At 37.3% G+C, this 72,089-nt stretch overlaps 1 protein-coding gene across 1 annotated transcript; it reads right to left on the bottom strand.

The window, feature by feature from the left end:
- Positions 1 to 46,294: 46,294 nt before the first annotated feature.
- ITM2A (integral membrane protein 2A) lies at positions 46,295 to 52,393 on the bottom strand. The gene is made up of 5 exons (XM_043897762.1): positions 52,262 to 52,393; positions 48,244 to 48,375; positions 47,773 to 47,970; positions 47,043 to 47,193; positions 46,295 to 46,894 (listed from the first exon to the last, which is right to left on the bottom strand). The coding sequence occupies exons 1-5, from the start codon at positions 52,370 to 52,372 to the stop codon at positions 46,806 to 46,808; spliced, it is 681 nt and encodes a 226-aa protein (XP_043753697.1). The 5' UTR covers positions 52,373 to 52,393; the 3' UTR covers positions 46,295 to 46,805.
- Between the last annotated feature and the right edge of the window lie 19,696 nt (positions 52,394 to 72,089).

The following is a 72,089-nucleotide window of genomic DNA, read 5'->3' as shown; positions in this document are numbered from 1 at the left end:
CTGTGTATCCCAAGGACATGATAAGAGTTAACTTAAGGTTTTTTCTTAGGCCTATTTTTGTTTCCCAGGCAGAACTGGAGCTCAAAAAAAATTTTTTTAACAAGTTAACCTTTTCCTAACTGCACGTGCAAGAAGAACCGGTTTTGCAATTTCAAAAAAGATTTTATTTTCATCAGTTTTCTCCAGAGTCTAAAGAATATCATAGCCATTCAGTGTCAAAAATATCATTTTTCCTTTTTGTAGCTATAGTATATTATTAATGATATATGCATGAGGGAATTGCTGTCACATAGGAAGTAAAGCCTTGGCTACAAAATTTTGACAAATACTAGGACTGTTATGGAGACAGCAATGGCATCCTATTTCAGTACTCTTGTCTGGAGAATCCTAGGGACGGGGGAGCTTGGCGGGCTGACATCCATGGGGTCGCATGGAGTAGGACATGACCGAAGTGACTTAGCAGCAGCAGTAGCAGGACTTTTAAGCATACCTTGAGGTAACATAGTCTACTGAAATCTTTTATGAGGCCCGATATAATTAGGATAAGGGAGAGAGAAAGTGAATCTCTCCTGGTCTAAAGGGTGTAAAGGTATATTTAAAAAGCAACCTTGTGAATCAGTAATAATAATGTGCCAATTTTGAGGAATAGTAATAGGTGATGGGATCTCTGTTTGCAATGTACCCATAGGTTTCATAAAACAATTAACATTTCTAAACTCTGTTAAGAGACACCATTTGTTATGTTTCTTTTTTATAACAAAAATAGAGTTCCAAAAAGAGCAAGATTCTTCAATATGTTTCAATTTTAATTGTGTGTTTATAAGTTCTTTAGTAGCTTGTAATTTTTCTTTCATAAGGGGCCATGCTTTATCCAAATAGGCTCATAATTTTTCTTAGTTATTTTAATAATTGTTTTGTTTGTTAAATGAGCAGTGGCCCCTAGGAAAAATGTGGAATGTATATCTGAGTTTGCCATTGTATAAGTAAGTCCCTTCCTATTAGATTAAAGGGTACATTTATCACATAAGGTTTTAATGTTGCAGGTTGGCCTTCTGGTCCCTCACGTGAGTATATTTGAACACTTTGATAAACTTCTTGTACTTTAGTTTGAGAAATTCTTGCAATTTGGCAAGAGACCTTTTGCACAGGCCAAGATTTGGGCCATAAATGTTTGGAAATAATAGTAATAACAGATCCAGTGTCAAGGAGACCAGAAAATCTTCTACCATTAATTTTGATATTTATATTTGGTCGGGCATACTCAGATACTAATGATGTCCACAAAGATTGTTTTTGATCTGTACTGTCAAACCCATCTGTCCATACATTATTAGAGGAATTAATAGAAATGTAAGGTAAAAGAAGTAATTGAGCAACTTTATCCCCCTTTTTGAATTGCCATAGAATCTGAGATGACATCAGAATTTGAATCTCTCCTTTATAATCTGAATCAATTATTCCAGGGTGAACAGTAATTCCTTTAGAAGTCAGACTAGATTGGCCAAGCAAAAGACCAAAAGTTTGTGGGGGCAGGGGTCCAAAAAGTCCGGTAGGCACTCTAGTAGGGACTGTTTGAGGGTAAAGGAAAAAATGATTTAGGGCTGGTATATCGATGGCAGCACTGCCGGATGTTGAGGGTTTGAGGGAAAAGATAGAATTTGCTCCTGTTTGGAGTTTCCTGGAATAGGTTTTCCATCAAGATCAAATTTAAATTTACAACTTTTGGCCCAATGCATTTTTCTATGGCAGCGAGGGCAAATTTTTTGGTATTTTATTAGCCTTCTTAGGGCAGTCCCTTTTTAAATGATTTTTATCTCCACAATTAAAGCATCCTTCATTTTCCTTTTTAAAGGTAGTAGCCATTACCTCAATCAGCATTTTCATCTTTTGAGTTTCTGATCCTAGATTGCAATAAGCTTTCAAATAATCAATAATAATTTTAGTCTCACAAATTGCAGCTATAGCTCTTTGACATTTCTGATTTGCATTCTCATAAGCAAGTAATTTCTCTAGCTGTTTTTTGGTTTCTTCTCCGATTACAGTACGGGAAATAGCAGCTTCTAATCTAGTTTAAAAATTAGCATAACTTTTCATTAGGTTCCAACAAATGAGAGACTTTTGGAGTTGTGACTGTTGGCAGAGGAGAAGCATTTGGAGGAGCCAGGGCAGGGCTAGTAAGAAAATTTTGAGATTTTTTTGTATTGTTTTAATTGGGGCTTTTGTAAAGTTTAATCATTTAATTTATGTTTATGTAGTAAGTGTTCTGTCTGTTGCTGAATATTGGAAGGGCTAGAATGTACCTTGAAATGGCAGAATTACAGCTTTAATAAGAGCCCATAGGGGCTAGAGATCAATTGGAATATTTTTTCCTTGTTTGGCTGCTCATTTAACATTTTCTTTGACCTGGAGCCAAATTTCTATATCAACACTGCATTTATCAGGAAACTAAGGATTATGTTCAACTACTGTTTGAAGGCAAGCCTCTATTCATTGCTGTGAAGCCAGAAGTCCCTGAAATTTAAACAAATGGTGAAATAAAGTAGAAAAATAATGGGGCTGGCCAGCCGTTTGACCCATGCCTTAGTACTTACCGACCTCAATAGGTCCCTGAGTCACTCCGCCCGATATGCCACGTATACCAGTGTCCTTGTTCCTTGGCACCATTTGTTGGGGTCCTTTAATGGACCGGAACCTTGTGCTACGGAGTCGACGATAAGAAAGTGAAAGAGAGAAAGAGAGAGAGAGAGAGACAAAAAAGACCCACGGACCTAAGCTCTGATGGAGCAAAGGTGCTTTAATGATTTTTCTATGAGTATATATAGGCTGCAGTACAAGAAACTTCTTTTGGGAATGATAGAGATCAGAAAACCAAATGTACAGCAACCGTTACCAAGGGAACAAGGGGTAATGTTAGTCACAAGGTCAGGAGACAATCCATATCTCAAGAAAGGGGAAGGAGACTAAGCTGTTTTGTCCTAAGGAGAATGTTTACTAAAAGAGACTCATGCTTGCCTCACACAATGACCTCAGTCCCTGGGAGCAGCATGCTGTTCCGCTTGAAGAGGGACAAAGGACTCATGAGAGACAGCATGTAGGAATCCTCCCGTCAAACATTCCCTGACATTTTACAACTATATTAATAACCACATAAAATTAATTATGGTTTCATTTGTCACTTGTCTTTATTCTGACTCTAATTTTACTTGGTTTGAATTTAAATTCCTTGATCACTGTAGATGTGTATTTTCTGAAACAGTTTTTTTACCCTAGCATGTAAATAGTGATTTGTCTCATCATTTGTCTCATATCCTCTGTTCATGGGATTTCCCTACTTTTCTGCAGGAGTAGGGTGCCATTTCCTTCTCCAGGGGTTCTTCTCGACCCAGGAATTGAACCCACATTTACTGCATTGGCAAGTGGGTTCTTTAACACTGAGCCACCAGGGAAGCCGTCTCATCCTAGAATACTTAAGATAGGATTTCTTTTCTATAAAATTTTGTAAAAGTTGCTCAATTGTCTTTCCTATACAAAAAATAATTAGATAAATTAATGTTTGTATAATTGTTAACTGGTAAAATTATAGAGTGCTCTTACAACCTACCCATACTTTTATTCAGTTCAGTTCAGTCACTCAATTGTGTCCGACTCTTTGTGACCCCATGAACCGCAGCTTGCCAGGCCACCCTGTCCATCACCAACTCATGGGGTTTACCCAAACTCATGTCCGTTGAGTTAGTGATGCCATCCAACCATCTCATCCTCTGTCATTCCCTTCTCCTCCCACCCTCAATCCTTCCCAACATCAGGGTCTTTTCAAATGAGTTAACTCTTTGCATCAGGTGGCCAAAGTATTGGAGTTTCAGCTTCAGCATCAGTCCTTCCAATGAACACCCAGGATTTATTGCCTTTAGGATGGGCTGGTTGGATTTCTTTGCAGTCCAAAGGACCCTCAAGAGTCTTCTCCAACACCACAATTCAAAAGCATCAATTTTTTGGTGCTCAGCTTTCTTTATAGTCCAACTCTCACATCCATACATGACTACATACATTTATATGTTGTAACAATTTAGATGCATACCATTAATATATGAGAACATGTGCCTCATTGCACCCTAACTGATATTAATTTAGGGGGAGTCATTTTGGAATTTTTCAGTTTTTCAACAATTATTATTAATTTTTAAAACTTCTTTGGTCAATTTTGCATTTCCCGTAAACCTATATATTCCATCAAGAATATATACTTTGTTAGCATAATTCTGTATGCATAGAGCTTCCCAGGTGGCACTAGTGGTAAAGAACCTGGCTGCTAATACAGGAGACTTAAGAGACACAGATTCAATTCCTGGGTTAGGAAGAAGCCCTGGAGAGTGTATGGCAACCCACTCCAGTAATTTTGCCTGGAGAATCCTATGGGCAGAGGGGCCTGGAGGTCTATAGTCCATAGGGTAGCAAAGAGTATGCATAATTCCCTAATAATTTACATGATCTCCCTCACATTTGTGATTATAACCACTTCTCATTATTCTCTTTGTGAATTTTCTCTCTTTTTTGAACAGACTTTTCTTTAATGCAATGATAAAACTGTATTGATGTACAGCACAATATTTTTTAAGGTTTTATAACAATAAATAGACTTTATTTTTAGAGTAATTTATGGTTCACAGAAAATTAAATGCAAGTTACAGAAATTTCACATATCCTTCCTGCCCTACTTATGCATAACTTTCTGGCTTATTAACATTCCACATCAGAGTGATACACCTTTTTATAATCAGGACGGGTCATGGTGGAGAGGTCTGACAGAATGCAGTCCACTGGAAAAGGGAATGGCAAACTACTTCAGTGTTCTTGCCTTGAGAACCCCATGAACAGTATGAAAAAGCAACAAGATAGGACACTGAAAGATGAACTCTCCAGGTCGGTAGGTGCCCAATATGCTAATGGAGATAAGTGGAGAAATAACTCCAGAAAGAATGAAGAGACAGAGCCAAAGCAAAAACAACACCCAGTTGTGGATGTGACTGGTGATAGAAGCAAGGTCTGATGCTGTAAAGGACTCTTGAGAGTCCCTTGGACTGCAAGGAGATCCAACCAGTCCATCCTAAAGGAGATCAGTCCTGGGTGTTCATTGGAAGGTCTGATGTTGAAGCTGAAACTCCATTACTTTCGCCACCTGATTCGAAGAGCTGACTCATTTGAAAAGACACTGATGCTGGCGGGGATTGGGGGCAGGAGGAGAAGGGGACGACAGAGGATAAGATGATTGGATGGCACCACCGACTCAATGGACATGGGTTTGGGTGGGCTCCGGGAGTTGGTGTTGAACAGGGAGGCCTGGCGTGCTGCGGCTCATGGGGTCACAAAGAGTCAGACACGACTGAGCCACTGAACTGAACAATATATTGACTCATTATTATCATTCAAAGTTCATTGTTTGCATTAAGATTCATTTGCTGTACACTACATGCATTTGGTCAAATATATAGTGACCTGCATCAACCATTATAGTATCAGATAGAGTAATCTCTCTGGCCCTGGAATCTTCTGTGTCCCACCTATTCACTTCTCTCCTAAGCTTTGGCAACCACTGATATTTTATTGTCTTCCTAGTTTTTCCTTTATTGAATATTGCTGTATTGGGATTATACACTGTAGCCTTTTCAGATAGGCTTTTTTCACTTGGCAATACTAATTCAAATTCCCTTAATTTCTTTTCACAACTTGATAAGTCATTTCTTTTAAAAAATGGATAATCTTTCATTGTCTGTGTTAACACAGTCTATTTATTCACCTACTAAATGCCATGTTGGTTGTTTCAGGTTTGGGGAATTATAAATAAAGCTACTATAAACATCTGTGTGTGGGTTTTGATGTGGATGTAAGATTTCAACTCCTTTAGGTAAGTCCTAAGGAGCACAACTGCTGGATTATAGGATAAGTGTAACAAAGTTTAACTTTGTAAGAAACTGACAAACTGTCTTCCAAAGTTGTGCCATTTTGCATATCCAACAGGAAAGAATGAGAGTTTCTATTGCTCCACATCCTCATTAATATTTGGTATTATGGATGTTCTGTATTTTGGCAATTTTAATATGTGTGTAGAGGTGTCTTATAGTCCTAATTTGTATTTCCTTGAGGATATATAATATGAAGCATCTTTTCACATGTTTAATCGCCATACATATATCTTCTGTGGTGAGGTGACTGTTAAGGTCTGTGACACATTTTTTGATCAAACTATTTTCTTTGTACATTTTGGGTAATAGTTCTTTATCAGGTAGGTATTTTCCAAATATTCTCTCCCAGTCTGAAGTACGTCTTCTAATTCTTTTGATAGTCTTTCATGAAGCAGAAGGCTTTAATTTTAATAAAGTCCAGTTGATCAATTATTTCTCTCATGAATTTTGCCTTTGGTGTAGTAGATAAATATTTGTTTACAAGGGAAGGGAAGGGGAGGCAAGGAGGAAAAGAAATTTTTAGATTTTCTAAATTTTAAATTTAAATTTTTGAAATTCTAAAAATTTTTAGGTTTTCAATCTCCTAACATGAATCTCTGGAGAACTCTAAATCTCCTGCAGATGGGTTCTCTCTTCCTTTGTCTTCTTTGTCAACAGCACTTCTCTCATTTTACAAAAGAAAAACAAGCCTCTTCACCCTGGTCCCCTCCATCACTAATCTGGATGCTCCCCTCCATCACTAATCTGGATGCTCCCCTCCACCACTAATCTGGATGTCAGGACCTCCCAGTACCTAAAAAAGGGTGTTGGTGTGGGAAAATGAATGAGCCTAATTACTGCTTAACAAGAAATTTTTTTTTTTTTTTTTTTTTGGGTTTTGTCATACATTGATATGAATCAGCCATAGATTTACATGTATTCCCAATCCCGATTTTGCAGCACAGGGGATTTCTAATGCTTTGCTCTCAACAAATTGCTGAAGGATAGAATGGAGTTGTTAGTCAATAAAGCAATACAGTTAATTTTTGTTGGTAGATCATGATGGAATTTGGGGTACACAACTCAGATGAAATACAAAGAAGTGTGTGACAACACTGTGAGGAAAAAAAAATTCATTTTCTTCTTATTATTTCTGTGACCAAAGTTTCTTGTGTTTACATTTTTAAAAATTAAAAACAAATCAAAATAAAATCAACACTGAACTCTGTCATTCTAGCAATAAATAATGTTTATCCACAAATGCATGAACTAACTGAGAAACACCACATCCATCTCTAAGACATATTTACAAAACATTTCTTGTATATTTAAATTATTTTTCAAATTTTATACAATAGTTAAGCTTTTTTATGGCTTCCCAAGTAGCTTACCTGGTAAAGAAACCAGCTGCAATGCAGAAGACCCTGGTTCAATTCCCAGTGGCATGTGGAAACTTCCCAGAACAGGGATCAAACCCATGTCCCTTGCATTGGGAGACAGATTCTTATCCACTGCGTCAGCAGGGAAGTCCTAAGGAATTTCAATTTTGTTGATACTTCCAAAGCAATATCTTTGCTTGTTCTATTGTTTTCCTATTTTCTATTCAATTGGTTTCTTCTGTTTTCGATTGGTTTATCACATATTCTGATTCAAAATCTATTATTATACTTCTGTGCATGCTAATTTTTCATTTTATCATTTGAGATTTTGTGGGGTTTTTGTTTGTATTTTTTATTTTTTTCATCTTTTTATTTTAAAATATTTCAAACTTTTAGAAAGGTTGCAAGAACATTATAATGAAAATCCATGCATACTTCACTTAGATTCACCAACTATTAATGGTTTTCCAGATTTGCTTTATCTGTGTGTGGATGTCTATATTCACCTAGCTCTATGTCTATCTGTGTTTGTATGCATGTAGATAGGTAGGTATGTATTTATCTGTACTATTTGGTAGCTGTGACTACATGTGACATACTTTACCCATAAATAACATGCTTTTTTTTTTTTTTTAATTAGAGCATATGCCCACATAAACACAGGGGCTTTCCAGGTGGCTCAGTGGTAAAGAATACACCTGCCACTGCAAGAGACGCAGGAGCGGGTTCGATCCCTGGGCCAGGAAGAGCCCCTAGAGAAGGAAATGACAACCCACTCCATTATTCTTGCCTGGCACATCCCATGGACAGAGGAGCCTGATGAGCTATGGTCCATGGGGTCGCAAAGGGTCAGACACAAATGAGCACACATACATTCTTCTACATAACCACAGTACAATTTTTACACTTGGTTCCAGTGGTTTCCCCCAGATTTTAACATTGTAAGGGTTCCTTTCCCCCCTTGTAATTAGTAAGAAATCTGTGAAGTGATATTTTGAGACGGTGTGAATATCCTAGTCTTCAACATGTTTCATCTGATAGTTTTAACACTCATTGATGATATTTACCTGAATCAGTTCTTAGTGTGGTGGTTATATAATGACTTTCTGTCATTTCTTCTACATTTATTGGTTGAGATTCTCCTATAAATAAGAGGTTTCCCTTATCCTTCCTTTTTTTTTTTTTTGGAAATTTTTTCAGTATCAATGAACTCGTCCAAAATTGGGAAAGGAGTACATCAAGACTGTGTATTGTCAGCCTTCCCTTCCCTTCCCTTCCCTTCCCTTTGCTGCCCTTCTCCTCCCTTCTCCAGCTGACCTCCCCCACTTAGGAACTGAACTGTGGTCTCCTGCATTGCAGGTGGATTCTTCTGGGAAGATCTGCTGGAGAAGGGATAAGCTACCCACCCCAGGATTCTTGGTCTTTCCTGGTGGCTCAGCTGGTAAAGAATCTGCCTGCAATGTTGGGTTTGATCCCTGGGTTAGGGCAATCCTCTGGAGAAGGGAATAGTTACCCACTCCAGTATTCTGGCCTGGAGAATTCCATAGACAATACAGTCCATGGGGGCCACAAAGAGTTGGACACGACTGAACGACTTTCACTCAAGGCTGTTTAATTTATTTATTTTTTGATCAACTGTGTAGTAAGGATAATTCTATGTGTTTAAAAAGCACATAGAGCCTTATGGTGAGAGGAACTCTTACAATTTCAATTTAATTGCTCTGGCTATTGGGGGGAATGTAAATTGGTGCAACCAACTTTTTCTTTGTGTGTGTGTGTGTGTGTGTGTGTGTGTGTGTCCCTTTTGCCAAATCAGGGTGATTTGGCCTTGTAGAATGAGTTTGGAATTGTTCCTACCTCTGCAATTTTTTGAAAGAGTTTCAGAAGTATAGGCATTAGCTCTTCTCTAAATGCTTGATTGAATTCACACATGAAGCCATCTGGCCCTGGGCTTTTGTTTTTTTGAACATTTTTATCACAGTTTTGATTTCAGTGCTTGCAATTGTCTTGTTCATAGTTTCTATTTTTTCCTGATTCAATCTTGGAAGATTGAACTTTTCTAAGAATCTGTCCATTTATTTCTTCTGTCTATTTTTTATTTGCCCTATATTTGCTCATATGGTCTCATATTCCTTTGTATTTATGCATTGTCTGTTGTAACCTCCTCTTTTTCATTTCTTATTTTGTTGATTTGATTCTACTCTCTTTTTTTTTCTTTATGAGTCTAGTTAAAGGTTTGTCAATTTTGTTTATCTTCTCAAAGAATCAGCTTTCAGTTTTATTAATCATTGCTATTGTTTCTTTCATTTCTTTTTCTTTTATTTGTGCTCTGATCTTTATGATTTCTTTCCTTTTACTAACTTTTTTTTTTGTGTGTTGTTGTTGTTGTTGTTCTTCTTCTTCTTTCTCCAGTTGTTTTAAGTGTAAAGTTAGGTTGTCTAATTGGTGTTTTTCTTGTTTCTTCATGTAGGATTTTATTGCTATAAACTTCCCTCTTAGAACTGCTTCTGCTGCATCTCATAGCTTTTGAGTTTTCCTGTTTTCATTGTCATTTGTTTCCAGGAATTTTTTAATTTCCTTTTTTATTTCCTCAATAACCTGCTTTTTATTTATAAATGTGTCATTTAGTCTCTATGTGTTTGTGTTTTTTACAGTTCTTTTTCATGTAATTGATATCTAGTCTCATAGAGCTGTGGTGAGAAAAAATGCTTGGTAAGATTTCAGTTTCTTAAATTTACTGAGGCCTGAGTTTTGACCCAAGATGTGGTCTATCCTGGAGAATGTCCCATGTATACTTGAGAGGAAATTGTATTTTTCTGCATTTTGATGGAATGTCCTGAGGATATCAATTAGCTCCACCTGGCCTAAGTGCCATTTCAGGCTTGTGATTCCTTATTAATTTTTTGTTTTGATGATCTGTCCACTAGTGTAAGTGTGATTTTCAAGTCTCCTGCTAATATTGTGTTACTGTCTGTTTCTCCTTTTATGTCTGTTAGTGTTTGTCTTATGTACTGAGGAGTTCCTATGTTGGGTGTTTAAATATTTACAATTGTTAAGTCTTTCTATTTGATCCCTTGATCATTATGTAGTGTCCTTACTTATTTCATGTAATATTTTTTGAGGTCTATTTTATCTGATATGAGAATTGCTACTCCAGATTTCTTTTGATTTCCATTTATATGAAATATCTTTCTCCATCCTCTCACTTTCATTCTGTACATGTCTCTAGTTCTGAATGGGTCGCTTCTAGACAGCATATATATAGGTCTTGTTTTGATAGGTTGTGACTGTGAGCTGGGAACACCAACAGGATTCTCGGTCTCCAGAGGAGAGGATTTTGATCTGGGACCAGAGACAAGGCTTAACTCCTAGGAACTTTTGCATAGCAAAGCTTTATTAAAGTATAAAAAGGATAGAGAATGCATGTGACATAGACATCAGAAGGAGACAGAAAGGATTCCACCTGTCCAGTTTTTTAGTAAGGCATCTTACACTCACTAGCATGTTGTTGATCATAGATTAAAAAAAAAAAAAAAAAAAAAAACCACCTCAAGGCTGACAGAATTGCACCAGGTTTCTCTCCCACAACACACATATCTGCACAAGGGAAATCATCTCAGGAGAAGATGTCTCTGGGCGAGATACATTTTATTCATAAAACAATTGACATAAACCTTGAAGGAAAATAGACTTCCAAACAAGATACATAATTTAATTAACGTATCTTAAGAAAACAGTTCCGTGAGCAAGATGCATTTTTTTGTCTGGGCAATTAGCAGCTCAAGCTTTAGAAAAATGCTAGTTTTAGGTGGAACCAATTGACGTCATAGCAACAGGATCAAAAGGAGCCTCAAGCAGCTAAAGAGGACGTGAAGGACTGTAGAAACAAACAAACAAACAAAATGTTTGCTGCTTGTAGTTTGTTTCCACCTGCTGCTTGGGGATCTCTGGTCGCCTTAGTGAAAACTCTCTAGTCTTTAACCCTTTCAGTTTTTGTATCCATTCAGCCAGTTTCTGTCTTTGGTTGACGCTTTTAGTCCAGTTCCATATATGTTCCTATTGACATTTTCTTAATTGTTTGGGATTTGATTTGTAGGTCTTTTTCTTCTCTTGTGTTACCTGTAATATAAGTCCCTTTAATATTTGTTGTAAAGCTGGTTTGGTGGTACTAAATTCTTTTAACTTTTGCTTGTCTGTAAAGCTTTTGATTTTTCCATCAATTTGAATGAGATCCTTGCCGGGTAGAGAAATTTTGTTTGCAAATTTTTCCCTCTCAGTACTTTAAATATACCCTGCCTTTCTCTTCTGGCCTGCAGAGTTTCTGCTGAAAGATCAGCTGTTAAGCATATCCTTTGTATGTTACTTGTTCCTTTTCCCTTGCTTCTTTTAATAGTCTTTCTTTGTGTTTATTCTTTGTTAGTTTGATTAGTATGTGTCTTGGCATGTTTCTCATTTCTCCTGAGGTTTATCTTACATAGGACACTCTCCACACTTCTTGGAATTAATTGACTATTTCCTTTCCCATGTTGGGGAAATTTTTTATTATAATCTCTTCAAAAATTTTTCATACCCTTTCTTTTTCTCTTCTTCTGGGACCCTTATAATTCTAATGTTGGTGCATATAATATTGTCCCAGATGTCTCTGAGACTCTCCTCTATTTGTTTTATTCTTTTTACTTCATTCTGCTTTGCAGCAGTTATTTCCACCATCTATCTTCCTGCTCACTTATCTGTTCTGCCTCATATATTCTGCTATTGATTCCTTCTAGAGTATTTTTAATTTCAGTAATCGTGTTGTTTGTTTCTATTTGCATATTCTTTATTTCTTCTAGGTCTTTCATAGATGTGTTAATTGATTTTTTTTCATTTTCTCCATTCTTTTTTTGAGGTTTTGGATACTCTTTACTATCTTTTCCTGAATTTTTTTCAGGTAATTTTCCTATTTCCTCTTAGTTTATTTGAACTTGTGTGTTTCTAGGTTGTTCCTTCATTTGTGCAGTATTTCTCTGCCTTTTCATTTTTTTAGAATTATTGTGTTTGAGGTCTCCTTTTCTCAGGCTGTGAAGTTGAATTCCTTCTAGTCATTCACTTTTAGTTTCTTCTCTTTCGTTTATATTTTGATTTGATTTGTCTAATAGGTGTCCGTTTTGTTGCAGACTTTTCTATGAACCACCTCTTTAATTTGCTTGTTTATTATATTAATTTATGTTTTTTTAATTATTGATGTCTGATTTTATAATTTTTATTTACAACTTCATACATTCTTCATCACTTTGTGATTTGTTTGCAATACCCAGCTTGTTATTTGTTATTGATTTTTGTTATTTAATAAAAACACAAAATCTTTTTATGTGATGTTTATTATAGCTTTGTTTTGTCCCATCAGTCTTAATTCATGGTAGAGTTCTTATTGCCAAAATAATGATTACAGTTTTGGTATTTTTTAGTGTAAGAATAATTTATAATTTCATTATCAGTTTAGTTTCCAATTTGAATTTAAGTGGAGAACATAACCCCTAAATAGTTTCATTTAAGGAATAAATTAAATATGTTTTGAAGATCTAGCATACATGGATTTTTGTTTATATTCACTTGATATTTGAAGAAAGCTATATCTTATCTTTCATTTTCAAGATACATAAAATGCACTATAAATATGTAATTATATATTTATATTAACAATATATGATACAAAAATGTTTGAATATTAAAAATTTAAAGCCTAAATTTTAATATGTGAAGACATGCTAGCTTGGTTTATTTTCTACCTACTTGATCTACAAAAGACAGAGATGTATGTAAGACACACACATATGAAAAGTTACAGAAAAAGAGACACAGGTGTACAGAACAGAATTTTGGACTCTGTGGGAGAAGGCGAGGGTGGGATGTTTCGAGAGAACAGCATCGAAACATGTATATTATCTAGGGTGAAACAGATCACCAGCCCAGGCTGGATGCGTGAGACAAGTACTCGGGCCTGGTGCACTGGGAAGACCCAGAGGGATCGGGTAGAGAGGGAGGTGGGAGGGGGGATCGGGATGGGGAATACATGTAAATCCATGGCTGATTCATGTCAATGTATGACAAACACCAATACAATATTGTAAAGTAATTAGCCTCCAACTAATAAAAATAAATGAAAAAAAAGAAAAGTTATATTTCTTTGCTTAGCAATAAAACAAAAAATAACTGTTTACTGAGTAGTCCCATTGTTGAATGAGATGATTGCTTCACTTTTATTTCCCTTTGCACATCTCCCAGTTAATTCTTGGTTTTGTTTAGGCAAATAAAATATTGTAGGATTTTTGTTTATAATTATTATTGCTAAAGTATTATTTTTTTCAGAGGATGAGTTCAAGATGTTCAAATGGTAGGGTCCTGAACTCACATCTTGCCATGGACAACCAAATCTATAGGTTCATAGGGAACAGTTTCCTCTCAAAAACAAACAAACAAACAAACAAAAACAAATCTAGATGAGTGACTCTTAAACACCGAGAATACAAGGGAAAAAATCCACATCAAGCAAGTACGAGAGGCTGAAGCATAATCTCATCATAAACTCCATCCTTATCATGGTAACCAACAATAAAAAGGGAACTCACAAGCCAATGCCTGTTCCTGATGAGCAAAGGGTTTGATTCATACATCTGGCATCCCAAATTTTAAGGCCTGAAATTAAGATAGAATCCCCCAAAACATCTAGCTTTGAAAGCCAATGAGGCTGCATCCACAAGACCCACAGAAAACTAGAACCATTTCTTAAACTGCTTCCTCACATGGACATATCTGACACAGGGCCCAGTGCAGAGGAAGCTGACTGAAAAAGGGTTTCTGTGAAAAATGCTTATTTACTTATATGAAAACATTAGTCTGAGGGTCAGGCATACATCTAGGATCCTACTAAAATAGTCACTAATCATAGAAGCTACTGGGTGCCATCTTTTTGCTCTCCCTATGCCTCCTTCCAGCTCACTGATATTTCCCCCAAAATACTTTGTACTACTGCCTGGCACACAAATATGTGACTACCATTTAAGGTACACTTCTAGATCCCTGCCTCTGGTGGCCAGCAAAAATTATGTTAGTAAATCCCACAGGACTGTAGCAAATTGAGAAAGAGTTCTCTAACAGCTATCAGCCTAAAGGCACAGCAACAACACAATAAACTAAGACAATCAATATTTCTGTGATGAGGTCTATTAGCTTATCTTCATAACAGTGTCCTGAAGGACAGGCTTCCAATTAGACACACATATAAGGCCCAGCTATAATCTGTTCTAGAGACTTTAGAGGATAGGTACTAATTTTGTACTCTCCATCCACTATGCCACAGAGTGCTAGAATCTCCTTGAAGGGGAGATTGTACATATATCTGATGCACCAGTGTTTTTGCAGTTGCCACAAAGGAGAAGCTGCTTGGTCTCTTGGCCCTGATGGCCAGTAGGGATTGTGTTCATTAGTTCAGTGGTATGGTAACAAATAAAGAAACAGTTCTTAAGTTTTACTCCATTAATCAATGAAGATGAAGAAAGAAATGCCCATCTCCTAGTCTACTCCCTAAAGAGTTATATTTGTATACTTTAAAAGCTGCTGAATGAGAGAACGGCTTTCAATCATTCTGAGTCTAGGTGCAGACAGAAATTATTCCCTGCGGGACACTAACAGGTCTTTTAATACCTCAACTATTAGGAGCCACTAAAATAAAGTAGTCTGTTTAGACAATCACAATGGTTAGAGATACAACCAAGAGCTTGGGTAGAATATAATCATAAGGTTAATTTTCTACTTGAGGCCACTCTATAAAGGTTGGAAAGGTTTGGCCTAATGCATAGACACCAACACTTAAAAAGTACCAGTAGGTAGTTAAGCAAAATGATGTGACAAACAAATATATTCCAAATGAAATAACAAGATAAAACTTCAGAAAAAAAATTACATAATGGAGATAGGTAATCTATCTGAAAAGAGTTCAAAGTCATATCATAAGGATGCTCACTAAGCTTGGGAGGAGAGGAAAAAACAAAATGAGAACTCCAAGAGGCAGACTGTTGTTCAGTCACTGTCATGTCTGATTCTTTGTGACCCCATAAACTGCAGCATGCCAGGCTTCCTTGCCCTTCACTATCTTCCAGAGTGTGCCCCAACACATGTTTATTGAGTCAGTGATGCTATAAAACCATCTCAGCCTTTTCTGCCCCCTTCTTCTCTTGCTCTCAATCTTAAACAAGGTCTTTTCCAATGAGTCAACTCTTCACATTAGCTGGCCAAATAATTGGAGCTTCAGTATCAATCTTTCCAATGAACATTCAGGGTCAATTTCCTTCAGGGTTGACTGCTTTGATCTCTTTGGTCTCCAAGGGACTGTCAAGAGTCTTCTCCAGCAGCACAATTCAAAGCATCAATTATTTGGTGCTTAGCCTTATTTATGGTCCAACTCTCACATAGTACATGTCTACTGGAAAAACCATAACTTTGACTAGATGGACCTGAACCTTTGTCATCAAAATGATGTTTCTGCTTTGCAATACGCTGTCTAGGTTGGTCATAGCTTTTCTTCCAAGGAGCAAACATCTTTTAATTTCATGACTGCAGTCACTATCTGCATTGATTTTGGAACCCAAGAAAAGAAAGTCTCTCACTGTTTCCATTTTTACCCATCTATTTGCATGAAGTGATGGAATCAGATGCCATGATCTTCATTTTTTAAATGTTGAGTTTTAAGCCAGCTTTTTCACTCTCCTCTTTCACCTTTGTCACGAGACTCTTTATTTCCTATTTGCTTTCTGCCATTAGAGTGGTATCATCTGCATATCTGAAGTTGTTGATATTTTTCCTAGTAATGTTGATTCCAGGTTGTGAGATATCCAGCCTGGCATTTCACATGATGTAGTCTGCATGTAACTTAAATAAGCAGGATAACAATATACAGCCTTGAGGTGCTCCTTTCCCAATTTTGAACAAGTCTGTGTTCTATGTCTAGGTCTAACTGTTGCTTCTTGACCTTCATACAGATTTATCAGGAGGCAGGTAAGGTGGTCTGGTACTCCCATCGCTTTAAGAATTTTTGACAGTTTGTTGTGATCCACACAGTCAAAGAGTTTAGCATAGTCAATGAAGCAGAATTATATGTTTTTGGAATGCCCTTTCTTTTTCTATGATCCAATGGATATTGGCAATTTGATCTCTAGTGCCTCTGCCTTTTATAAATCCAGCTTGAACATCTGGAAGCTCTTGGTTCACATACTGTTGAAACCTAGCTTGAAGAACTTTGAACATTACCTTGCTATCATGTGAAATGAGCACAATCGTATGGTAGTTGAACATTCTTTGGCATTGCCTTTCCTTGGGATTGGAATGAAAACCTACCTTTTCTAGTGCTGTGGCCATTGCTGAGTTTTCCAAATTTGCTAGCATATTGAGTGCAATGCTTTAACAGCATCATTTTTAACATTTGATAGATCTCAGCAGGGATTCCATCACCTCCACTATCTTTGTTCATAATTATGCTTCTGAAGGCTACAGGATGACTGCCTATAGGTGATTAACCACACCATCGCAGGTATCTGGGTCTTTGAGACCTCTTTTTTATAGTTCTTCTGTGTATTCTTGCCACTTGTGTGCATGCTCATTTGCTTCACTTGTGTCAGACTCTTTGTGTCCTTATCAACAGTAGCCCACCAGGCTCCTCTGTCCATAGGATTCTCCAGGCACGAATACTGGAGTGGGTTTCTATGCTCTCCTCCAAGGGATCTTCCAGGGATTGAACATGTCTCTTGCATTGTAGGCCAATTCTTTACCCTTGAGCCACCAGGGAAGACTATATTCTTGCCACTCCTTAATCTCTTCTGCCTCTCTTTAGATCCTCATTTCTGTCATTCATTGTGTCCCACTTTGCAAGAAATGTTCCCATGATATCACCTTTTTTCTTGAGGTGATCTCTAATCTTGCCAGTTCTCTTGTTTTCCTCTATTTTTTTTTTTTTTTACATTGTTCACTTAAGAAGGATTTTCTTTTATCTCTCCTTACTATTCTCTGGAACTCTGCATTCAGGTGGATATATCTTTCTCTTTATCCTTTGCTTTTTTTTTTTTTTCTTTTCTTAGCTTTTAGTAAGGCCTCCTCAGATAACCACTTTGTCTTCTTGCATTTCTTTTTCTTTGGAATGGTTTTGCTCACCACCTCTTGTGGTGACCAAATATTACAAGCCTCTGTTCATAGTTATTCAGGCATTCTGTCTACCAGATGCAATCCTTTGAATTTATTAATCACCTCCACTGTATGATCGCAAGTGATTTGATTTAGATTATACATAAATGGTCTAGTGTTTTTCTCTACTTTCTTCAATTTAAGCCCGAATTGTATTAAGAAATTCATGATCTGAGCCACAGTCAGATCCAGGTCTTGTTTCTACTGTGCGTATAGAGCTTTTCTATCTTCAGCTGCAAAGTACATAATCAATCTGATTTCTGTATTGACCATCTGGCAAGATCCATATGTAGAGTCACCTCTTGTGTTGTTGGAAGTGTTTGCTATGACCAGTGTATTTATTTGATAAAACTCTGTTAGCCTTTGTCCAGCTTCATATAATACTCCAAGCTCAAACTTGCCTGTTTTCCCAGGTATCTCTTGACTTCCTACTTTTGCATTCCAGTCCTCTATGATGAAAGGACATCTTTTTGGTGTTAGTTCTAGAAGTTTTTGTAGGTCTTCACAAATTCATTAAACTTCAGCTCCTTTGACATTAGTAGAGAGATATTAAAAAATACATGTATGTGAAAATACTAAGCAAAAGTCACATAGCAGAGTTATATACCATAGCACAATTAATACATAACAAATGAGTTCAACAGGGGATTAGATGCAGCAGAAAAAATCATGTGAACTCAGACAAAGGGCAGTGAAGCTCACCCAATCAGACCAGCCACAAAAAAGTGAAGAAACCTTAAGGGACTTATAGAACAACATCAAGAAGACCAAGGTTTATACTTTCTTTAGGTGTCTCAGAAGGAGGAGAGAAAGAAAGGGGAAGAAAAGTCATGTGAAGAAATAATTATTAGAATTTTCCTAACATGAAGAAGTAAACAGTCTATACCCAGGAAGAATGGAGGGTTTCAAATAAAAATGAACTCAAAGATACTCAAAACAAGGCCTAATTAAAATTTTGAAAGTTTAGGACAAGGAAAGAATCTCAAAATAAGCAAGAGAAAAACTACTTGTTTTGTACAAGTACAAGGAGCCCTGTTTTGCCAAAAGTTTTAACTTTCATTTCAGGTTTGAAGAATTCGTTAACAAAAGAAATCAGTCATTATAAACAAATAAACAATTCCAATATTTAATGAAGAATTATTTAACTCACTTTCAATATACACTCACTAAACAAAAAGAGAGATAGAAACAGTAAATGAGAGTTATAGTACATACATCACCAAATTGGACTGATTGGCATCCAGATTCAACCAGCATTGTGAAGTCCCATTTAACAGCAATCTGGTGTCCAGTTGGGAAAAGATTTTTAGCAGCATGTTCCCTCCATGGATGAGACTTCAAAATTGCAGTTTGGAGGTTCCTGCTTATAATCCCAGGCTGCAAACAGATATCATCATTTTTGTAAGCAAATTGCAGCTCAGGTTTTATGTTAATATTTTGTTTACAATGCTGCTTGTTTTGTCTTGCAAATCTTGGAATCTTGTTATGCCCTGGACATGGTTGGACAGACTGCTTTCCTGAGCTCAACAATTTCAAGATCCACCCCCTATCTTAGCTATCACAGCAGGCACATGTTCAGGGCACTGTCTAGGCAGATCAGGGGCAAGGTCAGATGCCTGCTTTGATTTCTTGTTTCTGAAGCCTGAAGAAGACTACTTCCATCCAAGTACTAACCAGGCCCGACCCTGCTTAGCTTCCGAGATCAGACGAGATCGGGCGCGTTCAGGGTGGTATGGCCGTAGACAGAAGACTACTTCCATTTAACTTCCCTAAAATACTACCATAAGACACTCTGCAGATTTTTTGGTAAAAACTTTGCAGTCTGAAAACTAGTATCATGATATATACAAAGTGCTGGAAAAAAAGCAAAAATAAATAAACTAACAAACCAAAAAAACCTTCCAAGCATGAATACTTTTCCTAGCAAAGTTGTCATTTAGAATGAAAAGAGTAATAAAGAGTTTTTGAGACTAGCAAAAGCTAAAGGAGTTCGACACCACTAGATAGGCATGTTAAGATATTTCTTAAAGTGTAAAGAGCACTAATACTTACAAAAGATACATGAAAGTATAAATCTCACTGATAAAAGTAAATACGTAGCAAAATTAAGTTAATCTTATGTTGTAAATGTGGTGAGTCAATCGTTTATAAAATGGATATGAAGGCAAAAGTCAAAAATAGTAAAAATAACTATAACAATGAGAATTTGTTAAGGAAACACAGGATAAAATGATGTAAATTGTGACAAAGAAAGCATAAAATATGGGAGGTGGTGTAGAACTCTAGTATATATTCAAATTTAAATTGCTATTAACTTAAAATACAATTGTTTTATGTAAGCCTCATGGAAACCACAAAGCAAAATGCTATTGCAAACATAGTTAAGACAAATGAGAAAGAATACAAGCATCCTACTACATAATGTCATAAAATCATGAAGGAATAGAAAAAGAGAAGAAAGGAAGAGTGGAATTGCAAACAGCTAAAAAATAATTAGCAAAGTAGCCAGAAAACAATTAACAAAATGACATTGAGTACATATCTATCAATAATTACTTTAAATGTAAATAGACTAAATTCTCCAATCAAAAGACCTAAACTAGATGATGGATTAAAAAAAATAGTCTATATGCTGTCCACAAAAGATTCACTTCAGATATAAAGGCGTACACAGACTGAAAGTAAAATGACGGGAAAAGGTGTTCCATGCAAATGGAAGTCAAAAGAAAGCTAACATATGTATACTTATATCAGAAAAAATAGACTTTATAAAACAAAGACTGTGAGAAGGCAAAAAGAAGGTTATTATATAATGATAAATGCATCAATCCAAGATAAAGATATATCATTTTAAAATAATTGTGCTCCTGTTTTGGAATGCAGAGTCGCAAAACACACCTCAGAGGATACTCAAGACAGTGGAGTGTACAGTTTATTATGCCAGCGGGTCCAAGGGGAATCAGTTCCCAACAAGGACCCTGATGTTTTTGAGAGGCCTAGTTTTATACTCCTGACTATGTGACTGGTTACATGTTAGCAACCTCTTTGTTGTATATGATTGAGTTTTACAACAAGTAGGTGCTAGGAGAACAAGCAAATAAGGTTAAAGTGGGGGAACAATGAATATACATCAAGGGAGGATGTCTCTATGGTTATTCTAACAGGGGCAGCCTGACTTCAGCTACAATCTCCGTTTGTCATCTGTAGGGAGGGAAGTCTCCAGGAGACCTGGTTTTCACTAGCAATGGTTTTCTCACTCTTGGGCAGGGTTCAGGCCCAGTTCACATCCTGTCTTTAAGATGGATGACAGGCTTCAAGATGGAGTCTCTCCTGCTTTCCTCACACTGGCCCCAACACTCCCAACATAGGAACATCTACATATGTAAAGCAGATATTAACATTTAATGGGTGAAATAGATAACTATACAAGAATAATAAGTAGATTTAATATCTATTTTCATCAATTTCACACATTATCCAGAGAGAAAACCTATAAAGAAACAGTCTCTTTAAACAACATGTTAGACCAAATGAACTTAACAGAGTTATACAGAACATTGTATTCAAAAGCCATGAAATATACATTTCTCTGAAGCATACATGGTTCAAGACAGATAATATATTAGGTCACAAAAAGTGTCATAAATTTAAAGTTGAAATTCTATCAAGCATCTATTCCAACCACAATATTATGAAACTAGAAATCAATTACAAAAAGAAAACTGGAAATTTTGCAAATATGTTAAGATTAAATAACATGCTACTGAGCAATTTGGTCAAAGAAGAAGTCAAAAGGAAATTTTTAAAAAATCAGGCAAATGAGATTCAGGCAAGATGGTGGAGAATAAGATTCAGATATCACCTTCCTCCCCACAAATACATCAAAAAATACATCTGCATGTAGAACAACTCCTACAGAACACCTACTGAACACTGGCAGAAGACTGCAGACTTCCAAAAAGGCAAGCTAATCTCTATGCAAATGGGTAGGTCAAAATAAATAAGAAAAAAATTATAAACTGGATGAGAGTTGCATTTCTGGGAGGGAACTGTGAAGGAGAAAGTTTTCACATACTCAGAACCCCTCTCCTGGGTGGAGACAGGGAAGCACTTTGGGACTTCAGAGGAGAGCACAGAAACAGGTGTGTGGAAAACAAAACAAAGAGAATTCTGCACAGGGATTTGAACTGACCACAGCTCCTCAGCCAAAGACACTAGTCTTTATACCTGCAGGTAGGGACTATTTGCTAAGGCCTAGGCTTCAGAAGTCAGAACTTAGAGAGGACTGTGGTTAAATGCTGTGAAGACAGACTGAGGATGCTAGTACAACACAGCTGAGGGAGTCCAGGGAAAAGCCTGGGTCTGCCAGAGAGGCAAGAGATCATTGATACAGGGACCCTCTAATTCCACATGCTCAGATGGCAGGACACTTTTTTGAGTGCCATAGGTGGGACAAAAGGTGGCTGCAGTTGGTCTCCAACCCCAGAGGTTTCTGTGCTAGTTGTCCATGCAAGTGGCAAAGGCAGGATGGGACTTGGATGCAGTTGGTCTTTGATTCCAAAGTGGGAGCACCAGTCACACATGTGAGTGCCAGGGTTGGGTTAGAACATGACTGTGGTCAGTCTCCGAACACAGAGGTGGGCATGCTACTGTTGTGATGGCTGCTGTAGCTGCCACCAAGCTCTGAGCAGGCACAGATCACTTTTCACACCTTCCTGGGAGCCCGTGCAGCCTGGCATTGCCAAGAGAACCACAAATGAAGTGAAAGTCACTGAGATGTGTCCGACTCTTTGTGACCCCATGAACTGTACAGTCCATGAAACTCTCCAGGCCAGAATACTGGAGTGCGTAGCCTTTCCCTTCTCCAGGGGATTGTCCCAACCCAGAGATCAAATCCAGGTCTTCCTCATTGCAGGCAGATTCTTTACCAGTTGAGCCACCAGGGAAGCCTACAACCCCAGGCCAATCCCCTTGAGAGAGTGTAAGATCTGTCTCAGGCTACAGAAAATTTCCACAGGCCTCTGCTGCCTTACGCACTCCCTGTGCATCACAATTGTGTCTGCCTCATCCTTCTCTCTCCTGCTCACCTGAACAAGTGAGCCTTAAGCAGATTTCACCACCTCTTGTCTGGATGGGGGACAGATGCCAGTGGGTGGCCTACAAACAGAGGCAGGGCCAAAACTAAAGGTGAGAACCAGGGGCTGTGTGCCCAAAGAAGAGGAAGAGAATTCACTTCTGCAGCCACAGAAGCAGTGAATTAAATCCTTGAGATTAAATGAACATGTACAGTTTCCTTGAGAACATGGACTTTGCGGGCAATTGTGGACTTTGAAAACAAGTTCAAACAGGGGAAAGGCCAGATCTGAGTTTGAGCTGACCCCACACTGCCCACAGCAGGTTCATAGAACCTCCAAGATATTGAAGGTCTTTCTGACTAGGCATATTGGCTGGAGCTCAGTGCGTGAGAGAGAACACTACTGTGGACATAGGAAAATATTCTTCTTACCACCACTATATGTACATATTTTTGTCTTTTTTTTCTTTATCAATTTGTTCTATTATTGTTCTTTTTAATTATTTCTTTTTTGCTTTTTTCATTTTTATGCTTTTAAGATACATTTATTTTACTTTCCCTTTTTTCCTATTTCCACAGTAGTTTTTCATTATATTCCTTTTCCCCCATGTTTTTGGCTTTGTATTTTTGCTAGCCTAGTTTTTGTGTTTATTTTCAATTATGGATTTGTTTATTGGTTTGATTCTTCTCTTCTTTTTTGTTTCCTCATTATATTATTTCTTTTTTTCCCCTTTACTTTTGTTCTCTTTTTCTTTTGTGAGTATGAGTGTGTGAGTTTCTTGTGTATTTTAATCTGTTTAGTTTTACTTCTACCATGTGTCTTTGGGTTTTGTCTGTTTGTTCTTTTCTGTTTGTATATTGGTTTTACTTTCATTTTCTAGTTTTCTTTCTCTTCTGTGATGTGTGGCTTGTGGAGTCTTGAGATTCTATGCAGGGGATCTGAAGTGGGAGGCCTGAGTTCAGGAGGGTTTAAAACAAGATATATCTTGAAACCATGGAAAATTAATCAGTGAGAGCCCTCCCAAAGGGATCCATCACAACTGTAAGATCTGGTCCCACCCAAGCACAGCAAGCTCTGGTGCCAGACACCTCATGTCAAATAGCTAGCAAAACAGGAACACACCTCTGTCCATTAGCAAACAGGCTGCCCAAAGCCATATCAAACTCACAGACACCTCAAAATACACCACTGGATGTGGCACTTCCTTTAAAAGAGATGAGATCTAGTTTTACCCACCAGAGCAGAGGCACTAATCCCCCACACAAGGAAGGCTTCACAAGACACTGGTCCAACCATAATCAATGAGGATAGACTCCACAAGGAAGAGGAAATACGATCTTGTAGCCTGTGAAAAGTAGACCCCAAACACAGTAAGTTAAACAAAACAAAAAGTCAGGGAAAAAAGCAGCAGGTGAGGAGCATGGTAAAAACACATAAGACCAAAAAACTGAAGAAGATGTAGGCAATCTACTTGAAAAAGAATTCAGAGTAATGTTACTGAAGATGATAAAAAATACTAGAAATAAAATGGAGGCACAGATTAAGAAGAGAAGGAATGTTTAACAAGGAACTAGAAGAAATAAAGAACTGCCAATTATCAATGAATAACACAATAACTGAAAACAAAATATACTCTGGGGGAACCAATAGCAGAATAACTTGGGCAAAAGAATGAATAAGTGAGCTGGAAAGATAGAAGTGAAGCAGAGCAGAATAAAGAAAATGAGAATGAAAAGAAATGAGGATCATCTCAAGACTGCTGGGACAGCATTAAGTTTACCAACATCTGAATTATAGGGGTCCCGAAAGAAGAAGAGAAAAAGAAATGGTATGAGAAAACGTTTGAGGAGATTTTAGGTGAAAACTTCCCTAACATGGGAAAAGAAATTGCCACTGTATCCAAGAAGCCTAGAGAGTCCCATACAGGATAATCTCAAAGACAAACACAGCAAGACACATATTAATAAAACTAATGAGAATTAGAAAGAAAAAATTAAAATACAAAGAAAAATCAACAAATAACATGCAGTGAATCCCCATAAGATTAACAGGTGATCTGTCAGCAGAAAATCTGAAAGCCAGAAGAGAGTAGCAGGATATAACAAAGTGATGAAAGGAAAAACAAAAACAAAAACAAAAACAATAGTCAAGATTTCTGTATCCAGCAAGGATTTCATTCAGATTTAATGGAGAAATCCAAAGTTCTACAGATAAGCAAAAATAAAGAGAATTCATTAATAACAAATCAGATTTATAACAAATGCTAAGGGAAATTATCTAGACAGGAAAAATAAGAGAATAAAAGACCTACAATAACAAACCTTAATCAATAAATTTAATGGTAATGGAATCATAGTTATCAATACTTGCCTTATATGTAAATGTATTAAATGTTCCAACCAAAACACACAGATTGGCTGAATGGATACAAAAACAAGACTCAAATATGCTGTCAATAAGAGACCCACTTCAGACCTAGGGACAAGAAGAGACTGAAATTGAGAGGATGAAAAAGATATTCCATGCAAATGGAAATCAAAAGAAAGCTGGAGTAGCAAAATCCATATTCAATATGATAGATTTCAGAATAAAACTGTTACAAGAGATGAGGAGGGACACTACATAATAACAAGAAAACAATCAAAGAAGAGGATATAACAATTGTAAATATATATGCACCCAACACAGGAGCACCTGAATGCATAAGGCAGACATTAACAACTACAAAAGGGGAAATTTACAGTAACACAATAATAGTGGGAGACTTTAACACTGCACTCACACCAATGGACAAATCATCCAGACAGAAAATCAATAAGGAAACACAAGGGAATGCAAACGAGTACAGCCACTATGGAGAACAGTGTGGAGATTCCTTAAAAAACTGGAAATAGAACTGTGATACAACACAGCAACCCCACTAGTGGGCATACACACTGAGGAAACCAGACACACGTGTACCCCAATGTTCATCACAGCACTGTTTATAATAGCCAGGACATGGAAGCAACCTAGATGCCTATCAGCAGATGAATGGATAAGAAAGCTGTGGTACATATACACAATGGAATATTACTCAGCCATTAAAAAGAATTCATTTGAATCAATGAGGTGGATGAAACTGGAGCCTACTATACAGAGTGAAGTAAGTCAGAAAAAAAAAAAAAACAACAATACAGTATATTAATGCATATATATGGAATTGGGAAAGATGGTAATGATGACCCTATATGTGAGACAGCAAAAAAGAAACAGATGTAAAGAACAGACTTTTGGACTCTGTGGGAGAAGGCGAGGTTGGAATCATTTGAGAGAATAGCATTGAAACATGCATATTATCATATGTGAAATAGATCACCAGTTCAGGTTCAATGCATGAGACAGGATGCTCAGGGCTGGTGCACTGGGATGATCCTGAGGGATGTGGTGGGGAGGGAGGTGGGAGGGGGGTTCAGGATGGGGAACACATGTACAGCCATGGCTGATTCATGTCAATGTATGGCAAAACCACTACAATATTGTAAAGTAATTAGCCTCCAATTAAAATAAATTAATTAAAAAAAAAGAAAGAAACACATGCCTTAAAAGACACTTTGGAACAAATTGACCTAATTGATAGCTATAGGACATTCCATAAAAATCAGCCTAAGATACTTTTTTCTCAAGCTCACAAGGGTTTCTCCAGAATAAATCACATCTTGGAACACAACCCATACTGAATTTAGAAAATTGAAATTGAACTAACCATTTTTTTTTCTGAATATAACACTATAAGATTAGACATCAATTACAGGGGAAAAAAAAAAACTGTAAAAAACACAAACACATAGAGGATAAAGAACACAATTCTAAATAACCAAGAGGTCACTGAAGAAATCAAGGAGGAAATTAAAAAAAAGTTAGAAACAAATGAGAAAGAAAACATGACAACCCCAAATCTATCAGGATCAGGAAAAGTACTGCTAAGAGAGAATTTATAGTAATACAAGCCTACCACAATAAATAAAAAATGTATCAAATAAAAATCTTAACCTTACACCTAGAGCAACTAGAAAAACAACAACAACAATAGTAACAACAACAACAAAAACAACTCAGTAGAAGGAAAGAAATGAAAAACAAACAAACAAAGATCACAGCAGAAATAAATAGGAAATAAATGAAGGACACAATAATAAATATCTATAAACATAAATTGGGGGCGGGAGGAGAAGGGGACGACAGAGGACGAGATGGCTGGATGGCATCACCGACTCGATGGGCATGAGTTTGGGTGAACTCCGGGAGTTGGTGATGGACAGGGAGGCCTGGCCTGCTGCGATTCATGGGGTTGCAAAGAGTCGGACACGACTGAGCGACTGAACTGAACTGAACTGATAAACATAAAAGCTGGTTGTTTGTGGAGATCAAATTGGCAAACCTATTGCAAGACTCACCAAGAAAACAGAGAACACTCAAATCAATAAAATTAAAAATGAAAAGGGGAAAAGTTACAACAGACAATGCAGAATTACAAATAATCATAAGAGACTACTACTAGCAACTGAATGCCAATAAAATGGAAAAACTGGAAGATATTGGCAAAATTTTAGAATAGCACAAATAAAATAAACCAGGAAGAAGCAGAAAATCTGAACAGACCAAACATAAGCACTGAAATTGAAACAATGATAAAAAAATATTCCAACAAAAGCACAGGGCAAGACTTCACATTTAAATTCTATAAAACATTTAGAGAACTAATACCTATCCTGTGCAAACTCTTCCCAAAAAATTTCAGAACGAGGAAAACTCTCAAACTCATTCTATGGGGGCAGAAAAACCCTGGTACCAATATCAGACAAAGATATCATAAAAAAGGAAAATTACAGGCCAATAGCCCTGATGAACATAGATGCAACAAAATTTTAGCAAACAGAATCTAACAACATATTGAAAGTATCATGCAGCATGATCAAGTGAGATTTACCCACTGATGCAAGGATTTTTCAATATATACAAATAAATCAATGTGATACACTATCTTAACAAATTGAAAGATAAAAAAAAATTATGATCATCTCAACAGATGCAGAAAAACATTTGACAAAATGCAATGCCCATTTATGATTAAAAAAAAATTCCTCAGACAATGGGCATAGAAGGAACCTACCTCAACATAATAGATGCCATATATGACAAACCCACAACAAGCATTATTCTCAACTATGAAAATGGAAATTATTTACTCTAAGATCAGGAATAAGAAAGGAGTGCCAACTCTCACAACTATCACTCAATACAGCTTTTTTTAAACTCCTGCCCACAGCAATCAGAGAAGATAAAGAAATTTTAAAAGTCCAAATTTGAAAGAGAAGTAAAATTCTCACTGTTTTTTAGATGACATAATACTAAACATAGAAAACCATGAAGATGCCATCAGAAAATTAGTAGATCTAATCAGTGAATTTAGCAAATTCACAGCATAAAAATTAATACATAAATCCTTTGAATTCCTATAAAATAACACTGAAAAATCAGAAAGAGAAATTAAGAAAATAAACCCAGTTACCATTGCAACAACAAGAATCAAATACTAAGGAATAAATCTACCTAAAGAGACAAGAGACCTATATGTATAAAACTGTAAGACATTGATGAAAGAAATCAAAGGCAATATAGTCATTGGATATCTCTCAATTTGTTTGCAATTCCTATTAACTTACCAATAACATTTTTCACAGAACTAGGACAAAAAAAAATTCACAATTTGTATGAAAACACAAAATACCCCAAACAGCCAAAACAATCTTAAGAAAGAAAAATGGAGCTGGAGTAATCAACCTTCCTGACTTCAGATTATACAACAAACCTACAGTTTTCAAGACAGTATGGTACTGGCAGAAAAAAACAGAAATAGAGACCAAAGGAACAATATAGAAAGTCAAGAGATAAACCTATGCACCTATGGGCACCCTATCTAAACAGGAGACAAGAATATATAATGAAGAAAAGACAGTCTCTTCAATAAGTGGTGCTAGGAAAATTGAATGACTATATGTAAAACAATGAAATTAAAACACTTCCCAACACCATACAGAAAAATAAACTCAAAAGGGATAAAATACTTACATCTAAGTTTAGAAGCCGAGGCAAACACTCTCTGACATAAATCACATCAAGATCTACTTTGACCCACCTGCTAGAGTAATAGTAATAAAAACAAAAATTAAAAAAAAAAAATGACAAGCAATTCAACTTAAAAGCCTTTGCACACCAAAGGAAACTATAAACAAGATAAAAATACAACCTTCAGAATGCAAGAAATTGATTGCAAATGTATCAACTAATAAAGAATTAATTTCCCAAATATAAAAGCAGCTCATGTAGTTCAATATCCTAAAAACAAACAATCCATTAAAAAAAAAATGGGCAGAAGACCTAAACAGACACTTCTCCACAGAAGACATACAGGTGGTCAATAAACAAATGAAAAGATGCTCAGCATCACTCATTGTTAGAGAAAAGCGAATCAAAATTACAACGAGGTATTACCTCACACCCATCAGAATGGCCATAACCAAAAATATCTATGAACAATAAATGCTGAAAAGAGTGTGGAGGAAAAGGGAACCCTGTTGATTGATATAACCACTATGTACCAACCACTCTGTAAATTGATACAGAGAATAGTATAGAAGGCTTTAGAAAACTAAAAATAAGATTACCATATTACCCAGCAATCCCACCTCTGGGCATATACACTGAGAAAACCATAATTCAATAAGACACATGTACCCTAATGTCCAGGCTTCCCTGGTTGCTCACTGATAAAGAATCTGCATGCCAATCAGGTGATGAAGGTTAGATAGCTGAGTCTGGAAGATCCCCTGGAGAAGGAAACTTCAACCCACTCCAGTACTCTTGTCTGGAGAATCCCATGGACCGAGAAGCCTGGTGGGCTACAGTTCATAGGTCACAAAGACTTGGACATGACTTAGCGACTGAACAACAACTCCAATGTTCATTGCAGCACTATTTATAAAAGTCAGGACATGGATGAAAATTATATGGCCATGGACAAATGAATGGATAAAGTTGTTGTGCATACATGTCTGCTAAATCATTTCAGTTGTGTTCAACTCTTTGTAAACCTATGGAGCATAGCTCCTCTGCCATGGGATTCCTTAGGAATTATTGGAGTGGGTTGCCATGCCCTTAGGAATTACAGGAGTGGAGTTACTGGAGTGGGCTGCCATGCCCTCATCCAGAAGATATTCCTAATTCAGGGATTGAACCTATGTCTTTTATGCCTCCTGCATTGGTCAGTTTTGTTCAGTTCAGTCGCTCAGTCATGTCCGACTCTTTGCGACCCCATGGATGGCAGCACACCAGGCCTCCCTGTCCATCACCAACTCCCGGAGTTTACTCAACCTCATGTCCATTGAGTTGGTGATCCCATCCAACCATCTCATCCTCTGTTGTCCCATTCTCCTCTGTCCTTCAATCTTTCCCAGCATCAGGGCCTTTTCAAATGAGTCAGCTCTTCGCATCAGGTGGCCAAAACACTGGAGTTTCAGCTTCAATATCAGTGCTTCCAATGAATATTCAAGACTGAGTTCCTTTAGGATAGACTGATTGGATCTCCTTGCAATCCAAGGGACTCTCAAGAGTCTTCTCCAACACCACAGTTCAAAAGCATCAATTCTTTGGCACTCAGCTTTCTTTATAGTCCAACTCTCACATCCATATGTGACTACTGGACAAAGCATAGCCTTGAATAGACAGAACTTTGTTGGCAAAGTAATGTCTCTGTTTTTTTAATGTGCTGTTTAGGTTGGTCATAACATTCTTTCCAAAGAGTAAGCGTCTTTTAATTTCATGGCTGCAGTCACCATCTGCAATGATTTTGGAGCCCCCCAAAATAGACTCCCACTGTTTCCACTATTTCTCCATCTATTTGCCATGAAGTGATGGGACCGGATGCCTTGACCTTAGTTTTCTGAATGTTGAGCTTTAAGCCAACTTTTTCACTCTCCTCTTTCACTTTCATCAAGAGGCTCTTTAGTTCTTCTTGACTTTCTGCCATAAGGGTGGTGTCATATGCATATATGAGGTGATTGAAATTTCTCCCAGCAATCTTGATTCCAGCTTGTGCTTCCTCCAGCCCAGCATTTCTCATGTACTCTGCATATAAGTTTATTAAGCAGGGTGACAATATACTGCCTTGACATACTCCTTTTCCTATTTGGAACCAGTCTGTTGTTCCATGTCCAGTTCTAACTGTTGCTTCCTGACCTGCATACAGATTTCTCAAGAGGTAGGTCAGGTGGTCTGGCATTCCCATTTCTTGAAGAATTTTCCACAGTTTATTGTTATACAAACAATCAAAGACTTTGGCATAGTCAATAAAGTAGAAATAGATGTTTTTTTCTTGAACTCTCTTGCTTTTTCAATGATCCAGCAGATGTTGGCAATTTGATATCAGGTTCCCCTGCCTTTTCAAAAACAAGCTTGAAATAGAAAATGGGAAATAGACCCTTGGAGGGCACAACAGAACCTTGTGCCCCAGGACCCAGGAGAAAGGAACAGTGACCTCACAGGAGGCTTGCCTGTGGGAGTCCAGGAGTATCCAGCAAATGTGTGGATCAGTGGTGGCCTGCTGTAGGGTTGGGGGCATGGACTGTAGCACTACATGCCTGGGATCTTTTGAGGGAGGTCACCATTATCTTCATTACCTCCACCACAGTTTGGCCCCAGGTAAATAGCAGGGAGGGAACACAGATCCACCAATCAACAGAAAATTGGATTAAAGATTTACTGAGCATGGCCCCGCCCATCAGAACAAGACTCAGTTTCCCCCTCAGTCTATCCCATCAGGAAGCTTCCATAAGCCTCTTATCCTTCTCCATCAGAGGACAGACAGACTGAAAACCACCATCACAGAAAACTAACCAGTCTGATCACATGGATCACAGCCTTGTCTAACTCAATGAAACTATGAGCCGTGCTGCGTAGGGCCACCCAAGGTGGACATGTCATTGTGGAGAGTTCTTACAAAATGTGGTCCACCAGAGAAGGGATGGCAAACCACTTCAGTATTCCTACCATGAGAACCCCATGAACCATATGAAAAGGCAAAAAGATAGAACACTGAAAGATGAACTCCCCAGGTCTGTAGATGCCCAATATGCTACTGGAGATCAATGGAGAAATAACTCCAGAAAGAATGAAGAGATGGAGCCAAAGCAAAAACAACACCCAGCTGTGAATGTGACTGATGATGGAAGTAAGGACTGCTGCTGTAAAGAGCAATATTGCATAGCAACCTGAAATGTTAGGTTCACGAATCAAGGCAAAGTGGAAGTGATCAAACAGGCGATGGAAAGAGTGAACGTCAACATTTTAGGAATCAGCGAACTAAAACGGACTGGAATGGGTGAATTTAATTCAGATGACCATTATATCTGCTACTGTGGGCAAGGATCTCTTAGAAGAAATGGAGTAGCCATCACAGGCAACAAAAGAGTCCGACATGCAGTACTTGGATGCAATCTCAGAAATGAAAGAATGGTCTCTGTTCATCTCCAAGGCAAATCTCTCAATATCACAGTAATCCAAGACTATGCTCTGACCATTAATGCTAAAGAAGCTGAAGTTAAATGGCCCTATGAAGACCTACAAGAATTTTTAGAACTAAAACCCAAAAAAGATATTTTCATTATAGGGGACTGGAATGCAAAAGTAGGAAGTCAAGAAACACCTGTAGTAACAGGCAAATTTGGCCTTGGAGTATGGAATGAAGCAGGGCAAAGGCTAATAGAGTTCTGCAAAGAGAATGCACGGCTCATAGCAAACACCCTCTTCCAACAACACAGGAGAAGACTCTACATATGGACCTCACCAGATGGTCAACACCGAAATCAGATTGATTACATCCTTTGCAGCCAGCAATCAAAAGCTCTATACAGTCAGAAAAAACAAGACCAGGCGCTGACTGTGGCTCAGATCATGAACTCCTTATTGCTAAATTCAGACTTGAAGAAAGTGGGGAAAACCACTAGATCATTCAGGTATGACCTAAATCAAATACCTTATGATTATACAGTGGAAGTGAGAAATTGATTTAATGGGCTAGATCTGACAGAGTGCCTGAAGAACTATGGAAGGAGGTTCATGACATTGTACAGGAGGCAGGGACAGACCATCCCTAAGAAAATCAAATGAAAAAAAGCAACATGGTTGTCTGAGGAGGCCTTACAAATAGCTGTGAAAAGAAGAGAAGCCGAAAGCAAAGGAGAAATGGAAAGAGATTCCCATTTGAATGCAGAGTTCCAAAGAATAGCAAGGAGAGATAAGAAAGCCTTCCTCAGTGATCAATGCAAAGAAATAGAGGAAAACAATAGAATGGGAAAGACTAGAGATCTCTTCAAGAAAATTAGAGATACCAAGGGAACATTTCATGCAAAGATGTTTTGATAAAGGACAGAAATGGTATGGACCTAATGAAGCAGAAGATGTTAAGAAGAGGTGGCAAGAATACACAGAAGAACTGTGCAAGAAAGATCTTCATGACCCAGATAATCACAACGGTGCGACCACTCACCTAGAGCCAGACATCTTGGAATGTGAAGTCAAGTGGGCCTAAGAAACATCACTACGAACAAAGGCAGTGTAGGAGATGGAATTCCAGTAGAGCTATTTCAAATCCTAAAAGATGATACTGTGAAAGAGCTACACTTAATATGCCAGCAAATTTGGAAAACTCAGCAGTGGCCACAGGACTGGAAAAGGTCAGTTTTCATTCCAATCCCAAAGAAAGGCAATGCCAAAGAATGTTCAAACTCCCTGCATTGGTAGGTGGGTTGTCTACCACTAGAGCCACTTATGAAGCCTAAAGAAGTTGTACATATATACAGTGTAATACCACTCAGCCACAAAATGGAACAAATTCGCATTAGTTATAGTGAGGTGGATGAACCTAGAGACTCTTACACAGAGTGAAGTACTTCAGAAAAAGAAAAATACAGTATGTTTAAGAGTATATATGGAATCTAGAAAGATTGCAGGGAAGGAATGGAGACACAAATATAGAGGATGAACTCGTGGACACAGCGAATGAAGGAGAGAGTGAGATGAATTATTGAAGTAGAATTGGCATGTACACACTACCATGTGTAAAGTATATAGCTAGTGGGAAGCTGCTGTATAACACAGAGAGCCCAGCCTGGTGCGATGAGGGTGGGTGGGAGGTAGGCTCACAAGGGCGGGGTATATATATATATATGTGTGTGTGTGTGTGTGTGTGTGTGTAGTTATGACTGATTCATGATATTTCTTGGCAAAAACCAACACAACATTGTAAAGCCATTACCCCCCAATTATAAAAAAACCTTTGAATTCTAGATGCATATGCCTATAGTAGAATTAAGACCTATATTTTAAAATTCAAAATAAAATTGTGTTTTTTAAAAAATAAATTAGGCAAATGGAAATACAACATACCAAACTTATGGGATGAGGCAAAAGCAGCTTTAAAAGGGAAGTTCAAAGTAAGAAATGACTACATGAAAATAAAAGAAAATTTGAAATAAAACCTAACTGTATCCTTCATAGAAGCAGAAAAAGAAGAACCAAGTGCAAAATTAGTAGTAAGGAATAACAAAATCATAGTCCAAATCAGAGGTGAAAAAGACAATAGAAAAAAAAAAAACTGAGAGCTAGTTTTTTGAAAGTTTAAACAAAACTGGCAGATCTTTAACCAAATTCATCAAGTGTATATATATATATATATATATATATATATATATATACACACACACACACACACACACACACGTGTGTGTGTGTGTGTGTGTGTGTATACTTCCCAGGTGGTGCTAGTGGTAAAGAACCCACCTGTCAATGCAGGAGATGTAAAAAAGGTGGGTTCAATCCCTGGGTCATGAAGAGTGTGTGTGTGTGTGTGTGTGTGTGTATACTTCCCAGGTGGTGCTAGTGGTAAAGAACCCACCTGTCAATGCAGGAGATGTAAAAAAGGTGGATTCAATCCCTGGGTCATGAAAATCCCCTGGAGGATGGCATGGCAACTCACTGCATTATTCTTGCCTGGAGAATTCCATGGATTAAAGAGCCTGGTGGGCTACAGTCCATGGGGTTGCAAAAAGTCAGACATGGCTGAAGTGACTTAGCATGCATGCACACATATATATGTAGGTTGGTGAAAAAGTAATTGCAATTTTGGATTGTGAATTTTAAATCATTACAACTAGGTCAAACACATCTTTATTAATTAAATGCATTTTTGTGTTGATACATTATAGTCAATGCATTTTTCCAATGAGAAGTAAGTGTTTACTCCTGTACCATTAAAATCCATGCTTTGAGATTCAAATAACTCTTGGAAAGCATTTTCTGACTCCTGGAAGCATTTTCCCTGCAAAAAGTTGTCTAAGTGCTTGAAGTGATAGTCAGTTGGCAAGAGGTCATGTGAATATGGCAGATGAGGCAAAACTTCACAGCCCAATTCATTCAACTCTCGAAGTATTGGTTGTGTGATGTGCAGTCAGGCATTGTTGTGGAGAAGAATTGGGCCCTTTCTGTGGACCAAAGCTGCAGCAGGTGTTGCAGTTTTTAGTGCATCTCATTGATTTGCTGAGAATACTTCTCAGATGTAATGATTTAGCCAGGATTCAGAAAGCTGTTGTGGATCAGAACAGTAGCAGACCACCAGTGACTATGACCTTTTTTTGGTGCAAGTTTGGATTTGGTAAGTGCTTTGGAGCTTCTTCTCAGTCCGAACACTGAGCTGGTCATCACCTGTTGTTGAATACAATCCACTTTTCATCACACATCACAATCCGATTCAGAAATTATTTGTTGTTGTTGCATAGAATAAGAAAAAATGACACGTCAAAACAATCTTTTTTTTTTTTTTTTGGTTTGCTGTCAGCTCATGAGGCACCCACTTATTGAGCTTTTTTCACCTTTCCAATTTGCTTCAAATGATGAACACCTGTAGAATGGTCAAGGTTGAGTTCATCGTCAACTTCCCATGTAGTTTCAAGAGGATCAGCTTCAATGATCCTCTCAACTGGTCATTGTCAACTTCTGATGACCGGCCACTGTTCTCCTCATCTTCAAAGCGCTTGTCCCTTTTGCAAAACTTCTTGAACCACCACTGCATTGTAGGCTTGTTGGCAGTTCCTGGGTTAGATGAATTGTTGATGCTGCGAGTTGTCTCTACTGCTTTATGACCCGTTTTGAACTCAAATAAGAAATTCACTCAAATTTGCTTTTTGTCTAACATCATTTTCCTAGTCTAAAATAAATATAAAATAAACTGCAAGTAATAAGTCATTTACAAAATACATCAAGCAAGAAATGTGCTTTCAATTGATGTATAACAACCACATTTATTTAAGAATGTATTCCAATATCAAAAAACAAATTTCAAAAATGCATAGCCACAATTACTTTTGCACCAACCTAATATATAAAAGTCAAATAAATAATATCAAAAATGGAAAGGGAAATATTAAAATTAATACCACAGAAATACAATGGATTAAAATAAACTACTATGAAAAATTATATGCCAACTAAATGGGCAATGGGACTTCCCTGTAGCTCAGACAGGGAAGAATATGCCTGCAATGCAGGAGACCCAGGATCAATCCCTGGGTTGGGAAGAGCCTCTGGAGAAGAAAATGGCAACTCACTCCAGTGTTCTTGCCTGGAGAATCCCATGGACAGAGGAGCCTGGCAGGCTACAGTTTATGGGATTGCAAAGAATCAAACATGACTGAGCAACTAACACTAATTGGACAGCATAGAATAAATGGATAAATTCCTAGGTACATATAGCCTAACAAGTCATGAAGAAATAGAAATAGGGACAGACCAATTACTAGGAAGGAGACTGAATCAATAATTAAAAAGAAATAATTCCCAAGAAAAAGAAGCCCAGGATTAGATGGTTTCACTGGTGAAGTCTATTAGTGATTTAAAGAATAATTAATACCAATCTTTCTCAATCTATTCTAAAAAAAATAGAGTAGACATAAATTAGAAAGACATACATTTAAATTCTTATTAGAAAGCTAGCATTAGCCTGATTTAAAAAAAAAAAATCAGATAGGGACACCAGAAGATAATGAAATTACAGCCAATATACTTAATGAATATGCATGCATAAATCCTTAACAAATCAAGCACGAGACACATCAACAATGTATTAAAATGATCATATGCCATAATTAAGTGAGATTTTTCAAGGAATGCAAAGACAGTTCAACATATGCATATCAATAAATGTGATATACCATGTTTGAAGTGAAAGTTGCTCAGTCGTGTCTGACTCTTTGTTACCCCATGGACTATAGCCCATGGAATTCTCCAGGACAGAATACTAGAATGGGTAGCTTTCCCCTTCTCCAGGAGATCTTTCCAACCCAGGAATCAAACCGGGGTCTCCTTCATTTCAGGCAGATTCTATACCAACTGAGCTATCAGGGAAAATAAAAATGATATGATCGAGGAGAGAACAAGATGGCAGAGGAGAAGGTGGATAAGGAGTACATCTCTCTCCACGGATACATCAGGAATACACCTTCAGACATAGAAGTGCATGTAGAACACCAGCTGAGAGCAGACAGGAGTACCTGAACAGCAGAAAAGGATATATAGAACCACACAAAACTCAGTAGGATGAAGGAACTAAGGGGGAAAACAGAAATGTTAGTAGGACTGGACCTGCCTTTGGTGGGTGACAGAACTAAAGCAGGGCTCTGATCCTCACATGGGGCAATTGTCTGAGTTAGAGGAGAAACATTTAAGGCTGAGAGTGAAACCGCTGGTTGGTGGAAGCCTAAATGGGATGAGAATCAGACAGACTCTGCAGCAGACAGGGACGCAGGTCCCCTAGAAGGCTCAGAGGCTGGAAGATGGAGTTTAGGGATTGTGGAGAAATCCCAGGGCAATGGCTGCTGCTGATGTTGAAGAAACGGATTGAGGGGATGTGAAAGAAGAGATACCACAGTCACCCTAACACCAAAAACAAAGATGCCTAAAATCAGAACACTACAGAATAGGCAGAGCTATGGAGAAAGACTGGCCAAAGAGGCCTTCTGATCGCCAGTGACAAGAAGTTCGAAAAAAGATTCTGATAAGGCCATAACTCCTGCAGAGGAGGCAGTCCATGTCCCTGCACACTTGGTGCAGCCAGGGTCCCTGTAAGCCAAGCAAATGCATCACCTTCATGCTCAACTCTCACTGGGGCAGAGCTGCCATAGGCAAAAAAAAAAAAAAGTCTTGTGTCTATGTGCACAGGGTTGCTTCAGTCATGTCCAACTCTTTGTGACCCTGTAGACTGGCCTTCCAGGCTTCTCTGTCAGGGAGGAGGGTTCTCCAGGCAAGAATGCTGGGGCATATTGGCCAATAATGGTTGCCATATCCTTCTAGAGCACTATATTTCTTGCTGCCATAGCCACCAACTCCCCTGAGTACCTGGTGCTGTCAGAACCCCTGTGACCCAAGTAGCTGCACCACCTCCACACCTGACCCTCACAGGGGCAGACCTAAATCCTCCAGGGCAGCCTTAGGAGCAAACCACAGTGGATGATCCACATGCATAGGAGTAAATAAAACCACGACTGCAATCCAGGGGCAGTGTGGCTAAGGAAGACGACCCAAAACCCTCCCACCAGCTGTACAAGCTGCAGATTAAATCCAAACAATCAACTAGGTGGACTCTGTGTCTATGGAATATATAAAAGATCACTGAGAGCTCCCACAGAAGTAAACACACTAGTTCTGATAGCTGTGGACATTGAAAACAAGAATACACAGGAGTGGACCAGATTAGAATCTGAGCTACCCCCAGAGCAGGTCCAGAGATCAGCAAAATGTTGGGCATCCTAGGGAGGTGAGGTGGATTGTGACTCCCAGTGAGGGAAAGGACTCTGACAGCAGTGACTCAAGAAAAACATTTATTATTCTTATGTTTTGACTTGTTCTGTAGATTCTTTTGGATTTTTTTTTTCTTTTTTGCCCTTTTTTCCTCCCCTCTGTCGTAGTTATTGATTTTATTGGCACAATGAAATCTAATTAAGTTTTTGAGCTTTTTTTTCCGTCAGTCACATTTTTTGTTATTAATTTATTTATTTTCATTTATTTATGTTTTCCCAATTATTTTTATTAGTTGGAGGCTGATTACTTTACAATATTGTAGTGGGTTTTGTCATACATTGACATGAATCAGCCATGGATTTACATGTGTTCCCCATCCTGAACCCCCCTCCCACCTCCCTCCCCATCCAATCCCTCTGGGTCATCCCAGTGCACCAGACCAGCACACTTGTCTCATGCATCCAACCTGGACTGGTGATCTGTTTCACACTTGATAATATACATGTTTTGATGCTGTTCTCTCAGATCATCCCACCCTCGCCTTCTCCCATAGAGTCCAAAAGTGTTCTCTACATCCGTGTCTCTTTTTCTGTCTTGCATATAGGGTTAGTGTTACCATCTTTCTAAATTCCATATATATGCGTTAGTATACTGTATTGGTATTTTTCTTTCTGGCTTACTTCACTCTGTATAATGGGCTCCAGTTTCATCCATCTCCTTAGAACTTATTTAAATGAATTCTTTTTAATGGCTGATTAATATTCCATTGTGTATATGTACCACAGCTTTCTTATCCATTCGTCTGTTGATGGGCATCTAGGTTGCTTCCATGTCCTGGCTATTACAGACAGTGCTGCGATGAACATTGGAGTACACATATCTCAGTCACATTTTTTATTGTTGATATAAACCTCTGCCTCTATGTTGGGCTTTTGCAGTTCTGGGGAGGTTTCCTTTTTTATTTATTTTTCTTCTTTTTAATTTCAATTTTTATTTTTTTAAACCTGTTATTATTTTTTCTACATTTATTCCTTTGTTTGCTTTTCCTACTGTTCTTTTCCCCTTGCAGTTAATCTTAAATATATATAAATCTTCTACATATACCTCTATCTAACTTTTCATGCCTATTCTTTCTTTCTTTTCTATATTCTTTCCTCTCAACATAATTGTTAGTTTTGTATTCATTGCTTTACTCCCCACATGGCAACTTGCTTTAGTTTTGTTTTCCAGAGTGCACTTTATTAATATTGTTCTTAACTGGTAAATATAATTTTTATTTCCTTTGTTAGCTGGGTCAACCTATTGTACTTTACTTTTATTGGACAGTTTGATTTTGCTTATGTATGTGTATGTATATGTGTATATTCCATTACTTTAATTATTATTTGCCTGATTTTGTAATTGCTATTTGTCTGGAGTTCATCTTTGGGTTCTCGTTTTGGGATATTTGTTTTAATCTCACTTAATGTAATAACAAACCACTTGTGGAATCTTCATTCCTGACCAGAAGTCAAGCCCTGAGCCTTTGGAGTGGGAGCACTGACTCCAAGAACCTAGACTACCAGAGAATTAACCCTAGGGAGTATCGAATACTGAGAACTCACACAAAGGAAACCACTGGAATACAAGACCTGGCATCATCCCACCACCAGTAGCACCCTGAGCAGGACGCCTCATCTAAACAACAAACAAAACAAAAATACAAACCAAATCATCAACAGACATGATTACCACCTCACTCAACCTTGCTCATTAGAGGAGAAACAAACAAACAAAAACTCAGCACAAATCTCACCCTATAGGAAGCTTACTCAAACTACTGGACCAAACTTAGGAGTCTAGAAACCAAAAAGAAGAAAGAATTCAACCCTGAAGCCTGGGAAAAGGAGATTTCAAATACTATAAGTTAAAGAAAAATAATGAAAAGGCAAGGAAATACTGCACAAATGAAGGAGCAAACTAGAAACACAGAAGTCCAAATAAATGAAGAGGAAATAGGCAAACTACCTGAAAAAGTATTCAGAATAATGATAGTAAAGATGATCAAAAACCCTGAAAACAGAATGGGGAAAATGAAAGAATTAATTCACAAACAACTAGAAGAATTAAAGAATAAATATACAGAGACAAACAATACAATCACTGAAATTGTAATTAAAAATACTCTAGAAGGAATCAATAGCAGACTATCTGAAGCAGAAGAACGAATCAGTGACCTGGAAGATAAAATGGTGGAAATAACTTCTGAAGAGCAGAATAAAGCAAAAAGAATTAAAAGAACTGAGGATAGTCTCAGAGACCTCTGGGATAATATCAAACGTGCCAACATTCAAATTATAGGGGTCCCAGAAGAAAAAGAAAGGGTATGAGAAAAATTTTGAAGAGATTATAGTTGAACGTTTCCCCAACATGGAAAAGGAAATAGTCAATCAAGTCCAAGAGGCACAAAGAATCCCATACAGGATAAACCCAAGGAGAAACACGCCAAGACACATACTAATCAAACTAACAAAGACTAAACACAATGAAAGAATATTAAAAGCAGCAAGGGAAAAGCAGCAAGTAACATACAAAGGAAACCCCATATGCTTAACAGCTGATCTTTCAGCAGAAACTCTGCAGGCCAGAAGGAAATGGCAGCATACATTTAAAGTACTGAAAGGGGAAAACCTACAATCAAAATTAGTGTACCTGGAAAAGATCTCATTCAAAATGGACTGAGTAATCAAAAGCTTTTCAGACAAGCAAAAGTTAAGAGAATTCAGTACCACCAAACCAGCTTTACAACAAATGTTAAGGGGATATATATAGTCAAGAAATACAAGAGAAGAAAAAGATCTACAAAATCAAGCCCCAAACAATTAAGAAAATGACAATAGGAACATACATATCAATGATTACTTTAAATATAAACAGATTAAATGTCCAACCAAAAGACACAGACTGGCTGAGTGGAAAACAAGACCCATATATATGCTGTCTATAAGAAACCCACTTCAGACCTAAAGATACATATAGACTGAAAGTGAGAGGATGAAAAAATCTGTTCCATGCTAATGGGAAGAAAATGAAAGCTGGAGTAGCAATCCTCATATCAAACAAAACAGACCTTAAAATAAAGAAGATTACAAGAGATAAGGAAGAACACTACATAATGATCAAGGGACCAATCCAAGATGAAGACATAACAATTGTAAATATCTATGCACTCAACATAGGGGCACCTCAGTACATAAGACAAACACTAACAGACATAAAAGGAGAAATTGACAGTAACACAATAATAGTAGGAGACTTTAATTCCCCACTCACAGCAGTGGACAGATCATCAAAAGAGAAAATTAATAAGGAAACACAAGTCTTAAATGAAACATTCTATGAAATGAAATGGAAAGGGAAGAATAAAAAAACCTCAAAATTAGCAAAAGGAAACAAATCAACAAGATCTGACCAGAAATAAATGAAAAAGAAATGAAAGAAACAAAATAAAGATTAATAAAACTAAAAGCTGGTTCTTTGGGAAGATAAACAAAATTGACAACCCTTTAGCCAGATTCAACATGAAAAAAAGAGAGAAGAATCAAATCAGCAAAATTAGAAATGAAAAAAGAGAGGTTACAACAGACAGTGTGGAAATACAAAGGATTATAAAAGACTGTCATGAACAAATATACAGCAATAAAATGGATAACCTGGAAGAAATGGATAGATTCTTAGAAACCTTCAATCTTCCATGATTGAACCAGGAAGAAATAGAAATTATGAACAACCCAATTACAAGCACTGAAATTGAAGCTGTGATCAAAAATCTCCCAAAAAAGAAAAGCCCAGGACCAGATGACTTCACAGAATTCTATCAAACATTTAGAGAAGAGCTATTACCTATCCTTCTAAACCTCTTTCAAAAAATTGCAGAGGAAGGAAAACTTCCAAACTCATTCTACAAGGCCACCATCACCCTGATACCAAAACCAGACAAAGACAACACAGAAAAAGAAAACTATAGGCTAATATCACTGATGAAGATAGATGCAAAAAATCCTCAACACAATTTTAGCAATCATAATTCAGCAGCACATCAAAAAGCTCATACACCATGATCAAGTTGGGTTTATTCCAGGGATGCAAGGATTCTTTATTATATGCAAATCAATCAACGTGATACGCCATATTAACAAACTGAAAGATAAAAACTATATGATAATCTCAATAGATGAAGAAAAAGCCTTTGACAAAATTCAGTACCCATTTATGATAAAAAGTCTTCAAAAAGTGAACGTAGAAGGAACCTACCTCAACATAGTAGGGGCCATAAATGATAAGCCTACAGCAAACATTATTCTCAATGGTGAAAAACTGAAAGCATTCCCCCTAAGATCAGAAACAAGATGAGTGTGTCCACATTTATTCAACAAAGTTCTGGAAGTCCTAGCTATAGCAATCAGAGAAGAAAAAGAAATAAAAGGAATCCAGATTAGAAATGAAGTAAAGCTGCCACTGTTTTGCAGATGACATGATATTGCACATAGAAAACCCTAAAGATAGTATCAGAAAATTACTAGAGCTAATCAGTGAATTTAGCAAAGTTTCAGAATACAAAATGAATACACAGGAATCACATTTCTATATACTAACAATGAAAAATCAGAAAGAGAAATTAAGCAATCAATCCCATTCTCCATTGCAACAAAAAGAATTAAGTATCTAGGAAAATACTTACCTAAGGGGACAAAAGGACTGTATACAGAAAATTATAAGACACTAATGAAAGAAATCAAAGACAATCTAAACAGATGGAGAGATATTCCATGTTCCTTGGTAGGAAAAAGCAATATTGTGAAAATGATGATACTACCAAACACAATCTACAGATTCAATGTGATCCCTATCAAATTGCCAATGGCATTTTTCACAGAACTAAAACAAAACTTTCAGAATTCATATGGAAACACAAAAGACCCCGAATAGCCAAAGCAGTCTTGAGAAAGAAGAATGGATCTGGAGGAATCAACCTTCCTGACTTCAGATTATACTACAAAGCTACAGTCATCAAGACAGTATGGTACTGGCACAAAAACAGAAATATAGGCCAAATAGATAGAAAGCGCAGAAATAACCCATGCACCTATGGGTACCTTAGTTTTGAAGCAAAAATATACAATGGGACAAAGACAGCCTTTTCAATAAATGGTGCTGGGAAAACTGGACAGCTATATCTAAAAGAACAAAATTAGAACACTTCCTAACACCATACACAGAGATCAAATCTAAATGGAATAAAGACCTAAATTTAAGACCAGAAACTATAAAACTCTTAGAGGAAAACATAGAACACTCTCTGACATAAATCAAAGAAAGAACCTCTGTGATCCACCTCCTAGTGTAATGGAAATAAAAATAAACAAGTGGGACCTGATTAAACTTAAAAAGTTTTGCACAGCAAAGGAAACTATAAGCAAGGTGAAAAGAAAGCCCTCAGAAAGGGAGAAAATAACAGCAACTGAAACAACTGATGAAGGATTAATTTCCAAAATATACAAGCAACTCATGCAATTCAAAACCAGAAAAATAAACAACCCAATCAAAAAGTGGGTAAAAGACCTAAACAAACATTTCTCTAAAGGAGACATAAAGATGGCTAACAAACACGTCAAAAGATGCTCAACATTGCTCATTATTAGAGAAATGTAAATTAAAATTATAATGAGATATCACCTCACATTGGTCAGAATAGCCATCCTCAAAAAGTGTACAAACAATAAATGCTGGAAAGGTTGTGGGGAAAATGGAATGCTCTTGCCTGGTTTGTTGGAATGTAAATTAATACAACCACTATGGAAGATGGTATGGAGATTTCTTAAAAAAAAAAAATGATTAAAGCCACTATATGACCCAGCAGTCCCACTCCTAGTCATATACCCTGAGGAAACCAAAACTGAAGAAGACACATGCATCCCATTGTTCACTGCAGCACTATTTACAATAACTAGAACATGGAAGCAACCTAGATGTCCATCGATAGATGAATGGATAAAGAAGTAGTGGTACATATACACAATGGACTATTACTCAGCCATAAAAAGGAACACATTTGAGTCAGTTCTAATGAGGTGGATGAACCCAGAGCCTACTATACAGAGTGAAATAAGTCAGAAAGAGAAAGATAAATATTGTATACTAATGCACATTACAGAATCTAGAAAAATGGTACTGCAGAACTTATTTCCAGGGCAACAATGGAGAAATAGACATTGAGAATAGACTTATGGACACAGGAAGAGAGGAGAAGAGGGTGTTTTGTATGTTGAGAGTAACATGGAAACTTACATTACCATATGTAAAATAGATAGCCAATGTGAATTTGCTGTATGTCTCAAAAAACTCAAACAGGGGCTCTTTATCAACCTAGAGAGGTGGGATGTGGAGGGAAATGGGAGGGAGGTTCAAAAGGGCGGGGCCATATATACACCTATGGCTGACTCATGTTGAGATTTGACAGTAAAGGCAAGATTCTGTAAAGCAATTATCCTTCAATTAAAAAATAAATAAATTTCAAAAAAGAGGAAGGTTTGATATAGCTTCATATCTCCATACATTCTAGATTAAAGTCAAGGCGAAATATCTTGAGATTGCCACAAAAGCACTGAAAAGCCTGCTTCCATTTCCAACATCTTATCTTTGAGAAGCAGGGTTTTCTGCAGTAACAGCAACTGAAACAAGATTACAGAGTAGACCGGACATAAGCAACTCACTTCCTGAGCGTCACTGTCTTCCATCACCCACAGCTGGTTTCAGGAAAACGAGCTCAGGGCTCCAGCTGATTCTGCATTATGGTGAGTAATGAAATGATGTATAATTATTTCATTATACATCACAATGTAATAACAATAGAAACAAAGTGCACAATAAATGTAATGCACTTCAGTCATCCCAAAATCACCACCTCTCCACCACCAATTCATGGAAAAATTGTATCCTGCAAAACCAGTCTCTGGTGCCAAAAAGACTGGGGACTGCTGATCTAAAGTAATAGCCCCCTTTGCACGGAGTTTATACTCTTAGAGATCACAACATGTGAAGTTGTTAAAAGTCATCAACATCTTAACCATGGTGAGTTCTTATTGACCTATTGTAGTTGTATATGATTGCTTATATTTTTATTAAAAAAGAAATACATTAAAGGTCAGAAATTGCTATAGACTTGAAGGCTCTTAACAAATAGTTGAATTTACAAGTAGGCCAATTATGGGGCCTTTATACATGAGTAATTGATATAATATCAAAAGGAGGTTAAACTATGAAATTATAAAATATAAATGTGTAAAGTGGCACTAGTGGTAAAGAATCTGCCTGTCAATGCAGGAGACGTAAGAGATGCAGGTTCAATCTTTGGGTCAGGAAGATCCCCTGGAGGAGAGCATGGCAACCCATTCCAGTATTCTTGCCTGGGAAAATCCCATGGACAGAGAAGCCTGGCGGGCAATGGTCCATAAGGTTGCAAAGAGTCGGACATGACTGAATCGACTTAGCATATACGGTTCATAATCTTAGATTTATTGCAGGTATACTAAAGCTTAATAAGTAATGCTAGTTGTTCATGCTATGTATCCCTCAAATGAGCACTAGTCGAATATGGTAACATTTATTATAAGTTTGTAGAATTTATACAACCTAAATTCCTTATAGCATTCAGTACTTACATAGTTTTGTGGATTTCACAATACTATTATCAGTGAGAAAAAAATCACTGCAATATTGAAAATAACTTCTTTAGAAAAGTGTTTCACATATAAGTCAGATCTATTACAGAACACCAAACAGAAATGTAAAGATATAATTTCTAAATTCAGGAAAGTTGTACAAAATGAGAAACAAAATGAAACTTAACAGTGTTGAGCAATTTGGCATGCTTTACACAAAAGGTCAAAAAATTTAAATATTTTAAATTTAAAACATGCTCTACTCTATGATTAAAGAGCTTACTTAGAAACACACACACATACAAAGGATGGAATTCATTGTCAGTGTTGTAGCTGACACGTTCATGCTGCTTTCAGATATCTAAACCACATAAATTCAAAAGAAAAAGGTAAGAATTATTTTATTGCCATTTCAAACAACTAGTAATGCCTATTAAATTAAAATTTGACAAACGCTTGCAGTGGTTACTAGTTCTTCTTTTCCCCTTAAAAAAATATAAGCCATAGATAAATGCATGAATAAATATCTTGAGTATCCCACACACTTTAATGTTGAAGTTATATAGTAAATCTCTGATCCTATTACTAAATATGCTCATTTCCTGTTGCCTTTTACTCTTGAAAGATCTTGGTCTCAACAATAAATTCACTGGGGAAGTGTCTAATCTTCCAGCACTTATCAATGGCACACTTGTTGAAACCTGTGAGGAAATGCACAAAAAAATGGCTTTTTCATTTTTGTGTAAATGAAAATATATCTAAATTTGCTCTCTATTTTCCCTGCATTCCACTCCTACTCTCCTTCACTGTCTCAATAACATAGGGTGAAGGAAGAAATAAATTGCCTACCCAGCAACAGGTCTCTTCTACGAAGACGGAAGGACTTGCGATTGTTGCAAAGTTGGTAAATAAATATGCCAAGGTTACTAACATCACGAATCTCTTCTACAGCAACCAGATCTTCATGAACCACATAAGTGTGAAGCAGGTATTTCCCACTCTAAAAAAATTTTTAAAAGCCTGAAATGAGAAATTCTTAAAACCACTATTTAAATTCTCACCTATAGCAGACACACTTTTAATATAGACTTTGCTTTTAGAACAGTCTTAAGCTCATGAAATATTTTTTATTTGAAATTTATTTCAGTGAAATGGAATGTTTTGGCTCAAATTATTCATTTTTTAAAATGTGGAAGCAATATTATTTGGAAGAGTTGGACATCCAAAATACATATTGCCAGTTTGCCAAAGAGCTCCACCAGATTATTTGGAGGCATAACAATGGAGGTATTCAGAGGCACCAGATAACAGTTCCCTAGCAGCAAGTCCAGGTAAGCAGTCATGCCCTGTTGGGGAGGGGAAAATGTTAAGTATGATTTAGAGAGCATCAGTGCTGCAGATTTTCCAACGACCATTAGAACAAGCATCTACAACCTTTCAAAATCAATTAATGTATATCCAATAGCAAAAGAATGAAAAAAGGCTCTGCTGCAAAAAGTTACATTTCTCAACATATTTAATACCAATAAATTTAAGGAAAAAAGAAATTCAGAAATATCTGTAAGAATGAGAAACACACCTTTGCAAAGTCATAAATAATTGCTGCAGGGTCACTATAAGAGAATCTGGGGACAGGCACATCAATGATTGCAATGTTGTCATCCTCAGGAATGTCAGCCTCTTCCATCACAGGCAGGAAGTAGGGTTCCCCTCCTTGGAGGGCATTTGTAGGAGCCTCAGAATCAAAGAAGCACATTTCTCCATGGTACATGGTACTCTAAAAGACAAAAACTGACAATCAAAACTTTCTAACATTCACTACCTTGACATTTAAACCATTTCTCAAGCTCAAATCAGTTTGTTGTACCAGTTATCAAGCTGAGGATTGTTGATTATAGCCATCACCATGAAGACAAATCATTTTTATACTGAAAGGTAATTTGAAAACTTTCCCTAAATTGTTTTTCTGTTGACCATCACAGAATTATTTGTTTCCACTAAATACGTAACAATTAGTAATCCAAAAGATAATAACTTTCATTAATATTACCTTTGGCATGAAGTACTTGTAAATACAGGCTCCACCAACAATAAGTCCTGCCAAGATGAATGAAAGGCCTAAGAGAGAAAGCATACATCTCCCAGAGGAACCTGTTTTTTCCTTGGCAGCAACTCGGAGTTCCTATTTATTCAAAAGCAAAATTAAAAACAAACAAACAAACAAAGAAAACAAATTGTGCTTTTAGACACATAGTTGCTTTCGTATACATTTTACTGCCCTTGAAACCCAAGATATTTTAGATAGATGTTAAGTCACCCTAGCCTAAAAATCATTTCAAGACACTTCTTGATGTTTAATAGATGTGAAAATCTCCAATTTATAATAACCTTTTTTTCTGGCATTTCCAAATTCAAATATAAAGTTATTTCAAAGTATATACTTCTAAAATCAGCTGAAAATAGCCATGCATTTATGCAATAAGTTATCCTCTTTAAATAAATGGAACCCGTTACTTTCTGCACTTGTACAGTGATATAATCACTAACTTTCTGGAATACAATAGTTTCTTTAGTATTTTTTGTATATTAACTTATTTGTCAAGTTAAAAGTGAATTAACAACCTTTTGTTTATTAAATGATTTTCAGAAAGCTGTTTTTTGAAAATTAACTTCTATAGGAAGGAAGGAGTTCTATAAAGTAGGTATATACCATTCTAGAAATTAAAATATTGAAGACGAAATTTGTTTCATAACTCTTTTTATAATTGGGGAATATTTGCTTTACAATGTGTTTACATTGCTTTACAATGTTTGGTTTCTGCCATACGACAATGTGAATCAGCCATAAACATACATATGTCTTTTCCCTCTCGAACCTTCCTCCCACTCCCATCCTATCCCACCCCTCTAGGTTGTCACAGAGCACCAGGCTGAGCTCCCTGTGTTATACAGCAACTTCCTACTAATTTTAATGAGAAATTGGACTTCCTAATGTCACCCAATATTATATGGCTGAGTACTGCTTTTAATAAAATAACATTTTTTACATTCTGGGTAAAACACTGGATTTAAAGTACATTGATACTTAAGAATAAAGCTGTGTGTGTAAAAGTGACTGTAAAATTTTGTTAAATCTATCATTTGTTTGGGCTTCCCAGATGGAGCTAGTGGTAAAGAACCCTCCTGCCGATGCATGAGGTTCGATTTCTGGGCTGGGAAGACATCCCTAGAGGAGGGCCTGGCAACCCATTCTAGTATTCTTGCCTAGAGAATCCCATGGACAGAGGAGCCTGGAGGACTACAGTCTAAGGGTTTCCAAAGAGTTGACAGGACTAAAGTGACTTAGTATGCATGCATTTTGTTTAGTAACTGGAATAAAAGAATCCAAAGCAAACAAGCAACCAATTAACTTTGTACTCTTCTCAGGGCAGTGGAACAAGGGGCCCTTCAATTCCATTCTTTAAACTCACAATGTCCTAAGCAGCAGTATTACTGAAGGGTAGAATGAATAAAGTCAGCAAATTTATTCTCTGATAATCATTCAAACTGGTATGTAAGTAGAATTGTTTTAGTCTTTCAGGCCATTAACTCTTTTCCATAACTACTTAATGCTAATTAAACTGTAGTTAATTTGGTGAAAACAAATATATGGATTCTAAGGAGAGGCAATCATTTCATAAACTGTTTCAAAAAATTATTTCTCTTTAAAATTCAAAGAAATTTAGTATTTACAATTTTCTTAGCTATATTTATTTATTTTCAAGCCTCTATTAATACTTTATAAGCCTTGAAGGCTTTCTGTGTCCTAATAATTTTCAGAAATTTAATTTATTTTTATTAAAAAAAAACCTTAAATATTACAAATATTATACATTATGATTGTGAATACCTGTAATCTAGAGCTACAGGCTTAGAAATTATATTTTAGATGATTTAACTGAGGTCCAGAAAAATGAAGTGACATGTTCATAAGTTACAAAAATGACTTACTTTGAAATTCCCAAAGGAATTTATTTATTTATTTTTCTTTTCACTGAGATACAAGAAGAGAAATCTGCACTTCAATTTTATTTCTCCCTTCAATATTTCAGGGATTTTATTAAGCAAGGTTTAAGTACTATAGTGTCCATTTCATAAAATTTCCCACCATAGTAGATAAGATATGGAAACAATCTAATTGCCCATGGATGGAAGAATGGACTAGGAATCAGGATTTTGTTTTCATTTAAATTTGCAAGACTTTGTTGTGGTGGGGGTTGTCACCACAGTTCATTTCCTGCTGAACATTTTTTTAAAGTCATTGCACACAACCTCTGACATAATTTCCTATGAACCTATCAAGACATCACAATACAATGTGTCAAATATTATTGAATCAGTGAATCAGTGATTTACAGTGGCTAAGCCAGGATCCTGTGGGAATTTCATCACCTAATAAAAAAATACAATCACAGTGTGTATGCTCAATTTTGTTTATTCTACATAACACCACCGGCCTAGTAGAAATATTGCTTGCATATTAACTGAATTCGACAAGTCATGGAGTTTGTGGTGATGAGGGGAAAAAAAGATTATTTTGTGACTATATTTAACTGCTGGCATCTAATTAGACCACCCAGCAAAATCTGGCCCTTACAAAGTAAGTAGGACAATTACATATTTGGCTTTCTATCATTTACAAAAAAATCCTCAACAATACAAGGGGATGTTTCCGAGTTCTGAAATGTGCAATAAACAACAGCTAGTTTGATTGCTGGGTTAATTATTGAAAGTTTCCCTGATAAAAATTCTGCAAAGGCTCATTAGCATTTGAAACTGTGTACGTAATCAGTTTTACTACATGGATTCTCATTTCACTTAAAGGTCTTTTCAAATCTTCACTCCAATCTTTACAGAGAGAGCAAGGCAAATTGGGGCAGATCTGCAAGCTCCAAAACTGCACAGACTTTGTAGAACAAAAAATATATATATATCACTGTACTTTTTAACATTGAAATTTTACCAAGGGAAATGACGAGTAGTTTACAAACACTGAAAACATGCTAGATGTTTAAAGGAAATAGAAAATGGACTAAATAGACAATGGCTAACATTTTCAGGGGAGAAACTCCCCCAGTTATTGGGAATGCTAGAAGGTCAGACCTGTTTCAGAACTTTCTATGGGGGAGGGTGAGCAGAGGGGCTATCGCTCAAAAAGGAAGTACTGTACTAGAAAGGAAAAAAGAGAGAGAGAGAGAAAAAACAAAAACCCTGAAAATTTCCTCTACAGAAGAAGAATGTTTCCTTCAGGAAATGCCACTAGGAAAACACAAGGCTTTTGCAGTAAGAGGGCACAGTGGACACCTCAAATTCTAATTAAGACCAACTTCAGTTATGACAGTTCCTTTACCAAAGAAGGAGACCGCAAAGCTTAAGGCCACCTATGGCCAAGGAGAAACTGAAAATATACACCGGGTGGAGGGGGGAGTGGGAGAACAGACAGACACTTGCCCCAATCTATACCGCAGCCAATCAAAGCTGCCCTCTCCCACTTCCGCAAGCACTCAGCGATCCTAGAAAGACTTAGATTCCTAGAACTTCATACATATCAAAAGGGAAGAAAGAAGAGTTAAAATCTCCTGTCCTTGCTCATTCTGCATATTCACTCCGCACCCTGTGGAAAATGTGTGCCCTTGGAGTTGACTGGGTGACTTTCCCTCCTCGTTGATCCCTAGCCACCCACATGTCCCCCATGAGAAGGTGACATCTGGTTCCAGGACTTCTCCTCCAACTCCCTCCGACATTCCTTGGAGATGTACAACGCAATCTGGGAACCCGGCGCAAAGCGCTGAGATGCTAAGGAACTCGCGGGCACCACAAGCGGAAGGTGGTGCGAATAGACAGAATGGGGGAGACTGGGCAAAGCCAACCGACAGCGCAGGGAGCACCGCCAGAGAACACAGGAACTGCAGAGTAGTTTTCTTTTTCTTTTTTTCCTTTTCCACCTTTCCCCTTCCTTCTCCGTAAACCACTCCCACCCCGCCTTCCCGACCGTAGCCGGCAGTTAGGGGAAGAGTAGGGATTGCTACCTTGCCGGTCAGGATCTGGGCTTGGACCGTGCGGCTTACAAGGGCCTCCACGTCTTGCTGCACCTCCTCTTTTTGCACCTCTGTGGGTGTGTTGAAAGCAATTTTCATCATGGTGAATCTTCGGACTGCGCGGTAAGGAGCTGCTGGAATCAGTGTTCTGGGCTGCAGGTTGGAGGAGGAGAAGATAGCGCTAGCCCTAGCAGCACCTTCTGTCTCCTCTTCTGTTTTTACACTGCTGGGAGCCCAGGTCTGGGTATACTTGAGACGCAGTCTCAAGCTGGGTGGGAGATCACGGGCGGGCTCAGAGAAGGCCCGAGCAAGGACAGGGAGGGGGTCCAAGTGCTGGAATAGAAGTGGGAGTTGCCAGCGGTAGAAAAGAAATGGGGTGGAGCCGGTGGCCTGAGATTCAGAACTCCTTTCCTGAACTTCAAGCGTGCTCCCACCTATCTCTCTGCTCCATCAGATAAGAGCAAGACTGGAAGGAAGCATGCTGTGTCCTGTCTTTTTGTCTCTTTCCAGGCCACAATAGCCCCTGACCCTGATTCTAGTTTCTTAAAAGTGAACCTGGCTTCCCACAGGGCCAGGAACTGTAACTTGGCATCCTTTCAAGCTTCCTCCTCTCTGCACCCACCCAGGACCTGAAAGCACAATTCCAGGACTGTTCTGTACCTTTACAATAATACATTCCCTTTAAAGAACACTCAGAGCATGTTTGGAGTTACTTGGTTCATTCTCTCAACACATTTTTTTCATTACTTGATAATAAAAAAAAATTAATGTCCTGTCCCAGAGCAATCCTAAATTAGAAATACAGGACACCTACCTCCTTAAATCCCGTTTTGTAGGTAAGACATGATGAGACACCCATAAATGCAGAAAACTCAAAGAAAATCTCGGAAATAATCCAGATCTTTTATTCTCCCAGGCCAGGGAATCGAGACCATGATCTCAGTGCAAAACTTGTTTCTCTTCAGCTACCAGCTGTGAAATCCATAGGGAGAAAAGCAGAGGTGTGTGTGTAGCTATGTGTTTAGGGAGGTGGAAATGTGGGTGGAGGATAGAAAATCTGGGTTAGCCAAGATGCTAACCCAGATCTAGTGAGAAGAAAAACAATAATCTCAAAGGGATTGAGTTAGAAATCATCATTGACACATTTACACATGCTGTTTCTTAACAGTCAGTTCTCCATTTGGTGACAATAATACAGAACCTCACTGTATGAAATTCATGCTGTGGAAGTCGGTGACTGAGGGTAGTAGTGGTAAAGGGTTTATAAATATTCCTGCTGCCAGAGACAGTAGATGGATCTGTTTTTGTGAAAGTAATAACACTTACAAAAAATAATCCAGTTTATGCTACAGAATCCCCCTTCTACTCATATATTTATTAAAATGACTTGAATGTACTGAAAGTCACCACCCATCTCTGTCCAAGAAATTCTGGGTTGGAGTTTTTCTCACTAGGTTTCTTTGACTCTAACGTGCATAGCCTGTCTCCACTGTGGGAACTTTGTGAAAACAGCCTACATTTTCTTGGATAGGCTACAGATGGGAAGGTAGATGGAGGGGAACAGTGGGAAGCCTGTGCCTTACACAGGGCCAGATGTGAGTTTGCTTAGAAATATCGGTGTCTTTTGTTATTTTACTTATTCTTTCCTAAGTGTGGACATTATAAGTTAACATTTTTGAGGCAATATTTAGTGTAGGCTGAGGAAATATCAATTTCCTAAGATGTTTCTTTTTGCAGTTATTTACTATTTGCCATCACATTTGTGACAACTCAGCCTAGGATCTGTCTTAGTCTGGCCCTGTGATCCATACCACACAGATTGTTGAACCAATGGTTGCTTGGACACATCTGTCTACCAAGTGAAATGTTCTGGATGAGATAGAAATGTATTATTTTAGCCTATCTTCCCTGGAAAATGGTCATGTAGAGACGGCAAAGATTATTTCTATTTTTCAAATGAATAGACTCAAACTCTCATGACAACCAATGAAGTATATGGTTAATTGCTGGATTTATGACATTGAGCAAATCACCTCATCTCCTTGGGTCTCACTTTATCCTCAGTAGAATGGTAAAATATTTTCTTCCTGCTGCTGTGAGGATCATTTAGTATAATGCAGGAGGAAACATAATATAAGTTACGAAAAGGATAGAAGAGTGAGGTAGTTGGTTATTCTATAATTCTTATTTTAGTATATAATGCAGTCATGTTTCACAGTTATAATCTATTTTCTTTTTATCCTTCAACTATCCTTTAATTTCTAGAGCTGCTTAAGCTCCAACAGTTTTTGAGTATAGATCATCTTGGAAAAGCTCAGACTTCTAGGAATAGTCACATAAATCAGCATTTAACTTCACTTGGCCCATCTTGTTTGTTTAAGCCATACTGCCTTTTAGGAATGACACCCATACACCTCTAAGGGACTTTGCTGTTATTGGACATAAGTGATGTAGGCATGGTCTCAAGTTAGCAGATACTGCTGTTATCCAAGTTAACAGATATTGCTGTTAACCTTTCATTATAAATAAGTAATGCTTGTGTTAGAATCATAGGATAGCAATAACATACATCATTAGTATCCATTTATGAAAGGCAAATACTTCCTTCATGCTTTTTTTTTTTTCAAATTTCAAAATTTAGCCTGACACTTGCTCATTGGGCTGCAACCAGAAAAGTGAACATATTTCATCTAGCAAAAAATTAGTTAAACTCTTTCTTGTACTTGTTCCTTCCCAGCAACAACTTCTTATTTTTCAGAATCAACTTCTCTCAGTTTCTTGTCTTTGGACTGTGGGGATCTGGCTGCTATATTGAGTCCAACTAACATCTTTGTTTTTGTTTTCTCTATTTTTATTGAAGTATAGTTGATTTACAATGTTGTGTTAATTTCTGCTGTACATCAAAGTGACTCAGATATATACATATACACATTATTTTTTATATTCTTTTCCATCATGGTTTATCCCAGGAGATTGGATATAGTTCCTTGTGCTATACAGTCGGATCTTGTGTTATCCATTCTAAATGTAAATTTTGTATCTATTAATCCTAAACTTCCAATCCATCACTCTCTCTCCTCCTCAAATGTCAGTGGGATGAATGTTGAAATCAAAAGACATACAGTGGCATACTGGACAAAGAAACAAGAGCTTACAATATACTGTGTATAGGAGACCCACCTTAAGGCAAAGGACACACATACATTGGAAAGTGAGGGGATGGAAAAAGCCATATCATGCAAACTGAAAAGAAAAAGTGACAGTTGCAATATTCATATCAGATAAAATAGACTTTAAAACAAAGACCATAAAGAGAAATAAAGAAGGTCACTGTATAATGGAAAAAAGATCAGGGCAATAAGAGGATTTTACACTTGTCATTATATATTCACCTAATATAGGAGTGCCCAAATGCATAAAACAAATACCAGTACCTAACGTTGTTAACCATATCAGAATACACACCATTTGAGTCTATGAATGACTTCCATGTTCTCACATGCCAAATAATGACTAAATTATCACAATTTGAGCTGAATGGAATGCAGTAAATAATTGAATGTCAAGCAACATTATCCACTCTCTTTGAATGGCCCCAAATCCCCCCAAATCCAACTACACAAAAATAAGCTTACTAGTGGCATCTGTGGTATTATTTAACTTGTCAATTCATTTATTTGTCCATCAAGCATTTACCAAGTGTCTACTGCCTTGTGCTGTAATCAGTCATGGGAATACAGAGGTGACCAAGGAGATACTTTTTTGCCCTTGTAAAGCATAATCACCATTGCACCCATGGAAATGCTAAATGTCCTCTAAATTTTGTAGTGGGAATGTTGGTCCTGTGCTGTGGAGTAGGATAGCAATTCTACTATCCAGCAGAGCATTTCCACTCACAGCTAGTGCTACCAAGAATGCTTAAATTCCAAGCTCAACTACAATGGTTTCAAGAACCCAGCATTCTATTTAGGAAAAGTAATCTGACAGAAAGATGTGTATTGGGAAATGAGTTAGGAGGTACTCCCATATTCCAGGTAGAGGAGCTGGAAAACATAGATGACTGCAATATTGAAAATAAATGGGCAAATTCCATAAATATTTAAGAGCCATATTTTACAAATTCTGGTGCTGAAGTAAATCATTTGAGGGTCAAAAAAAAAAAAAAAAACCTAGAAAATATAATTCTGTTTTGGATGATTGGTAATTCAAGATCTGGAAAATGGTGGTACCTTTGATAACAATACCAAACATTTGTTGAAAACATCAAACGTTATATTTCTGTGCTAAGCATGCTAAATTGATAATGTTATTTAATATTTACCACAATGCTGAGAGGTATTATTACATTTCCCATTTCATTAATGAAGAAGCTGAATTTCCAAGAAGTCAGACGACTTGCCCAAGGTCAAATTCTAACCCAGGTGGTCTGACTTCAGTGATTATATTCAACCATTATATTGTGTTGCTGCCACTAAAATAAATGAGACAATTAAGGAGGGAGCTGGCTTGAAAGCAGAGAAAATAATTAGCATATTCTCTAGGGAAATGAAGCAAGAATCCCTGCCCTTACTTCAAACAGAGATTCCTGCCTAAGATTTTGTTGAGGACTAAAAAAATTTGAAACCCTTTTGCAACTTTGCTAGCCATGGGTACATGGCTGTAGGCTACTCATTTGAAAGCATATATAAAAACAGCTACAGGGCTTCCTTGGTAGCTCAGATGGTGAAGAATCTGCCTGCAGTTCAAGAGACCTGGGTTCGATCCCTGGATCCTGGAAGATCCCCTGGAGAAGGAAATGGCTACCCACTCCAGTATTCTTGCCTGGAGAATTCCAAGGACAAAGGAGCTACTGGGCCCCAGTCCACTGAGTCTCAAAGAGTCAGACATGATTGAGAAACTAACATTTTCACTTCATTTTCACAGAGACAGCTGGTCAGGAATATGCTGGAGTAGACTCATTTCTTGACTCCATTTAAGGTTACTTTGTATGCTAGTAAGCTATGATAATGGGGGGAATGCAATGTTTTCTTACATATAAGAAGTAAATTTCATAATCTCTTCACATGACTTAGTCATGACTTTGGGGTTAAGAGGAAAATGTGCTCCACCCTCATTTATAAAAGTCATTTTTCTTATCATTTAAGGCAACAGAAAAATGTAATAAAAAATTGCATTTACAACACATCTAACTTGTGTAAAAGTTCTTATCTCATTGCAGACTCTCTGTGCACTTTTTTAAAAAGTTAGAACCAATATCCGAATGTGTCTTTTCTGATCAACCTTTACATAAGTTCCAGTCTTGAATAATACAAGAGAGAAATTCAAGTTTAGCCCTAAGAATGCTTTTAAAAATGTCTAGTTGGCTCAGTTGCTCCATTACTTATAAGTGAATGATACTGAGATATCTTTGTGGCTTCAGAGTTATGTTCCTATTCAATGAAAGCACAATCATTTGCATTTGTATTAATGATTGTTAAACCAGATCTTATTTTTATTTTCATGTTTAGTTTTGTTGGTGGATCAACATAGTCTGTTCCTCAGTTCAGTTCAATTCAGTCGCTCAGTCGTATACCACTCTTTGCGATCCCATGAATCGCAGCACGCCAGGCCTCCCTGTCCATCACAAACTCTTGGAGTTTACTCAGATTCATGTCCATCGAGTCGGTGATGCCATCAGCCATCTCATCCTCTGTCGTCTCCTTCTCCTCCTGCCCCCAATCCCTCCCAGCATCAGGGTCTTTTCCAGTGAGTCAACTCTTTGCATGAGGTGGCCAAAGTACTGGAATTTCAGCTTCAGCATCAGTCCTTCCACTGAACACCAAGGACCAATCTCCTTTAGGATGGACTGGTTGGATCACCTTGCAGTTCAAGGTAGTCTCAAGAGTCTACTCCAACACCACAGCTCAAAAGCATCAATACTTCGGTGCTCAGCTTTCTTCATAGTCCAACTCTCACACCCACATATAATCACTGGAAAAACCATAACCTTGAATAGGTGAACCTTTGTTGGCAAACTAATGTCTCTGCTTTTTAATGCGCTATCTAGGTTGGTGATAACTTTCCTTCCAAGAAGTAAGCGTCTTTTAATTTCATGGCTGCAATCACCATCTGCAGTGATTTTGGAGCCCAACAATAAAATAAAGTCTGACTCTCTTTCTACTGTCTCCCCATCTATTTGCCATGAAGTGATAGGACCATATGCCATGATCTTAGTTTTCTGAATGTTGAACTTTAAGCCAACTTTTTAACTCTCATCTTTGACTTTCATCAAGAGGCTTTTTAGTTCCTCTTCACTTTCTGCTATAAGGGTGGTGTCATCTGCATATCTGAGGTTATTGATATTTCTTCTGGCAATCTTGATTCCAGCTTGTGCTTCTTCCAGCCCTCTCCTGATGTACTCTGCATAGAAGTTAAATAAGCAGGGTGACAATATACAGCCTTGATGTACTCCTTTTCCTATTTGGAACCAGTCTGTTGTTCCATGTCCAGTTCTAACTGTTGCTTCCTAACCTGCATATAGGTTTCTCAAGAGGCAAGTCAGGTGATCTGGTATTCCCATCTCTTTCAAAATTTTCCACAGTTTGTTGTGATCCACACAGTCAAAGGCTTTGGCATAGTCAATAAAGCAGAAATAGATGTTTTTCTGGAACTCTCTTGCTTTTTAGATGATGCATCAGGTGTTGGCAATTTGATCTCTGGTTCCTCTGCCTTTTCTAAAACCAGCTTGAACATCTGGAAGTTCATGGTTCATGTATTGCTGAAGCCTGGCTTGGAGAATTTTGAGCATTACTTTACTAGCGTGTGAGATGAGTACAATTGTGTGGTAGTTTGAGCATTCTTTGGGATTGCCTTTCTTTGGGATTGGAATGAAAACTGACCTTTTTGTCCTGTGGCCACTGCTGAGTTTTCCAAATTTGCTGGCATATTGAGTGCAGCACTTTCACAGCATCATCTTTCAGGATTTGAAATAGCTCCACCGGAATTCCATCACATCCACTAGCTTTGTTCATAGTGATGCTTTCTAAGGCCCACTTGACTTCACATTCCAGGATGTCTGGCTCGAGATGAGTGATCACACCATCATGATTATCTGGGCCGTGACGATCTTTTTTGTACAGTTCTTCTGTGTATTCTTGCCACCTTTTCTTAATGTCTTCTGCTTCTGTTAGGTCCCTACCATTTCTGTCCTTTATTGAGTCCACCTTTGCATGAAATGTTCCCTTGGTATCTGTAAATTTCTTGAAGAGATCTCTAGTCTTTTCCATTCTATTGTTTTCCTCTATTTCTTTGCATTGATCGACGAGGAAGGCTTTCTTATCTCTCCTTGCTATTCTTTGGAACTCTGCATTCACATGGGAATATCTTTCCTTTTCCCCTTTGCTTTTTGCTTCTCTTCTTTTCACAGCTATTTATAAGGCCTCCTCAGACAGCCATTTTGCTTTTTTGCATTTCTTTTCCATGGGGATGGCCTTGATCCCTATCTTCTGCACAATGTCACAAACCTCCGTCCATAGTTCATCAGGCGCTCTGTCTATCAGGTCTGACAGAATGTGGTCCAGTGGAGAAGAGAATGAGAATCCACTTCAGTATCCTTGCCTTGAGAACCCCATGAAAAGTATGAAAAGGCAAACTGATAGGATACTGATAGATGAACTCCCCAGGTTGGTAGGTGCCCAAAATGCTACTGGAAAACAGTGGAGAAATAACTCCAGAAAGATTGAAGAGTGTAGCCAAAGCAAAAAGCACACCTATTTGTGGATATGTCTGGTGATGGAAGTAAAGTCTGATGCTGTAAAGAACAATATTGCATAGGAACCTGAAATGTTATGTCCATGAATCAAGGTAAATTCGAAGTGGTCAAACAGGAGATGGCAAGAGTAAACATCAACATTTTAGGAATCAGTGAATTAAAGTGGACTGGAACGGGCAAATTTAACTCAGATTACTACTATATCTACTACTGTCGGCAAGAATCCCTTAAAATGAATGGAATAGCCCTCATAGTCAACAAAAGAGTCCAAAATGCAGTACTTGGCTGCAATCTCAAAAACGACAGAATGATCTCAGTTCGTTTCCAAGGCAAACCTTTCAATATCACGTTAATCCAAGTCTATGCCCCAATCAGTAATGATGAAGAAGCTGAACTTGAATGGTTTTATGAAGTCCTACAAGACCTTCTAGAATTAATGCCCCCAAAAGATGTCATACTCATTATAGGGGACTGGAATGCAAGAATACAAAGTCAAGAGATACCTAGAGTAACAGGTAAATTTGGCCTTGGAGTGCAAAATGAACCAAGGCAAAGTCTTACAGAGTTTTTCCAAGAGAACACACTGGTCATAGCAAACACCCTCTTCCAACAACACAAGAGAAGACTACATGTGGACATCACCAGATGGTCAATCCTGAAATCAGATTGATTATATTCTTTGCAGACAATGATGGAGAAGCTCTATACAGTCAGCAAAAATAAGACCTAGAGCTGACTGTGGCTGAGATCATGAACTCCTTATTGCCAAATGCAGACTTAAACTGAAGAAAGTAGGGAAAACCACTAGACCATTCAAGTATGACCTAAATCAAATCCCTAACGATTATACAGTGGAAGTGAGAAATAGATTTAAGGGACTAGATACGATAGAGTGCCTGATGAACTATGGACAGAGGTTTGACATTATACAGAAGACAGACAGCAAGACCAGCCCTAAGAAAAACATGTGCAAAAAAAGCAAAATGGCTGTCTGAGCCTTACAAATAGCTGAGAAAACAAGAGAAGCCAAAGACAAATGAGAAAAGGAAAACTACACCCATTTGAATGCAGAGTTCCGAAGAATAGCAAGGAGAGATAAGAAAGCCTTCCTCAGTGATCAATGCAAAGAAATAGAGGAAAACAATGGAATGGGAAAGACTAGAGATCTTTTCAAGAAAATTAGAGATATCAAGGGAATATTTAATGCAAATATGGGCACAATAAAGCACAGAAACGGAATAGATGTAAGAGAAGAAGAAGATATTAAGAAGAGGTGGCAAGAATACACAGAAGAACTGTACAAAAATATCTTCATGGCCCAGATAATCACAATGGTGTGATTACTCACCTAGAGCCAGACATCTTGGAATGTGAGGTCAAGTGGGCCATAGGAAGCATCACTACGAACAAAACTAATGGAGGTGATGCAATTCCAGTTGTACTATTTCAAATACTAAAAAAAAAAAAAAAAAAAAAAAGATGCTGTGAAAGTGGTGCACTCAATATGCCAGCAAATTTGGAAAACTCAGCAGTGGCCACAGGGCTGGAAAATGTCAGTTTTAATTCCAATATCAAAGAAAGTCAATGCCAAAGAATGTTTAAACTACCACAAAATTGCAGTCGTCTCAGATGCTAGCAAAGTAACACTCAAAATTCTCCATGCCAGACTTGAATAGTACATGAACCATGAACTTCCAGATGTTGAAGCTGGATTTAGAAAAGCCAGAGGAACCAAAGATCAAATTACCAACTACCTTTTGATCATCAAAAAAGCAAGAGTGTTCCAGAGAAATATCTACTTCCATATTATTGACTATGCCAAAGCCTTTGTGTGGATGACAACAAACTGTGGAAAATTCTTCAAGACGTGGGAATATCAGACCACCTGACCTGCCTCCTGAGAAATCTGTATGCAGGTCAAGAAGCAACAGTTAGAACTGGACATGGAACAACAGACTGGTTGCAAATCAGGAAAGGAGTACGTCAAGTCTGTGTATTGTCACCCTTCTTATTTAACTTATATGCAGAGTATATCATGCAAAATGCCAGACTGGATGAAACACAAGCTGGAATCGAGATTGCCAGGAGAAATATCAATAACCTCAGATTCGTAGATGACATCACCCTCATGGCAGAAAGCAAAGAAGAATGAAGGAGTTTCTTGATGAAAGTGAAAGAGAACAGTGAAAAAAATTGGCTTAAATCTCAACATTCAGAAAAATAAGATCAAGGCATCTAGTCCCATCACTTCATGGCAAATAGATGGGGAAACAATGGACACAGTGACCGACTTAATTTTGGGGGGGTCCAAAATCACTGCAGATGGTGACTGCAACCATGAAATTAATAGACGCTTGCTCCTTGGATGAAAATCTATGGCCAACCTAGACTGTATATTAAAAAGCAGAGACATTACTTTGGCAACAAAGGTCTATATAGTCAAAGCTATCATTTTTGCAGTAGTCATATATGAATGTGAGAGTTGGACTATAAAGAAAGCTGAACACTGAAGAATTGATGCTTTTGAACTGTGGTGTTGGATGAGAATCTTGAGAGTTCCTTGGATTGCAAGGAGATCAAACAAGTCAATCCTAAATGAAATCAGTCCTGGGTGTTCATTGGAAAGACCGATGCTGAAGCTGAAACTCTAATTCTTTGGCCACCTGATGTGAAAAATTGACTCATTGGAAAAGACCCTGATGCTGGGAAAGATTGAAGACAGGAGGAGAAGGGGATGACAGAGGATGAAATGATTGGATGGCATCACCAACTCGATGAACACGAGTTTGGGCAAGCTCCAGGAGTTGGTTATGAACAGGAAAGCCTGATGTGCTGCAGTACATGGGGTCACAAAGAGTCAGAGATGACTGAGCAACTAAACTGAACTAGGTCAATGTCACAGTTAGTCCGAACAAATTAAGTCAGATCATTATTGGAAAATCTGGTTGACAATATTTTAACCCAAGCTCAAGGTCTGTAAAAAGTGTTGTTTACACTTTAGTGTGGGTGCCATGTTTCTGTACTAGTGCAAAAGGGAAGTTTTGCATAAAGGAAGAATATAGCATGTGACACATCAGTTACACTTCCTGACTTTCAAGTTATGAGAATTATCTTTCCAAAATTTGTTTTCTGTTTTAACAACTGAAATTTGCAATTGCCTCTACCACATTGAGAAGAATTCTACATAAAAATATTGTCCACACAGCCTGGGAAGGAAGAGTTTATATTCCTATGTTCTGCTTGTGTTGTAGTTAGCTCAGAACAACTGGCTTATTTCCTCATATGTGGCATTGGAATTTTAAATTTAAAAGATTCTACTAAATGAAGCAAACTAGAATACTTCCATTTATAAATAGAAATAGACAATTATATAAATGCTAACATTTATTATGAATAAGGAGACTCTTTTCTTTCATCCACTGTGATCTTACCTTTAAGCTTTAAAAAGACCTTTTATTTATAAGAACTGTGACATGCTTAATTCTCCACTTCTGTAAACTTTGCAAGGTAGCAAAATGGTAATCCCTTCCTGGAGTACTCTTATCCAATATTCCTTTCAGTACCTTTTGGGGTTGGAAATTTTACTTGACTGGCAGTGGTATCTTATTTGGTGTTTTATTTGTGAAGACCTTGAGAATAAATCAGCCATCAATCAATAACAAGAATTGTTATTGAACAACAGTGAGGCATGCATAGGAAAGATAATGCATGTATGTTTAGAAACAACCCAGGAATGAATTCACTCAGAAGGCTAATAAATCCTATGGGATTGTGAACATAGATGAGGAAGTGATAACTAAGAAGAACATTCAAAAAAAAATACTGTGATGAATGTGCTGAGACTGTGACCAGAATATGATTGTCATTCAAAGCAATTTCTTCAAAGACAATTCTGTAAGAAAAACATTTGAATTCCAAATGTGCATCCAAATACAGGTAGAAATCTCGTCCCAGAAATTCAAAGTAAAGATAATTATAATTGATTTTGGAATTCAAAGAAGCCAAAAGGTCTCCTAACGAATCAACCTAAGCACGTGATCTGTTGTCTGTGTGTGTCTGTGTGTGTGTTTTAGTGAACATACTCTCTTGAGGCTGGTTTCTCCAAATCACATTACTGTCTTAGGCATTCAAAGAAATTTTACCTGGAATCCTCTACAACATATCTACATATTCTGTGTATTGGTGGTGTATAGCATAAGATAGTCAAGTTCCTCCTATCACACACTGTACCTTAATCTAGGACAATATTGGCATTGCACTTATTTCTTAGTCCTTATTAGTACCTTCACTTCTGTGTTGTCTATGTATAGTGGTGAGATTCCATAGTGGCTCAGAAGTAAAAAATCCTGCCAATGAAAGAGACGAGGGACTGATTCCTGGGTCAGGGAGATTCCCTGGAGAAGGAAATGGCAACCCATGGCAAGAAGACAGAGAAGAACTGTACAGAAAGGTCTTAATGACCTGGATACCCACTATAGTGTGGTTACTTACCTAGAGCAAGACATTCTGGAGTGGGAAGTCAAGTGGGCCTTAGAAAGCATTTCTGTGAACAAAGCCAGTGGAGGTGAAGGAATTCCAGTTGAGCTATTTCAGATCCTAAAAGATAATGTTGCTAAAGTGCTGCACTCAATATGCCAGCAAATTGGGAAAACTCAGCAGTGGCCACAGGACTGGAAAAGTCCGTTTTAATTTCAATCCCAAAGAAGGGTAAGACCAAAGAATGTTCAAACTATTGTACTATTGTGCTCATTTCACATGCTAACAAGATAATTTTCAAAATCCAGTTCTGTCTCTGTATATATACCCATTAGAATTCCCACATGGAATTTTCTCCTTCAGAGATGGTTCCAGTAGATGCTCATGTGAGTCCACGTGTATACATGTATTTTTAAAACTTGATGAGACAGTGCTTGATGTATAGTGCACCTTGACTTGGAACCATGCAGAACTCTCAAGAAGTCTTATGCATAGCATCTCCTTGGTGGTAAGTACACAGCAGAAATCTGTTCACTAATTAAGTCTCACTTCCTCCTTCATGCTTTCCTGAAGCAAAGTTCTCACATTCTTTGACCACCACCAGCACTAACTTTGTATAAATCCTTTTTCCTGTTTTTTCACTTCACAGTGTGTTTTTGTGTTTCATCTCCCTAACTATCCCATGTTTCTAAAGGGCAGAGGCTCTGTTCCATGTTTTGCATCTTCACAGTGTCCAGCATGAGTCTGAACAAATATCTAGTCGGTTTTCAAACCAGACCTACTGATTATGTTAGTTGTTGATAATTGCTCCTCTTTGGGAAGAAAGAGGGAGAAAGTAGGTAGAAAATTAAGAGGGCTTTATACTTCCTATACTGTCTCATACTTTCAATCTACCAATTAGCAAATCTACAGTGATCTTCTTTTACATGTCCAACTCTGCACTACCCAGGAAATATAAGAAACACCAAGAATTCTATCTTTCATAAAGGCAATAGAAAAGTAAAATTTTTGTATATAGAGTCTTAGCTTTTTTTCATTTGATCCTACAAAAAGATTTACATGCATTATGGCAGAGCTTATCAGCCCTGCCCTATCCTTCCCCTCCTTTTTTTTTTTGTAACCAATAAAGTTGCTTAGAGAATGTGTATGATTTTCATAGACCCCATAGATTTGCTATTATATCCTTCCTTCTGAATTGAATTGAGACCTTGTCAGGTCTACTCCTGACAACAAAGGAGAAGAGGGCAACAGAGGATGAGATGGCTGGATGGCATCGCTGATTCAATGGACATGAAGTTCAGCAAACTCTAGGAGATGGTGAGGGACAGTGAAGCCTGGCGTGCTTCAGTCCATGGGATCTCGAAAAGTCAGACACGACTTGGAGACTGACAAACAGGTCTACTCTACAGGACATATCTGACCCAGAGAAACAGAATACACTCTAACTATAGCTCTGAGATGTCAAGAAGGAAGACATTTACTCCTTTTCTTCTATTCACCATTAAAGAAGTCACTGCTCCCATGGAAAGGAGGAAATAGGGGTGAGTGTAGATGAAAAACAGAGTCCTTTTCTAGGGAATTCTGCCTTTCCACATGGAAACAAGAGCACTGATAAATAAATGCTCGCCCCTAACACCTACCTCACTGAGTTCTTTTTAAAATTTTATTTCTTGTGATACTTTTTTATTAAGAAATAACTAACATACAACATTTTATTAGTTTCAGTCATACAAAATAATGACTCAACATTTGTATATATTGCAAAATGATCACAATGTCTAGTTAACATTCATCACCATATATTATTACAGAATTTTTTTCTTGTGATGAAAATTTTCAAGATCTACTAAATAAGCAACTTAAAACATGAAAAGCAGTATTATTAACTATAGTTGTCATACTGTCATTTATTTATTTATAACTGGAACTTTATGTCTTTTGACTCCCTTCACCCACTTCATTCCCCACCCCTGCCTCTGCCAACCAGCAATCTGTGCTCTGTAAATATGAACTTCTTACTTTGTTTTCTTTTTAGATTTCACATAAAAGTGATGTCATAAGGTATTTGTATTTCTCTGTCTGACTTATTTCATTTAGTATAATACCCTCAAAGTTACAAATGGCTATTCTTTTTTATTGTCAAGTGATATTAAATAGTTTATATATTCTTTATCCAAGTTTCCATTGATGGAAACTTAAGTTGTTTACATATCTTCACTATTGTAAATAATGCTGCAATGAATATAAGATGCATATATTTTCTAATTAGTACTTTTGTTTTCTTCAGATAGATATAATTTAAAAAATATAGCTATAAGAAGTACAGTTTCAAGTAGAGTATTGAGAAAATACAGTTCTGTTGGGCTTCAGAAAAATATTCAAACAAGTTGTGAGAATAGAGTTTGCAATACTTTTAGTCACGTAAATCTCTACATTGGATTCTATACCAGTCCAGTTTTTAAAGTATTGTTTTCTTGAATTATTTTATAAAACCCTTTAACAATGTGGAATTCTGATCAAGTTTTTTTTTGTTTTGTTTTTTCCTTGAAAGAACTATTGCTTTACTTAAAGCAACTAGAATTCAAACCACAAAGCACCCAATTTGGCTTTAAATTCAGAAAGTATCAAGTTTGTTTCTAAAAGTAGCAACTTTTTTCAACTCTCTGTAGATAGCACTAGTAACATCTGCTAGCATTTAATTTCATAACCCAGAAAATATAATTTTGTTTTTTTTTTCATAAGTCAGATTAATTTGCTTAATGTGGAATCACCTCCCTCAAAGTGGGAAAACAAGTTGAATGACAAGGTATAGGGTGGGGACCAAATTCCCTAAGGACTCAGAATGCTTTCTCTATGACAGATCATGTAGCTTGGCATGAGAACATTTCTACCCAACATGGGTAGTATCAAGGGTGAGAACACTTTTTTCATTAGAGATCTGACTACATTAATATTACAATAAGATCTTTGTATATGTTGAATAACTTAATTTGGAAGCAAAGACTGAGGCTTGCCTAGTAGGAACCCAGATGATACAGAGAGGGTTTCTTCTGTAAGCAGATACTATCCTCTTAGTATAAATTATATGGCTTTATACAGGCTAATGTTCAACTGGTAACAAGATTATGGGATGAGTAATAGATTACTTTCATGATATTTTACTTATTAATTGAAGGAAAGGCATTTTGTAGTATGTTCAGAATCTTCTCTTACATGGACAAACTGGCTGGAGTAGGACAGCGGATTTAGCAAGATTCCAAAGTAGATAATGGGAGTCAGAATATGTAAGTAAGTGTCAAAGGACTAAAGCAAATAGGAATTAGAGGTCAACATCAGAGAGGTCTGAGAGCCTGGGAGCAGTTCATAAAGACTAGCTACTTTTGAAACTACCTTTGGTCAGTCTTCACTGGGATATTAAATAAGGCCTTGGCATCTTAGTCATTATGTATTGCACTTTCCATTATGTCATAAGTTAATACCCTCAAATATGAAGAACTAGAGTATTGACATGGATGGGGGAATGAAAAAGAGGCCAAATTCTGAGATGTAAAGCGTATAAGAAAGTAGAGAGTAAGATCAGAGCGTGGCTAACAGCAAGCTTATCTTGATGTTATTTCATGAGATTCCAGCTACTAAATTGGTCTTAGAAAATCAGAGATTTAACTGGAATCTCCTGGTAGACTACTGCTTAATAAAAGGACCAAAGAACTAAGAAACTTTTTATTTTATTAAATTTTGTTCCATAAAAACACAGCATCTTTTATTTTTCATTTGACTTTGAAGCCTTTGTGCCAAATACAAAGTTAAACCCATCTCTTTTTCTTTGTGACTCATTTAGGAAGAAATAATTTATCAGAAAATCAGTGGCTTTGACCTTTATATATATTTACCTTTAGACAGAGCCTCTCATCCTTTCCGTACACTCAACCTAGCAAACCTTGAGTGTTCTCTGACCTTTATTAGAAAATTAGTCATGTCTGTTAGGGAAAAACCATTGGCTTCAGGGATAATGAAATTTCAGTTTCCCCTTTTCCCTCTTTCTCACTCTAGGCATATCTTAAGAAAGAACCATCCTGTATTCCCCTTTTCTTTCCAGGCTTGCTTCTCATTGACTTTTTTCCCCCTCCACACACTGCCTGCCTGGGAAGTGCATAGAGTAGGCTTTCTTCATGTGTACACAAACCTTATTTAAATCACCAAGTGCCCTAACAGAACTTCAGGCCTCCTTCTCAGTCCCTGTTTGTATTTTAAGTAGCTTTGGCAGTTGTGATGAGGAGTTCCCCATCAGAACTACAGGCTTCTATTTGTGCTTGTGTAGCTTATGCTTTATAGTTATTCTCTTTGACATGTTGAATGATAAGCCTGGACACTCTAATCTTTATAGGCTGCTCTTTTCATTATGGCAAGAGTCAGCAGAGCTAAACCTGCTTTGCAATTTTACTTTGCTCTAAACCTGTAAAGAGTATGTTTCCTTAGCAATGAGGAATTTTCAGTTTTCCAGTATGTAGTTTATTTTAGAAAATCTGGGCATTGGGCACAGATGCCTATGCTTCTCTATCATACTTCTGCTCATTACTAGATGCCTAATATTCATCAATACAATTTGCTTTAAAAGGGTGTATTTTGGGGATAAGAGAAACAGATTTGGATTGAAAAGTATAAGAAGGAGTTCCACAGGCTCCCAATTGCACAAAAGAAGACCCCAAACCCCAAATTGAAGATCCTGACATGATTGAATGTCTACATAAAAATAACATTATTGTTAAAAATACACACTCACTAGGACCCTCAGTGAGTGCATTTTGAAAGGCACTACCAAAATAACTATGCTCAAAGGATTTATTCTTCCAAAACAAGCAGAAAAAGAGTAAGACATCATAGAATCATAAAATATCAGATTTGTAAATGAAATTAAAAACTTGCTTCAACTTTCTCTCTGGCTGCTCAGTGAAGAAGTGTCTTGCCCAAAGTTTGTAGTCAGCAAGAAAGGGGAACTAGAGCTCATATTTCCTCAGCTCTCTCTTTTATAGTCTATTATGTCTTGGGTGTCTCCTCAGACCCAGTTGTTACTGATGATTAAGTTTATATCTCTTCTCCACAATAACCCTTTTTAAGCAAATGATAATAATAAATGCCTTTGCCAGTGCTGTATCATTTCCTCTTTTATAACCATGTTTTCTTTCCAGAAACTTTCTTTTGGTAACATTTTGTTGTTAGTTTTCTGTGTGTATGTGTAGTCTATCTAAATTTAGGGCCACTGAAATCTATAATCTTTACAAAAGGGGTTTTTATTTCATTTTTAATAGCATTTAGTTCAGCATGATTGATATGCATAACTGTACACACACACGGACACACATAAACATGCACACAGAGTCCAGAGGCTGACTGGTGACAAGAAAAGAACAGATGTGAGGGATAGACATTGGAATTAACAATCTAGTCTTCAGACAGATTCACTGTTCCATAGGGACGATATACTTAGGGTCAAAATGAGCACAGGTTCTACAATCATCATCCAGTGTCTATTTAATATTAATCTGTCTGCAATGCTCACTAGAAAACATCTGGGTTTCATTCCCCTTACCTCCTGCTGGGTGCCCTTCATTCACCCTTTTATAGCCCTTTGCTGCCTTTACCTCCACAGAGCTTGTTTTCTCACTGTCTGTGTTAGGTCATCCAGGCTACATGATGACCACGTGGAAGCAGTCTGAATCCTGTTAGCCCTAACCTGAGGGTAAATTCCAAAGCTTCATTACTATGACACTAATTCATTGATCTTATAAATTAGACATATGAATTCAAAGCTGTTTCTTTGAAGAATGTTCGGTCATTGACTGTGCACCTATTTATTATTGAATTGTAACAGAATTTTTCACAGAAGTAAATGTTTTCGGTTTACATGTTTTTGGGTTTTTGTGCCTGATCCATGAAGGAAGTTTTTCAAATCAGTATGTCACTCCTTTAAATGCAGTGAAATCATATTTCTAAAAGACCCTATGACAAGACCACTAGTGCACTAAATGGAAAGACCATAAAAACTCCAGAACTTTGACATAAAACATATTATGTGATAAAGTTTCTAGTAGAAACCAGGAACTCATTCATCACAAGAGACAATCCTTGACCAAGTTCCATGTTATATGTTAAAGAAACTCACAATCTATTCACACTGAAGATTGCCACTTCTAATCAGAGCTGGATAACTTAGAAACTTTGGAGGAAAATATTGCTGTAGAAAGAGTATTGATAAACAGAATACTGAGCATAAACTCATGCAGCAAAGCCTTCAATCAGGACCCCTCTCACCATCTGTTTTATCTTCAAAATGAGGAGATGGGCGTATAAATTTACACTTCTCTGACATAACTTACTTTTTTTCCCTTGATGCAAAAATTTCAGTAGGTGTTGCATATAGTTAGAGATTAGTTTAAAGATGGTAGACTTTGACTGGGGAATGAAGAGCAATCTTGAAAAAGAAAATGGAGCCAGAGGAAGTCAGGTGCCCTGACTTCAGACTATATGACAAAGCTGCAGTCATCCAAACAGCATGGTACTGGCAGAAAATTAGAAATACACATCAAAGGAACAACATAGAAAGCCCAGAAATAAATCTATAGATCTATTGTCAATTTACAACAAAGGAGGCAAGAATGCACAATATTGGAAAAAGGGTTCCTTCAACAAATGGTCCTAGGAAAATTGGATGGCTACATGTGAAAAAATAAAAGTAGATCATTCTTTAACACCATACACAAATAAGCTTAAAATGTAATAAAGACCTAAGTGTGACACCAGACACTATAAAACTCCTAGAGGAAAACATAGGGAGAACACTCTCAGACATAAATTGCAGCAATATATTTTTGATCCATCCCCAATAATAATGGAAATAAAAACAAAATAAACAAATGGAACCTACTTAAGCTCAAAAGCTTTTGAACAGAAAAGGAAACAATAAAGAAAACAGAAAAGATTACCTGCAGATTGGGATAAAATATTTGCAAGTGATGTTACTGACAACGGACTAGTCTCCAAAATTTACAAACAGGTCATCAGGCTTACTATCATTAAAACAAACAACCCAATCAAAAATGCTCAGAAAGCCTAAATAGACATCTCTCCAAAGAAGACATACAGATGGCCAAGAAACACATGAAAAGATGCTCAACATCACTAATTATTAGATAATGCAAATCAAACCTTCAATAAGATATCACATATCACCAGTCAAAATGGCTATTATCAAAAAAATTCACACACACACAAAAATACTGGGGAGAGTGTGGAGAGAAGAAAACCCTCCTACATTGTTGGTGGGAATGTAAATTGGTGCAGCTAATATGGAAAGCAGTATGGAGGTTCCTTAAAAAACTAAAAAGAGAGCTACTGTATGACCCTGCAATCCCACTCCTGGGCATATACCCAGAGAAAAACATAGTCCCAAATGATACATGCACCCCAATAGTCATTGCTGTACTGTTTGCAATAGACAAGACATGGAAGCAACATAATGTCCATCATCAGAGGAATGGATAAAGAAGATGTGATTCATATATACAATGGAATATTATTCAACAGTTAAAAAGAACA

This window comes from Cervus elaphus, chromosome X (genome assembly GCF_910594005.1).
Source record: "Cervus elaphus chromosome X, mCerEla1.1, whole genome shotgun sequence".
Classification (NCBI taxonomy): Eukaryota; Metazoa; Chordata; class Mammalia; order Artiodactyla; family Cervidae; genus Cervus; species Cervus elaphus.
The sequence above is the reverse complement of the archived record's forward strand: the minus strand, read 5'-3'. Positions and strand labels throughout refer to the sequence as shown.

Excerpts from the sequence above, each read along its gene's own strand:
- ITM2A (XM_043897762.1), bottom strand. The coding sequence starts at position 52,372 with ATGATGAAAATTGCTTTCAACACACCCACAGAGGTGCAAAAAGAGGAG. Across the intron at positions 48,376-52,261 it reads CCCAGATCCTGACCGGCAAG|GAACTCCGAGTTGCTGCCAA; the intron begins GTAGCAATCCCT and ends TTGAATAAATAG. Across the intron at positions 46,895-47,042 it reads TAGAAGAGACCTGTTGCTGG|GTTTCAACAAGTGTGCCATT; the intron begins GTAGGCAATTTA and ends ATTTCCTCACAG.